The 72,089-nt window shown below is 37.0% G+C and overlaps 1 protein-coding gene, 1 long non-coding RNA gene, 1 other non-coding gene and 1 pseudogene across 5 annotated transcripts; 1 reads left to right on the top strand and 3 right to left on the bottom strand.

Moving 5' to 3' along the window:
* Positions 1 to 966: 966 nt before the first annotated feature.
* LOC113317458 lies at positions 967 to 5,719 on the bottom strand. Of its 3 annotated transcripts, XR_003343549.1 has the most exons (9): positions 5,437 to 5,719; positions 5,295 to 5,341; positions 4,983 to 5,192; positions 4,039 to 4,496; positions 2,972 to 3,086; positions 2,797 to 2,868; positions 2,600 to 2,693; positions 2,206 to 2,428; positions 967 to 1,028 (listed from the first exon to the last, which is right to left on the bottom strand). It is a non-coding gene; the product is annotated as an uncharacterized LOC113317458 (long non-coding RNA). The 3 variants fall into 3 exon arrangements; XR_003343548.1 differs by lacking the exon at positions 967 to 1,028 and having other exon boundaries at positions 1,969 to 2,428; XR_003343550.1 differs by lacking the exon at positions 967 to 1,028 and having other exon boundaries at positions 1,969 to 2,428; positions 2,605 to 2,693.
* Positions 5,720 to 20,798: 15,079 nt separating this feature from the next.
* TRNAW-CCA lies at positions 20,799 to 20,870 on the bottom strand. Its single transcript has one exon. It is a non-coding gene; the product is annotated as a tRNA-Trp (tRNA).
* A 16,304-nt stretch (positions 20,871 to 37,174) lies between these two features.
* Positions 37,175 to 41,411, top strand: LOC113316345 (annotated as a pseudogene).
* Positions 41,412 to 41,420: 9 nt separating this feature from the next.
* LOC113318388 (thiamine pyrophosphokinase 1-like) lies at positions 41,421 to 42,657 on the bottom strand. Its single transcript, XM_026566546.1, has one exon. The coding sequence runs from the start codon at positions 42,515 to 42,517 to the stop codon at positions 41,609 to 41,611; it is 909 nt and encodes a 302-aa protein (XP_026422331.1). The 5' UTR covers positions 42,518 to 42,657; the 3' UTR covers positions 41,421 to 41,608.
* Positions 42,658 to 72,089: the final 29,432 nt, after the last annotated feature.

Raw genomic sequence — 72,089 nt, 5'->3', positions numbered from 1 at the left:
TTAGGTCGGCAAGGTCAGAAATCCTTAACATGCCGGCTACATGTCAGCCGGCAGTGTTATAAATTATGTGCATGCCGACGTTACGATAGCCGACATGGTAGGAAATATTTACATGCCGATCGTAAGATTGCTGCCCAAGAAAGCCGGCATAATCTTCATTCAAAGACCCTTCCGACTATTGACATGTCGCCGTGTTCTGAATCCAAGGACCATGCCGGCTAAGAGGGTCGGCATCTTATTCATCGACGGCTATGCCGACGAGGTATAGCCGGCACCTTGTTCCAACGTAGACTTTGCCGACCTTCACATATTCAAAACCAAATTTTTGGATCGAAATCGAACTCATAAGACGGATCAAAGGGTTAATCTACTAAATTCATAATTTGAAAGTTTTAATCTAAACTCAATTAATTAACCTAGAATTTTAATGTTAATTAACCAAGGGCATATTAGCCAATTAGAAAAGACAGGGTTAAGGGGAGGCTTGATTTTACTTCAAAATAACCATATTTTTTCTTATTGGGTATACCCCAATTAGTTTGAGTATGCCCCAATCTCGCCAGATATTAAATTTACAATTGTACATTATCACGCAACTGCTACAAGTGCAAAGTAATTTATGAGGAATCCTACATTATCGCTCCCTTACTTGCATTGAATGCTACATCTACATTTACGAGGAATCCTCAATGGCTTTTTGGATGCAGATGTTTGCATAGAACTGACCTCCTTTGAATACAATTTCATCGACTTCCAAATATTCCACAACACACACAAACCAATAGCAAACATTGTATGAATATCCTGTTGCTGTAACGATTTTGGACAATTTGCTTTGTATTCTCAAATCCATCCTTTTTTCTCCTCCTCTAGACACTTAATTTTCCCAATCCACCGTTATCATTCAACAACAGTACTCCAAATCCCTTGCACTTCATATCGGCATTCTCCTTACTAAGCTGAAGGCACTATTCCTTTTCCTCGTTCTCCATCTTCCCTGCTCTACATCTACATGGCCAACCGCCAACCTTCAAGATATCATTATGGTGTTGAAATCTTAGTTGTCATGGTAATTTTTTTATAGACACTTACCAGCAGTAAATTGAATACAGCAATCAGAGTTACCATTCTTGTCAAAAAAATTTAGTCTTTTGATTTGATTAGAAAAATGAAAATAATAGTCAATTTTCACCTCGGTTGAAAGACATTAGTTATGACGTGGGAGTACAGCTAGGAGTCTAGGACTCTAGGCATTCACAGGGTGTCAAGTCATGTCAATGTACTGAGCTCAGCTGTTGGCTCCTTACTGCTGCAAAGTAATTATGCGGGGTTGAAAACTTGAAATGACACCAACTATCCTGTCCATTACTAAATCGGCAGAAGCAATCTATTCCCAGTTGGTCACATACTCACATTTGATTTGAGCACAAGAGCTTGAAAACCAGGGCTAGACTTTCAAGCTTGAAATTGAAGCTGAAGTGCTGAACCCATACAAAACTCTAAAACCAAACCCATACAAAAATCTAGAAATCCTTCTGATGGGGAATGTATCTAGGATCACCAAAAAACTGATACTGTTTTCTCGCTTTAAAGCAGCTAGCAACCGCTTTACCATTTGCCAGGAATGTTCACCGACATTAGCCAAGTAATATATAGTTGTCAGTTGTCATGCTAATTTTTTTCAAGTATTACGGTCTCCTTTTTATGTAAAATAAACCATCTACCCTTTGTAAAAACAGTCACTGCAGAACCAAGGAACACAATGTAAATGATACTTCAAGGCTATAATAGTAATCTAAGTTAATGCAAGAGAAGTTCTTGCTTTATTTCCTAGCAACAAAATAACCGGAGGGGAATCAAAGGAGGCTGCTTTGGGGAGGCATATTACCATTTACCGAGGAAGCGGGTGATTTGGAATTAATGCGTTCAAAGTCATACATATCCTAGGCCTTGTTATATTAATGCAAATTTAAACAGTGAATAAGGCATTAAAGAGATAGTAGACAGAATAATATCATGGGGAAAAAAGCCCCTCAAGTGTTTACAATCAAACTCTTCTCCGGTTTAAAAAGATGGGCTTGTGCATCTTTTCGAAACAAAGTTGGTATACATTTAGCATAATAAGTTGTGCCTCTGATGAGATTATTGTTAACATATTTTTGAAACATAATTTGTACAAAATAAGTGTGTTAACATTTCACTCACCTCTTACATTGGTGCTGGTGACGACACCGTGTAATGTTCAACTTCATCTTCATCTACACGCATAAAACCTGCAATCGCGTGGTACTCCAACTCACATGCTTTCTTTGATTCAGCCTCTTCCGCAGCATCATCTTAGCTCTATCTATGGTTTGACCGACAACATCCCATTCAAGTACACCTTCATCATTAAGAGAATGCGTGGTTTCTTAAACCATGGGAGTTTCTAAAAAAAGGAAACAGAATCGAGTTAACAACAATAATGATCTAAAATTACTAGATATTAATCTGGAGAATCATTATGCTTCATACGGGGCACAGTATTACAGTTAGGAGAAGTGTTGAAGGGTTCGGATTCCTCATATTTGTGGCTTGGCTTTGTAATGGAAAAATTTACCTTACCGCATTCAACACATAGAAACAATGTTTCTTCATAAGCTACGTACTGACAGTCATGAGTCATCGCTTCAAATTGGCAGCCTTTTCTTCGACTAAGCATGGAATAACCATATAATCAGTAAACCAACCATGAATAAATATGTACCTATGTGTTTAGCAAATGAAAGGAAAAGAAGATGTAATATTAGTACTTACTTTTGTTTTTGAGAGGAGAAATCATAACGCGATTATGGTTCTACTATACGTGTGAGGTTCATTCCTCCATTCCTGCACATCAAATCGAATAAATTGCAGCACATACTAAGGAGAGATCGGATAAAACAAAAATTCATTAAGCTCTATTTCATTGATTTCAACCAGAATACAGTACCTGTGATGGTCAAGTTGTTGGGGAATTCGTAGTGATTGTACGGACCAGGACTTTGTAACGGAGCTACGGTTTTCTCTTTTTCATAGATGTATTCATCATTATAGACCAAAAAACCCTGTGAAAAGAAAAAAACTGTGATTCATTAAAACTACCCACAGATGTTCAAGTTTTAGTAATCTGTTTTTCCAACCAAGTTTTAGCCTATTGGTCATGCTCAAGTGCATAACTAAGACCCAAGACAAAAAACAATCAACCTAATTGAGGGGGAAAAAAATCAATTTCAAGTTATCAGCTGCAAAATAAATGCATTTAAATTATCACTTCTATTTGAGTTCACGAATGCCCCGTTAATCATAAACATATTTGTAGAATGGGTATAATTTTAAAATTCATCAACAACATGCCAGGCACCAAGTAAGGTGCATATATAGATGTAGCAATTGCAGCAACTCAACTTCTAACTAGAATGAATTAGAACCTTTTTACAGAGAACTAAATACCCGCTCTAAAACATTGAGATAGCTAGAAACCTGAAACGCAAACCTCATAGGTCTGTGAATGCAAAAACTTTATTATGATCTTCACCATAATGGCGTAGTTTCAAGAAAATAAACGCTTAGCGATGATGTGCCATGTGCCCAAAGAACTGCCATATAACTCAAGTACAGAATGACCTTTAGAAGCAAAGTAGGCAAACTGAAATGCGCATAATAGAATGCATGATGCAGTCCTGCGTACCTTCATCTTAAAGGGAAAATTGGTGTGCCTGGAAAAGTATATGACACTGAATTTTGCCCTTTAGCTGACTATAAAACAAAACTCGAACTTGGCAGCACAGAACAGAGATTTTTTTCTTCTTTTTTTAGTTAATACAATTGTTAGTTCAGTGTTAATTTGTAACTTAAGAGGGAATCAAACCATAATGAGTGAACAGGTTTAAAAGAACACGAGTAATAAGTTCTTTAACAACTAATGCAAAATCATGCCCAACATGAGTTTTTGCAGATATCCACATGCTTTCAAGTTGAATTTTATTTACACAAAGTGACAAGAGATTCAAGAGTTACCATTCAGATTCTGGTCATCTTTTTGACTGACACTTCCGCCAAATTTGGATTCAGAAGCCTAAATCTTTTTGAGAGGACAGCAATCGGGACCATGGGGTTCATAAGACTTTTTCAGAGCTGGCTTCACATTTCTTTGAACTGACAATGGCCTCTTCAAACACTTTACGGGTGCATTCAAAGCTTGATTAGTTGATACATTCTGTAGTTCTTTGACTTTGGCACTACAAGTATGTATTGCGGTTTTCTCCCTTTCATCCTCACTGTCAACCTCAACAACATCTATAAGTAATGTAATTACAGCACCTTGTTTAAGAAAAACTAGACCATCTCCCAAGCTCCCTTCTGTCTCTAAAGCTATTGGTGTTCAACTGCAATAACTGACTCCAACGTGGAATCGAAACAAACATTCTTCTTCTCGTCTGTGTCATTTGCTGAAGGCTCCCGTAGGTTATTGATATCTGCAAAATAATCAACAGTGCATATATGAGCACAAGTCATTAACGAATTTTCACAAATTTGGACAGGGATATACATAAGCAACCAAAATTAGGTAAACTGGTAAAGCAGCATATCTTAGTTTGGAACTAAGCTATGAATTGCAGAACATAAATTATTCATGGATTGCAGCTCCGACATTAAATTATTACTGAATCAAGGTCCAAATAGTAGATCTTATAGTGCACATGCTAAGACATAACAAATAATTGAACTCACTCACTTCAGTTATTAGTTATTACTAAACCATCCATCAACCATCATATATCCTAGGCTCCTAGCTAAATGAACAACTGGTTGTTTCCTGTGCCATTACGAATAACACAAAAGAAACGAACTATCGGCTCTACAAGAATCCAATACATGATAGGAAATTGTAAAACATACATACAGCTTTACATCTACAAGAGCACAAAGAGAAACAATATGTATCAGGACAGTATTGATACCTGGGATGTGTACGTCCTTGCTATTAGGTTCAATTAACATATTATCTGTCAATTCCGTATGAACCATACTAGCAACATCACCCGGCCATCAAATTTTGCTGCAAGAAATTTCATTTTGTAACCCTTTTAAAGATTGATTTTCTCCTTGCTGTAGCCTAGTGGTTCATACTCATGTGCAGATCTAGAATTCCAAAGCCAATAACGATAAACCTAAAAAAAAAACCCAAAAAAAAATCAAGAATCAATTTCCTTTTTGATGTTCCAGTAGTTATCAGATATGAAATAGTTAATGAAATTAAGCTCATCAGATACCTAATAAAAAGCTCCCCTTTCATTTGGCATAAAGTTGTTGATGTCACCTGAAAAAAAAACAAAAAAAACAAAAAAACGAGAAAAATCAAAGATACAGTGGACACAGAGTGAAAAAGAAGATTTCTGAACCATAAAATTTTACCTATGAGATCTGTAAATCGATCATGTAAAGCTACAAAAAGTCCAGGTTGAGACCAAGAAGGAGGAAGATATGAAGCGGCTTTATTTTGTTTCGAGAGGAGATACCATTTTGCTGTTGAGATTTAAAGATGATTGTAGTTCCTTCTCCACCTGATTCCCACCCAAAAAAAGGACTCCATCTCGATTGTTGTTCTGCAACTTCAGAACATACGGCCGCCAGCATAATTTGATTTAGGGTTTTGAATTTGGGGGAACTGAAATGAGACTGACAGAGAGAGAGAGCTTAGCTGTGAATTTAGAGTATGTAAAGTAAGAGAGAGAGAGACTGGATTTTACATGTAAACACCATCCAGCGGTAAAACTAATCCAGCGATCAAAGTTACCGTCTCTTGTCTTGTCAAGATAAAATGAAATATTATTAATCCAGCGGTAGGTAGGAGCATAGATAGTAATTCAGTGAATCATTCCCGAATGATTCGCGAACGTATCCAAACTGATCGAATTCGAATGATACTTCCCAACTATTTGAACTCCGAACGTAATTCCCGGATTATATGGACCTTACGAATGATTCGCGAACGTATCATAACTGACCGAATCCGAATGATATTTCCGAACTAGATTCCCATAGGTATAAAATTTTCTATCGGTAGTTGTTTAACTAGTGTTTTATGTGTTGATTTTTGTTAAAACGCTATAAACTCGTTTTATGATACATTTATGCGATTAAATTGTTTACTTCTTGTTAATTAATCACGCTAAAATTAATGTTTTTTTCCATTCTATAAATAATACACAAATTAAATTAGTCGCGTAATAAGGTCATAATACTTATCAAATTATCATATATGTAAGCCGAATTTTAAGTGCCGAACTCACATTTATAAAACGAATATGCACGTACGAATGTCGTTCCGAACTACTGTCTGAACAACGAACTGTTGACCGGATTTTTGACCGAATCCAACCTATCTGAATCCGTATAATTCTCGTATGTATGTCGTCCTGAACTACTACCCGTATCCCGAATTGCTAACTAGGGGTAGGAGGAGTGTAGGCCTTGGATGTCAAGTCAAATCAAATGCCAATGTCCGAAATGTCCATTGGTTACAAAGTACAACAAAAGCTTGAAACCAAGCAACTGCTGGATGCACAGCCACGGACAGGCTGCTTTCAAGCTTGAAATTGAAGGAGGTATTTGGAATCAATGCCTGGTTATGGTCCGTGAATAAGCTTTGGGATCACCAAAAACTGATATATCTGCGGTATACCAAAAACGGTAATCCTATTCTCAACTTTTTTTTTTTTCTTTTCTTCTTCTTCTTTCGGTAAAGGCAAAGAATTTGGTGCTGCCAAGTTTTGAACTCAGGTCTCTGGTATCATCATTCAGTGACTTTACCACTGTACTACAGTAACACCCTTTAATGAATGTATGGCGTCTGTGTATAATTTATCAAGGTGGTTTGAAAACTATGCAACTCATTTTAGTCAACCAAAGACTTAAAGGCCTAGACAAATAAAGCTCCCACGTTGAACGACCCTCGATTCCTATTGGCTGAAATAGGCCTTTTTGAGTTTCGTGAAACGAGAGTTTTGGTAAGGACACTTGGCAACGTATGATTGGTTTAAAAAGAATAGGAAAAAGATTAAAAAAATGAAACCAAATTCAATTTGGAATTCATGAAGTGACAATATTTATGTTAGGACACTTGGCAACGTATGATTGGTTCAAAAATTACAAATTTAAAAGAAAACCATAACTTACCGTGTTTGGAATTTTATGGAAGTCCAAATTCAATTTGGATATCGAGTAATTACTATATTATGACTATTTTTTCCACATTAATATATAAATGGAAAAAAGACCACAAAAAATAAATAAAATCTGCACATATCCTCTATCTATATAATGTATTTGCCCGCCACACCAAGTCCAAAAATACATCTCCACGGGACGGGGCAAAGCCCCGCCGACGCCAAATTAAAGATGCATTGCCACGGGGTGGAGCGAAGCCCCGTACACACCAATTTAAAAGGAATAAACAAATGAAATTTGCACATATTTTCCATCTATTTAATGTAACTGCCCCGATACACCAAATCAAAAATACACTTCCACGGGACAGGGCCAAGCCCCGCACTCGACAAATCAAAAATACATTTCCACGGGGCCGGGTGAAGCCCCGCGCTCGCCAAATCAAAAATACATTGCCACGTGGCAGGGCGAACCCCACGCTTGCCAAATCGAGAATACATCGACACGGGACCGGCGAAGCCCTGCGCTCGCCAAATCAAGTATACATCGTCACGGGGCCGGACGAAGCCCCGCACCCACCAAATTAAAATAAAACATATGCCCGATGCGTAGCACGTGCACAAATATAGTCACAATAACAAGTTGATAGTGATCATTCTTTCTCCAGAACTTTTGCAAATTCACTTGCCGTGTTAAACTTGATTGGTTTTCATGCATGATAGTTACGAACCACAAGGGTTAATGGTTTAATTAGAGTTCACTTTGGATTTAGTTGGTAAAAACTACAAGACAGTTTGGGGATGCCAATCCCAGAAGAATTCTTGAATTCACATCCACAAGACAGTTTTTTTAAAGATCTCGGAGTGATTGAAGGATATGCTCACATTTAATACGGCTTGTACCTTCTAGGCGTCTTGATGTATATGGGTGAGCAAAAAAAAAAAAAAAAAACACGGAGTGAATGAATCTTGGACCAGACGCATGCATCACCACTACCCAAGAACCAATGATTCGGACTTCCAAACTCATCAGCTAATCTACACAACGTTTCAGCCGAAATTGATCAATCTGGTAGTTTTAACATATATATCCGTGACGACATGGCATTTAAATTTACTTCAGAGACTTCAACAAAAATTTAATCGTGCACATAACTTGTGTTCAGACTTCTTGTCGAACTTAGCCACCCAAGGGTTCCCTCTTTTCTGCATTAATGTATTTGGTTTCTGGTTCTGATTGCCGGAAATTTGAGCTAGCTTATAAGTAGCTCTACATCAGAGAACCCAGTCTTGTAAACCGTGTATATAAAAAGTTAAAATTGCACTACAAATCGCCAATCAGCTTTGAATTGTATGCCCATCCTAATAGCTCTACATGAGCTATCAGCCAAAGCCGCCATTATATTTATTGTTTCAGGTACAGGTGTGCCTCTGAAGAATAGTCCTACATGGGCTATCAGCTAAGCAAACAATTGATTAGTATTACGAGGCGTGTGTGTGGCCTCTACATTCATAGCTGATTGGTTTTTACTCCATCCATTTAATGGTATCTATATATCTGCAATTTATTGTTTCAGGTACAGGTATGCCTTGATTGTCAGGTTGAACAAATATGTAATTAGGGACCCTAATCGTTCTGAACTCCTCCCTTTCAACATCAAATACCATTATGAACTTCGCCTTATCCATGTCAATAACTCTGTTAGAATACGGACATCCAACTCAAAATCAATTGGCAATGAGCGGAGAGATCCTTAGAGCAACTGCAGTGGACGACCAAACCTATAATTATGGTCCATGGACAAGACGCAACGGGACGGAGTAAAGATTAAAATCTGGACCAAAACCAAATTCAGGACCATATTTGGTCTGGGACCAAGACCAAAACTATATATAGTGGAGCGGATGTATAATCACCGTTTGTCATCGGGCGTGTATATAATCTACACCTGTTGTGAAACGTACGTAAAGTCACCGCCCCATAAAGAGGCGTGTATATAAGTTACGCCCGGTTCAGGCGTTGCTGAAATGTTCGCCCGCTGGGACGTTGCTAAAGTTTACGCCCCACAACAGGCGTTCATAAAATTAACGCCCCATTCAGACGAAGATTATACAAACTCCCCAGCCCGGCGTTGATATTGTTAACGCCCCACGCCAGGCGTATATATAGTTAACGCCCCAGCCCGGCGTTGATATTGTTAACGCCCCACGCCAGGCGTATATATAGTTAACGCCCCATCCCGGCGTTGATATATTTAACGCCCCACTCCAGGCGTATATATAGTTAACGCCCCAGCCCGGCGTTGATATTGTTAACGCCCCACGCCAGGCGTTTATATAGTTAACGCCTGTTGTTGAGCGGACTTAATAGCTCCGCCCCAAGCTTGAGTTTAAAAAAAAAAAATTAAAACGTTAGATAAAATTGATTTTGAAATTTTTTTATACCGTTGGTAATTCGAACGTTGAAGAAAATGGAACGTTGGATAATTTGGAACGTTGGAAAGTTTAGAAGACATTTTGGAACGTTGAAAATTTCGGAAGAAACACCTATATATACACATGAGATCCTGTGACATTTTCCCACGACTAATACTTCAAACTATCTATCACACCAATAAGAAGAAATATTATTTCTGCTTTCAAATCATTTGGAAAATTTTCACGGATTCGCTTACAATGGCACCAAGAGTAGCACGAGGTCCAAATTTTACGACAATCGAAGATGTAACAATGTGTAAAATTCATTTATCTATATCTCAAGATTCTAGTGTTGGAGCTGATCAATCAGAGGCGACGTTGTGGACTCGTATCAAGGATGATATTGAACTTCATTTACCTAATAATCCAGAGCGGTCTTGGAGTTCTTGGAAAAAACGATATCAGGGAATAAGTAAAGATGTGGCGTTATTTTCGGCAAAAGAGGCAGAAGTTGAAGGTGAATATCATACTGGATGGGGTCCTGAAAAGAAGGTAAGCATTCTTGATTTTTCGAACAATTGTTTTCTAATATTTAATAAGCGCCCATGTACTTAAGTGTTTTTAAAAACATTAACAGCTTGAAGAAGTTAACAAGAGGTTCAAGGAATGCAACGATGGGAAAAAATTTAAGCACGAAGAGTGCTACCCAGTTGTGTTAGAAAATATAAAATATAATCGGCGATCGACTTTTGTATTCGATACGACGCATGATTTGGACACTTATGAGAATAACGAGGAAGATGATGAAGGACCGCAAACAACAACTCAAGGAGAGACCGGTAACGACACAGATGGGGGAGACATAGAGAACACATATCTTCGTAAGATGGGGAAAAAAGCAGCAAAAAGATTGAAGAAAACAGGGAGAGAGAAATCCAGTCACCAAGAGGAATTGATGGGAATAATTATTAAAGAACAACAAAATTTTTAATACTCATTACCAAGCACAATCAAGATTCAAGATGGAACAAAGAGCAGCAGAGTTTGCAGCAAAACAAGCTGAACATGCGGCAAAAATAGCCAAGCAAGCTGAAGACGAAGAATTTCGCATCATTATGATGGATCTTGAAAAAATGGAACCTGTACAACAAGAGTACTTCCAACTTCGCAGGGCGGACATAGTTCGGAATAAAAGAAACCAATCTTATCACAAAGGAGGAATAGTTCAAACCTTAATTATTTCTCCTATTTAGTGATTAGTAGTATTATTATGTTTTAAATTTCTTATTATCTGAACAATTAGCATTATTATTATGTAATTTTTGGATTTTAAATTTACTTCCATTGATTTGAATTAAATTTCTACTTTTTTGAAACATACGACCTTAATTAAAACTTGAGAATGTTTACATACAAAGAGATAATAGAACGTACAGCAAAATCATTTGGGAAAACTTGAGGATGATTACCAAATTTAACATAGAAAGGAAATGACAAACGACAATTTTTAATTCCCATATTCTGCCCATATATATTCGATCAAGTCATCACGCAAGCGAATATGTGCATCTTTGTTACGCATTGCACGTCGGCGTTGCTGAGCTCTAATTTGGGAAAACTCGTCACTATTGCCTCTTAATATATTAACCGGTGCTGCGTTGCTACGTTGTTCATAAACATGTGGCCAGTCACCGGGTAGACGCTCATCCTCGACTATCATATTATGTAAGATAATACAAGTTTTCATGATATAGGCAAGCACATCTGGATTCCACATTCTTGCAGGTTGTTTGATGATTCCAAATTGTTGTTGAAGTACACCAAGTCCCCGTTCAACATATTTTCTTGCACCCTCTTGCATCGATGAAAATATTTCCTTTTTCCTACCAACCGGATGTTTAATGGCCATAATAATAGTAGGAATCTCTGGGTATATTCCATCACCTAGATAATACGGCATATCATATGAATGTCCGTTCACCTCATAGCTCACCGGCGGTGCTTTTCCTGTTACAAGACTTCGAAAAACATATGAACGGTTCATAACATTAATATCGTTGTTAGAGTCGGGCATACCAAAAAAAGCATGCCAAAACCATAGGTCATACGACACCACTGCCTCCAACACGATACTTTCGCTCCCTTTATACGCGGTGTAAGCCCCAGATTCTGCCGACGGACATTTATCTCATTTCCAATGCATGCAATCTAGACTACCCAGCATCCCAGGAAATCCCCGGTCTTTGTTTTGCTTGAGCAACAGTTCAATATCACCAGCCGTTGGTTCACGCAAATATTCTTTCCCATACACATTCACAATCGTCTTACAGAACCTACGAGTAGCTTCCAGCACAGTTGTTTCTCCTATGCGTAAGTACTCGTCTATTGCATCTGCCGCACATCCGTAAGCTAACATTCAGCAGTAAGCTTACTCAGTAAATCCCTACAACGGAAAATATCATTTGTATTCTTCGGTACATTCCATTTAGAAGATACGGGCCATTTTTGTTCTGTACTTGCCTCTGGGATTTCTGGTCGACATATGCCCAGGTATTCATACCCCCAAAACTACTCCATCAAAATAATTATCCAATTTAATAACTTAGCAACAAAATAAACAATGAGAGGAAAAATAACTAGATTGAAAGAATACCTCTAATACTTGGAATGGACCACATAGTGCCTTCTGTCTCCTCCAAGATAAACGGAGTGCCGCATACAATTTCGAAAACGCAGCACCACCCCAGTCATACGTGGATACTACATCAAGATTTTCAAAAGCAGCTAACCATCCAGCATCAATATAAGTCTTTGCATTAGAAAAGAAAAAATGTCCCAAAACATACATGAAAAAGGCAATTGCTACTCTATGAGCAAGGGTGCTATCATTTTCAGCCGCAACCAACTTGTCTTCGAAGAAATATGACCTTAAATATTTAATTGTAATTGAATTTGAAACCCACGACGGTGCTTTTGGACTGAGCGTGACATCTTGGATATCCGGAAAGATATGCTCACAAACATGTTCAAATTGGTACTTCCCCGAATCATAAGGAACATCAGGCCCATCACCGATACTCAGTCCAGTCAACATGAGCCAATCTAGGGGGGTGAATCCCATCTCACCAAATGGGAAGTGAAAAGTGTTTGTTGTATCCCAAAACCGCTCAGCAATATAATCAACCATTGAATGGTTGGTTTCTCTACATTGTATGTCCAGTAAATTTTGCCATCCCGCTTTTTCAATAATATATTTAGCTCTAGGACAGTGTTGTGAAATAGTTTGATAGTGATGAATTACCGATGCCAAAGATCCACGATGTTGATACTTCAATTTGTGCTCCCCTGTAAATGTGATGTCCGTAGTAGCGTGCGGTTTATCATCTTGCAGTATAGGAAACCTCCCTAACCGGGGAATATCAACCTCCTTAATTGTACAAGTAGGGATTAAGTTATAATCCTCTTCGGCTACAGATTTTTGTTTCTTGTTCGTCTTCATGCGACCATTGAACCGCGCTGTGAATTTGTTCAACATCTGTGCACACACAATATAGATGCAGTTACATTATTAAAAGACCAACCCTCATTAACGAATATTTTTATTAGTCCATCACCATTTATATTCCAAGTACTATAAATCCTTAACACAAACCATATCAATTCCAAATTCTATAATTCCACAAACACAAATTAAATCGTCACCGATGCATTTCGAAAATCATTACAAGATTCCACAACCCAATTTAATCACTTCAAGATTCCATAAAAATCATTAAAAAATCAATTCCATACTCACGCAATTAGCTCTTCTACATATGTAACTCCCAAAATTTACATAACTACAATTTACATAACTAAAATTAATCACCTCAAAATTCAATAAAAAACAATACAAATTCAATTATTGGTAACCATATTCACATACAACATGCAGAAAAGCAATAATTAATCCAATAATTTACATAACTACAATAATTTAAAATTAATCCAATAATTTTAAAATTAATCCAATAATTTACATAACTACAATTATTGATAACCATATTCACTAAAATTAATTACCAACAGACAACATGCAGAAAAGCAATAAAAGGAAGCTCTCAATTGAAATAGGTTGATTGAAAGAGATGAAGGGTGAGAACTATTTCCCACATAATCTACATAACCACAGATTTTTACAATACCCAAAAATTATAAATCTATTCCGCCCACAAATTAGATCTTCTATAACTATTTTAAAAAAAAGTTTAACCAAATTTACATAAGAAGCAAATATGGTTTTTTTCACATACATATTAATCTCTAAAAAAACATAAAACACACATACCCAATTAAATTTAACCAATTTCATATTCATATTTGTTCGTTAAAACCCAATTTTATATAAACTAATTTTAACAAATAAAACCCTAAATAAATTATACAACAATATGGATAAAACAAAAGAGACTAAGAAAAAAAAAACATACCTCTTTTGTAACCCGGGTTCATCAAGTATCTCGTTTTTTTCTTTTCTTTTACTGCTCGTTACTGTGATGTGTTGGTTTAGAAGCTGTGTTTGTGGGCGGTAGAAACAAAGAGGAGGTAGAAAAGAAAAGAAGAAGACGGAGAAGATTAGGGTAAAGGGCAAGTGAACACGTGGGCTATACATGGTGGTTAGAGATTGTCTGGGCTTTAATTCCACACGTGCTCGATACGTGTGTTAATACAAGTCTAACACTATACGTACGCCTGCCATGAGGCGTTGATTCTTTCGTTCGCCTGAGTGAAACCAAGCGTTGATTATACGTACGCCTGAGAGAAGAGTGAGGCGTTGATTATATGTACGCTTGAGAGAAGCGTTGATTATACGTACGCCTGAGTGAGGCGTTGATTATACGTACGCCTGAATGAGGCGTTGATTATACGTTCGCCTGAAACAGGCGTTGATTATACGTACGCCTCAAAACAGGCGTTGATTATACGTACGCTTCATTCAGGCATTGATTATACGTTCGCCACACCAGACGTAGATTATACCTACGCCCCTTCTCCGAGCGTGAACTATATGTACGCCCCACAACCGGCGTATTCTTTACCAACGCCCCACAACCAGCGTTAACTATATCTCCGCCCGGCCCAAACGAAGATTATACCAACGCTCCACATGCAAGCGTGGATTATACATCCGCCCGACTAAATATACTCCACTGCCTTAACGTGACACTACAGACTAAACTCAAATTTGATCGTTTGTTTTGGTCTTTGATCTTTGGTTTTGATCGTACCACTGTGGAGCTCTTAGGGATTATAAATTGCAGGATCTTAGATTGCCCAACAATGTGAGACCAATAATCTCAACAAACTCTACTCATTGTAAGTGATTCAGTGCTATAATATATCAAACCATTAATATAAACATAAGATCCATGCAACTGTAAAGCATATGGTGGTACCTGATCGATCTGTCTCCATACATTGTCTCCTATGGTCAGGACCTCACAGATTGTATAATAAGGTCGCAAAGACATCCATACACCAACCACTTAATTTATACTCTTTAGTAGCTAGGATCATATCCTAATGCACAAGTAGGCATTGGGAGATCCTTATACTCTTCATGTTCTTTTTTACGCACATCTCTTAATAGTTCTGATTCAACCCATTGTGTTATTTCTTGGGTTCTGAGGTTGTACATACAAACACCGGGATCAGTTCTTGTTTCACCGAGGAAACCAATTAGACCTTTTAAAGGTTTCAACATCCTATCATATTCAAAATCAATCTCTTTTACGGTGTGAACAGCCGCTGCTGATACTGATCCACTTGATCCGACTCCAAACATATCAAATGTCATTAAAGCATACTTTTCAATATCTATTTGATTGCTGATAAGGAGACGAGGTTGTGCTTTTGAAAGCTCAAAGTGCAGATCGATAAATGTCGTATCTTTTTGAATTAAGAAAAATCAATTTTTGCAAACACATTTGAATCTCATTAGCAACTTCGCTGGAAGTCTGCTCAATATTTCGATAGTGATATCATCGTTGGGATTAAATATACCACTAGTCCCACTGGTACCTGTGTTTGAAATAACATTTGGGCAACATTTACTTCATTGTGATCACAACAATCATTAACTCGTTTCTGTTTCTCCCGAATCCCTTCCCCCATTTGCTTCCTTATCCGACCATAAGGCTTGAATTTGAAACGAGAACCAAATTTGCAGTGTTTGCTTTGTGGACGGCGATGACGGCGACCACCGATTAGTCGTGCTCCCTGTATGCCAAATCCACAATAAGATGACAAAAATTAAGAACGACAAACACCTCGTTGCAACAATAGAAGAACTCCTTTTTTTTGTTCTTCTGATGTTCTCCAAGTTTTTGTGAGCTCAAACAAATTTCAGGGAAAAGCTGAAACAGGAAATGCTTACCAAACCAAGTGTAGACAAAAACGCCATAGAGAACAAGAAAGAAGATCTGGATCCTGATACAGACGCTAGGGTTTGGTGAAGGTTTTTGAAATGCTCCGCTAGGCCGCTAGGGTCTGGTGAAGGTTGATGAAATGCTCCCTTATTGTCAACCCCTATTGGCACTAGGGAGATCTGACTTTTGGTGTATGGCCTATTCCACTCCTAGTCAATATAGGATGGATTTAAGAATAAGCCTTTCCCCAGTCAACTATTTTATTACGCAAACAACAGTCTTATTAGTAGTACTGTTCGTGAAATAAGGAGCGGTAGAAAAAGAAGCTCAGCTTCAAAACTTAAATCTCGATCCTAACTCCCTATTAGGAGATGTTCCAAATTCATTGAGCATAATGTAAAACCTTGAAGATATTTCAAGATTATGCATGGCAGAACTGCGGCTTCTTTTCTTGGGGTTTAATAGTTTCATATACTTCTTCCAATTTCAATTTCGAAAAGATAGGCTTGTTTCATTTATTCTGAAAACAACAAATATATTTTGTTTGGAAAGATCATGATATTGTCGTACGATTATATTCGATTATTTGTATGTAAACTTGGAAGAGCTATTATCAATTTTAGCATAAGATTATCCTTCTTTTCATGTAGAGGCTTCATATGGATTTAACGCCCATTTCTGAGTGCCAATAAATCCTAAATATGGAAAACATATCATTAGTGTAAACAAGACTGAAGAACATCAATATAAAGAATGCATCAAATTTTACTAGTTCAGTATAATCTCTCACATATGCAACATACGAGTCACAAAGGAACAAGAAACACTACGCGCTAATATATAGTAGTGTCTTCGAAGGGAAAGGGGCAGTACACTAACAGTCGTCTTCTCGTTGGGCCTCTAAGGGATATAGGGAAAGGGGAAGTGCCAAAACTTATCATGCTTGCAGAGGCGAAATCATTGAAGAACATGCGATACAACTTCAATAATAATAATTCAGCTTCACGAAGGAACTTTCAGTTGGTGAGAACCCTATGAATAGTACCATGCCATATACAAATACCAATATATTCCCAACTGTAATAGCTTAACTTAATATAAATATCACAACGTGAAAATTGAACCATAAAAGATGCATTTATCTTTTTGTTTTTCATTGAACAAAAACTAAACCACAAAAACCAATAAAAACTATCAAAATCTTGTCGTGCTCTGCTTCCCCACAGGCAAAAGGTTCCCGAAGAATGTTACTTCCATTGATCGGGGGTAAAAAAATGGAAATGAGGAGGGGATACCACTGATTTCAATCTCACTGTAGCTCTTGTTTTTCCAATTATATGAATAATAAGTAGTGTCTAACCTCTTTCCATCAGGTGTTGCAACACAGGAGCTTAGGATTATCTGGTTTGTTCCTGAAATTGGATTTAAAGAAATACCATTATTATGGTCTTTAGTGCAAGGTAGCTTCATAGTTACTTGTGTCCAAGAACTTGTCGAGTTCTTCTTGTTTTTATCATCATCAAATAACCATAACTTAGGGGTAAGGGTACGACTAATTCCAGGTCTAATAAATAAACCTAACCGTCCATCCAATTCTATCAATTGAACATTATAAAATGTAAAAGCAGCATCGTGTTCAGCTGGATGATCAAAAACGCAACTTGGGAGGCTAATCGTTCTGAACTTTTCACTTCCAACATCAAATGCCACTAGGAACTTTGGCTCATTCTTTTGTTTAACACTACTTGTTGTAATTGAAGTAGTGATACAATATATCGAACCGTTTATGTAAACATAAGATTCCAATAAATCTAAATTATGTGATGGTACCTCATTAGTCTGTCTCCACTTATTGTCTCCCACAGTCAAGACCTCACAGATTGGATAACCATGTCGCATTCATATGCCAACCACTTTATACTGTTTAGTGGAAGGATCATATCCCAATGTACAAATAGCTGATGGAAATTTATTAGCTCCATGACAGTCTTTTTTACGTAGACTCCTTAACAATTTTGATTCAATCCATGGTGTTACTTCTCGGGTACTAGGGTTGTATATACAAACACCAGGATCAATTCTTCTTGCGCTAAAGAAACCCATTAAACCATTTACAGGTTTCAACACCTTATTATATTTAGTAAAATAAATCTCTTGGGTGGTGTGAAAAGATGCTGCCGACACTGCTCCACCTCTGCCTCCAAACAACAGATCAAATGTGATTAAAGTATACGTACAACGATCTTTTTGATGGCGAATGAGGAGACTAGGGCGTGCTTTTGAACGCTTGAGGTGCAGATCAGTAAATGTTTTATCTTTTTGAATTGTGAAAAGCCAATTCTTGCGACCTCAGTAGTGACTTCACTGGTAGTCTGCTCAGTATCTCGATGGCGACATCATTATTGGGATTAAAAGTAATGCCACTATTCCTACTTCTAACCGAGCTAGAAATGGTATTTACCTCATTGTGATCACAAGAACAATCATTACCTCTTGTCTTCTTCTCCCTCTCTTCGGCCATTTGCTTCCTCTTCCGACCACGAGGTTTTAATTCGAAACGAGAACGGGTGTGTTGTTTATGATATTGTTATACTTAACATGAGCTTTCGCAAAGTCTTATATGAGGACGGGGACAGCAACTACGAGCTCCTTGTATGTCAAATTCACAGCGAGAACCTAAAAACTTCTAACCAATACAAGATTTATTTATTTTTTTGACGTTCTCCAAGTTTTTCTCAGCTCGAACAAATTTTAGGGAGAAACTAAACAAAAATAACTTGTCCTGATTTCAATTCTAAATACAAATTATATGTCCAACACTAAATATTCCATTCCGATGGCAATAAAACTGTAAAGATGGGAAAAAGGAAATGAGAATACCTACTAAACCAATTGTGGATGCAAGAACGCCATGCTTCTTCACTTGCTCCTTGTAGGGAAACGTCAAAGAGATCAATAAATAAATAAGGATCCTGATCATACAGAGGCTAGGGTTTGATGAAGGTTGTGAAGGCTACTTATTTCTCAACCCCGGAGGCAATTGCGGTGGTATATATATACAATCTGCGGTTTACTAATGTTTAGCAAAGGCGGTGGTGATTTAGATATTCCAACCTTTGTTGGTTCAACCGATTTGCATGCAACTAGTATGAGCAACCAAGCAACATGCCGTGCGGTTGTAGGAGATTACATGTATGCGGACATGGGTTTGGTCTTGACTTGGGGCGTACGAACGAAATTCCGGCCCGAACTTAACATTTATGCGATATTTGCTTGGAACTCATGACCTCTAGGCATATAAGTTGACACGTTAAAATATTGTTGAAGTCGTCGTTTGGACTAAAAGTAAAACAAAAAGAAAAATACGGTTTGGTCCAAGGAGTTATTGCTGAACGCTGATACACACGGTAAAGTTGTAGGCAAATGCAATATACAGGAACTTAAAGCACCTACAGCAGCAAGTAACATAGCAGAATTCTGAAGCTTTTCTCAAAGGCTATTTGTGACTGTCTTCAAATCAGTGACCACTCTGACAGACGGAAACACATCCCCGGTTTTGTTATCGTTTTTCCCCGGATCTTCAAGCCTTTTTACAAACAAACAAAATCCAATCAAAACCCGAACAAGAAAAAGTTAAATTTCTGACTTTGACTTTAGGTCTTACCAACAGAAATCTGAACACCATGGTACTCGTCAGCAACAGATACGGTTTTCTAAAGAAGAAACCAAAGAGTATTAGTTATACTGTTATTTAGAACATAGAAAATGGATTGAAGGAAAGTGAAGAAGTTAGTACTTACTTTTTTCTTGAGAGGAGATATATAATGCTATCGAAAAACTAAATTTACACATATTGAGAGAACGTACGAATACATAGAAGTGAAATGAAAGGAAAAAAAGTAAGAGTTTGTAGTGAAGATAGGAAGAAACAGATGTTAGGAACTGCGAGAAATTCAGAATGGGAGAAATAGAATTGTCTGGAGATATGGATTACAAAGAGATATTTGTTGTAGAGAAAGAGACACTTAGTAGAAATGGGCATATTGAGAGGACTTACTTGATATGTATATGGTTGGTGTTAAAATAGAAATTGGCGATCCGTGAAAACACAGTAATAAAGGGAACCAAAGTTACTGTCTCATATATTGTCAATTTTTACCATGGTAATAAAAGATATTAGCTGTGAGGGTAGCTAGGACCCTTTTTTTTTTTTTTTTGAAGCAAGCTAGGACCTATATACCAAACTTGGAAACGCACTTGCATCAATTTGAAGTGTTGGGGGTAATATTATTCCTGGTAAGAAAAAAAAGAAGCAATGTTTGTAATTTCGCAACCAAGGTAAATTGGTCTCACCTTCGGAACCGTTCAACAATGACGTAGGGTTTTGATTGTGGGTGACTTACAAAACTTGCGTATTACAGTATTACGGCGTCTCACACAAAAATGATTGAGTTCATGTTTTTAGCCTCCTATTCAATCTTTCTTCAACCTTTCATCTCCAGTTCTAGTATTCCTGATTAGTTTTCTCTCTGGCACATACTCCTTTAGTTAGATCAATATACAGAAGTTCTATTTCTTGAGTTACCAGTTCTAAAGTACGTCCATTCCTTTTAGAGTTACAAGTACATAGACGAAATAACAAGTATAGGTTACAAGTATATAAGTGCTCAAATGATCAAGTGATCAGAGCCAGCAAAGAAGATGGACTCTACACAGAGAGTCATCAAAGAAAAGGCTAGAAAAAACTATGGAGGTTGCCAAAAATAGGGGAAAAAATTAAAAATGAACCTGACGTGAATCGAACACGCAACCTTCTGATCTGGAGTCAGACGCGCTACCATTGCGCCACAGATCCTGCTGTTGTGAATTCTCCTCAAAGTTTGTTAGAATATCACAAGTTACGGTCCCGAGGATCACATTCTTGAATTCTAAAACGTATGTATCTAGTTCTACTTTCTGTAGATTGATCTCTCCTTCAATCAGGCGTTTATCTTATCGACATAGTCATCAGTCAAGTCCTGAATCAAACTTGTTTTCCTCTTTAGCTCGACTTTTATTAGCCCTTATTTTGCTTTCTTTTTTGTTTTTCTTTTGCTTTCTTTTTTGTTTTTCTCTTTATATGGTGTTGGTTTGTTGATAAATGCATCGAATAATTTCTGATTAACCTAAAAGCAGAGTGTTCCTTGGTGTCATTCTGAATGCAATTCATCTAATTGTATGGCATAGGTTAGAATCCTAATAAATGTAATGGATGTAAAGTGCGTCACTGAGAGGGGAAGCTGATGTTCGGAATGACATTGGCATGGAAAGCAACTTTCAAGATAACATTGATGAGATTAAAGTCACTCTTGCACAGTTGAAGATGGATTTAGTGTTAGTTATTGAAGACTAATTAATTATTTCCTAAAGTTAGCCGTGGTTATTTAGGGAAGGGGTTTCCTAAACCGGTTAGGATTCTTGGTGGCCAAGTTTGTAACCTATATAAATAGGTAATTAGGCCTTATAGAATTAGATTGTGTAGAAAACGTTGAAGAGATCAGTGAGAGATTTCTTGTATAACTTTTAGGGTAAAGCTAGGGTTTCGTTGTGAGAGCATATATTGGTGAGGAACAAGAGACAAGGTTATTGTCTCGGGTAATTGTTGCGGTGTAACCAAGGGTTTGCTGGGATTCACACGACGTTGTAATCGTTTTTCTTCATAGTGGATTTGAGTTGGTGCGGCTCAAAGTGGACGTAGACAATATACACAAGTTGTATGTATTGGTCGAACCACTATAAATCTTGTGTCTTGCGAGTTGATTTATCTTTCTCGTATTTTATAGTTACTTGTGCTTGGTTTACTTATTATTCATCATAATATCTCAAGATCCGTTATTCCGCTGTTGTCAGTGATTATTCCTTAAGAAAATCCTGACAACTGGTATCAGAGCTCGAGGTTAGAGCTTTAGGGTTTATCGTAGTACGATTGGAATGGGAGTTATGGGTGATAATAATGAAAGTACGGTAGCTAGGGTTAAAGTTTTTAATTTGAAGAACTTTGTGTTTTGGAAGTCTCAGATGGAAGACTACCTATATGAGAAAGACATTGCTGATCCATTGGGTGGAGTTGTGAAAAAGGGAGCACGCAAAGACGATGAATGGACAACCCTTGATCGCAAGTGTGTAGCCGTGATCCGTAGATGTCTAACGGAGGAAGTCTACAATAACGTACAAGAGGAAACTAGTACGAAGGATCTTATGGATAAACTTGAAAAGTTGTATCAAAAGTCATCAACCTCGGGGAAGAATATATTGTGTGAACAATTATTTAATCTGAAGATGCAAGAAGGCGAAGCGATTTCAGCACATCTTGTGAAGTTTAAATCGATTATTTCTCAGCTTTTAAAAGTTAGTATTACTTTTGATGATGAAGTTCAAGCTTTACGGTTGTTGTCGTCATTACCAAAGAGTTGGGAGACTGCAAGGACAACCATTAGTACTTCCGCAGGGAGCGATTAGTTGAAGATTGATGATGTGCATCAAAGGTTAATTGTTGAAGAGGAGAGAAGAATAGAACAAGGTTATGTTTCTAGTTCTTCAAGCTCGGCCTTAAGTATGCATGAAGAAGATAGAGGCAGGAGTTCAAATCGGAACAACAACAACAACAACAACAAATCTAGATGGAAGTCTAGAGGAAAGTCTAGGGGAAGATCTCAATCTCGGCCTAGAGGTTTTGTTGAGTGTTGGGCGTGTAAGAAAGTAGGACACTTCAAGCGCGATTGTCCTGAAAACAAAGGTGCTAATAATGGTGGAAACAAAGGTAATCAAGAAGAGGTCAACGTAGTTGCAGCTGCAGAACCGGTGAAGGTCCTTGTTAATAACAAGAAAGTGATTAAGGAAGGTTTTCTACTACTCTCTGAGGACAAGCAAGATGAGTCTTGGATTATTGACTCGGGATCTTCTTTCCATGCGACGGGTGATAAGAGTATTATGATCTCTTACAAGGAAGGATACTATGGCCAAGTATTCTTAGGTGACGGTGAAGCATGCGACATCATCGGTTTGGGTGATGTGATCTTGAAAGTCAACGGTTCAACATGGAAATTGAAGGATGTACGACACGTTCCAAATTTGAAGAAGAACTTGGTGTCTGTGGGCCAAGTTTGTGATGATGACTGTGAAGTTGTGTTAACGAAACACAATTGGAAAGTGAAGAAAGGAGATATGGTATTAGCTCGTGGAGTTAGAGTCGGTACTCTGTACCGGACTTCAGATGGAACTACTTTAGCAGTGGCTAGTAGTGGTGAAGATACTAACTTATGGCATAGAAGATTAGGGCACATGAGTGAGAAGAACATGGAGATTCTATGTTCGGGAGGATATCTACCTAAGGTGAAATCTGTTGATATGAGTTTTTGTGAAGATTGTGTCCTTGGAAAGCAAAAACGGGTTAGTTTCAGCAGAGGAGGAAGAGACTTGAGAAGTGCGAAACTTGATTTGGTTCACATAGATGTATGGGGACCAATTGATGTTGCATCTCACATCGGATTCCAATATTATGTCACCTTTATTGATGATCACTCAAGAAAGGTGTGGCTTTACTTCATGAAGAATAAGTTCGAGGTGTATGAAGTGTTTAAGAAGTGGAAAGCTTTGGTTGAAACAGAAACTGGTCTGAAGTTGAAGTGTTTAAGGTCAGACAACGATGGTGAGTATGACAAAAAAGAATTCTTACAGTTATGTGCTACGAATGGAATTCGTTTGGAGAGGACAGTTCCAAGGACACCACAGGAGAATGGAGTAGCAGAACGTATGAATTGGACATTGAATGCACGTGCAAGGTGCATGAGGTTGCAGTCTGGTTTTCCCGAGACCTTCTGGGCACATCCAACTGAGACGGCTGCTTATCTAATTAACAGGACACCTAGTAGTCCATTAGATATGAAAATACCAGAGGAGGTTTGGAATGGAAAAAAGGTAAATCTTTTTTATTTGAAAGTTTTTGGTTGTGTTGGTTATGTTCATCTTAGTACCGGTGAGAGGTCTAAGTTAGGTTCTCAAGCAAAGAAGCGTATATTCCTTGGTTATGGAATTGACGCTTTTGGGTATAAAGTTTGGGACTATGAGGGTCACAAAGTTATTAGAAGTAGAAATGTCACTTTTAATGAGAATGAGTTGTACAAGGAAAGGAATACAACACAAGTTGAAGATGTCAGGTCAAGCAACGTCGATAAGGAGTTGTATATCGATATTGATGATGTTTCTGGAAAAAGTGTGGTACAAGAAGAGCACGATGTTGTTGTTGGCGGAGAAGTACAAGAAGGGACTTATGCTGCAGTGGGAGTTACTCCTACAGTTCCACAAGAAGTACGAAGATCGTCAAGAACTCCGAAACCGAACCCAAGGTATGCTCTGAATTATATATTACTTACGGATGGAGGTGAACCTAAAGATATTAAAGAAGCACTAGCGGCTGATGATTCAGGCAAGTGGCAACTTGCTATGGAAGATGAGATGAATTCACTTGAGGAGAATGGCACTTGTGTGTTAGTAAAATTACCAAGAGGTAAGAAGACGTTGCATAACAAATGGGTTTGTCGGATGAAATCTGAAGCAAATGGAGAAATTCTCTACAAGGCGAGGTTGGTTGTGAAAGGTTTCCAGCAGAAACCTGGTGTTGATTACAACGAGATATTTTCTCCAGTTGTGAAGATGACTACTATACGAGTAGTGTTAAGTCTAGTGGCTTCTGAAGATCTTTACCTTGGACAGTTGGATGTAAAAACAACTTTTTTTCATGGTGACCTAGATGAAGAAATTTACATGAAGCATCCAGAAGGATTCATAGTAAAAGGCAAGGAAGAGATGGTGTGCAAGCTAAGAGAAGAGTTTGTATGGTTTAAAAAAAGCCCCGAGACAGTGGTACAAGAAGTTTGATAACTTCATGCATAGAAGTGGTTACTCACGGTGTAATGCAGATCATTGTTGTTACATCAAAAGGAATGGTTCTGACTACATCATATTACTACTGTATGTGGATGATATGTTGGTTTCCGGAACATCTCTACAAGAAGTTGAGAATTTGAAGAAACAATTAGCAAGTGAGTTTGCTATGAAAGATCTTGGTGAAGCAAAGCAGATTCTTGGTATGAGGATCATAAGGGACAAAGCTAAGGGTACTTTTATGCTTAGTCAGACTGAATATATTGAACGGGTGTTGAAAGGGTTCAATATGGAGAATGCTAAACCAGTTAGCTCTCCACTTGGAAGTCAAATTCGTCTTTCAAGTATGCAGTGTGCAAAGACAAATGAAGAAAATGAGTACATGACTAACGTACCATATTCTTCATCTATTGGGAGTCTAATGTATGCGATGGTGTGCACGAGACCGGATATTGCACATGCAATGGGAGTAGTGAGTAGATATGCAAAAAACCCGGGAAAACAACATTGGGAAGCTGTGAAGTGGATTCTCAGGTATTTGAGAGGTAACACAAACGTACCATTGTGTTATGGAAGAGGTAGTTTTATCTTGAGGGGATATGTGGATGCAGACTTCGCAGGTGATGTAGATAAAAGGCGAAGTACGACCGGGTATGTTTATACTATGGGGTCATCTGCAGTGAGTTGGAACTCACGGTTACAGAAGTTGGTAACATAGTCTACTACGGAAGCGGAGTACGTAGCAGTGACAGAAGCGAGCAAGGAGATGATTTGGTTACAAGGCTTATTAGCAGAGTTGGGCAAGGAACATCGAGATAGTGTTCTGTTTAGCGACAGTCAAAGCGCTATACATTTAGCCAAGAACTCAGTCTATCATGCTAGGAAGAAGCATATAGATATTCGTTATCATTTCATTCAGGATATCTTAGAATAAGGAGAGTTGAAGCTCGAGAAGATTCTTGGTTCGAAGAATCCAGCGGATATGTTTACCAAGGGAGTTACATCAGACAAGCTAAAGCTCTGCAAGACTTTAGTTGGTCTCTCAGAATGAGGATCTGGGAGGGGAGCCACACTGACATGAAGATGTTTTAGCACCGTCAATCCAAAGTTGAAGAAAAGGAGAATTGAAGACAATCAATGAGTCTTCAAAGTGGGAGATTGTTAGTTATTGAAGACTAATTAATTATTTCCTAAAGTTAGCCGTGGTTATTTAGGGAAGGGGTTTCCTAAACCGGTTAGGATTCTTGGTGGCCAAGTTTGTAACCTAAATAAATAGGTAATTAGGCATTGTAGAATTATATTGTGTAGAAAACTATTAAGAGATCGGTGAGAGATTTCTTGTATATCTTTTATAGCTAAAGCTAGGGTTTCGTTGTGAGAGCATATTATTGAGGAACAAGAGACAAGATTATCGTCTCGGGTAATTTTTGCGGTGTAACCAAGGGTTTGCTGGGATTCACACGACGTTGTAATCGTTTTTATTCATAGTGGATTTGAGTTGGTGCGGTTCAAAGTGGACGTAGACAATATATACAAGTTGTATGTATTGGTCGAACCACTATAAATCTTGTGTCTTGTGAGTTGATTTATGTTTATAGTATTTTATAGTTGCTTGTTCTTGGTTTACTTATTATTCATCATAATATCTCAAAATCCGTTATTCCGCGGTTGTCAGTGATTATTCCCTAAGAAAATTCTGACATTTAGGACGCTATTTATGTTCAAACTTGACTTGATATATTAGAAAGTATATGTTGTGAAAGATTATAATATACAGTTGAGCAGTAAAAAAAAAGATGCATACACCTTATGGATTTGGTTGTACCATACAACTTAACCCGAAAATAGTTATGAATTGTAAAAGCTGATATGATCATTTAATTGTGTAAGTTTTCTTGTGTCTCTAAAGAGCCTCTCCCTGGCTTGACACCACCAAGATGTACCAAACAACTTAACCCGAAATTAGTTTTGAATTGTGGAAGCTGGTAAGATCATTTGATTGTGTAAGTTTTCTAGTGTTAGCTGGTTTTCCACCACCAAGATGTCTCTCTGTTGAGAGAAGGAAAATGGTAAACCTCTATTATTCTTGCAGTCTTGAATGCATGTACCCCTATTTCGAGAGCTCGATCTCAAAGGGCTTAGACAACAAATTGGGTTGGTTAATCAAGAACCTTCCTTATTCGCTACAACCATCCGCGAAAATATCCTCTATGGGAAAGATGATGCCACCAGTGAAGATATTAACCGTCCTCCGAGGATTTCTGACACCGCCACGATGTTTCAGTTGAGAGAAGGAAGATGGTAGAGTAACTGGTGCAGCTCTATCCTTCTTGCAGTCTTTAATGCAGCTTTCCCTTCTCCATTTCCTTAGCGTGGTAGCTTTGGTGCCCATCAGTCGACTCATTTCTATCTGTAGGTTCCAGAGCTTCCACATTCTAATGAAAAGGCATAAAACAATGGCGTTGTATGTTCTTTTGGCTATTGGTTATGTTTTGGTATCGGCAGTTCATGCATTTTACGTTTTTGTAGGTATCAAGGGGAGCGATCATTATCTTGCTTGGGGCTGTGTATTTTTTGGCCGAGAGCAGGTGTTAACTTAGTCTTATTTTTCTGATGATGAACCCCCTTTGGGTGGTTACAATGAAATCAGCACGCATGTCTCGAGACTGAAGAGTAATAAAAAGGAATTGTAGATGCGGCCTACTTCTCCATTAAAGTAATTCACCCCTACTACTTTTTATTTGACGGAACTTGGTCTGCTCGAAGAGTGTATTTATTGATATGATCATACACTCTGCTGCATATATATGTAAAGACCATCGATGATATCATTCCGTTTTATATGACAATTGTAGTTTTTGGCGATTGATTATTATGCAAGTACAATTTATTTTATTTTTTTGATGCATTTCATGACAATCTAAGTGTACATGAATGCTTTTATCATGGGAAGATTCAAGTACATATAAGTCAGCATACTCTCATATTGCATAATTTGTGCCGTGTTTAATTTTGTTGCACCTAAAACATTCACCCCTACGTGGACAAGGTCTAAGCCCTAGATCTGAATAAACTTCACGGAGTTCAAATTACTTTTTTTAATAATATCAGTCGGACAAGAAGTTAACAACTCTTGTAGTTGTGAGAAATCTCACAACCACACCCTTAATAAAATGTATAGAACAATCTAAGTAAACTCCATGAGAATCATAAGAACATTCATTAAGATCTTCAAAGTGGATACAATATAATGAAGAAACCCTAACTTTCTCTACAAATAATCTTTCTCTCTCCTAAATATCTTGTCTAAACCCTCAAAAAGATCTCCCTCAATACAAGGCCGCTCTGCTCCTTATATAAGAGTTTACATAGTGGATGACAGCTAATAAAGCCCCTAATTTCGGATCTGACGTGCGTCAACGTCGCGAGGACTTTATTGTTGACGCACGGTTTTTTTGTACTATTGCACAGCTCTTCACACTTTACTCGTGATTAAGTTGACGTCATCTTATGCGTCACCCTGGATAAGCTGTATGCGGTCGTCTTCGCTCGGTTTTGATGATCATTATTTCCCATGCTTACTTGATGTACGGTATTTTGTATCCACAACTCTTATAAAATTTACATAAATGGATGAATAAACTTCAATGAGTTCCACTCAAATAGTTATATTTGGTAAATACAATGTGACTTCCATTAAGTCGGAAACTTCTTCTATACTCACTCCAACAAAGGAAATCACTAAGTAACAATCAATAGGACCTACCAATCTCACTTATTCTTTTGAGTTCTCCTCTTCCATTTTGTGAGTTCCACAGACAGAGTGAATCACCAAGACAAGAAATGGATAGAGAGAAGAAGAAGAAGATTATTGTTTTGTTGGTTTTCTTGTTTGCTAACAATTTGATATGTAAAGCACTTGCGACTAACGAAGTTTGATTTGTGATCCCTACTTTCTAATAACGAAGTTTAATAAGTCTCAGAGTTTGTTGTTTCTCATATGTGATTCATGTGATTTTTTTATATGTTATTCGTGTGATACTTTTCATATTTTAAAATATAAATACTATATACACATATATATATATATATATATTATTGGATAATTATCTTGGTTACGGATTTCTCCATAATACGACTCGTGTATTATCCATCGATTTTTTACAACTCTTTGTAACAACGATCCGGTTATGTGTTACATCTCGTAAAACCAATACCAAAACAAGAAAAAAATAAGAAGAGGAATATAAAAAGAGATGATCAATCAAAACAAACTTAAGCAAACTTATTTGGGTGTATTGAGGTGAGTAATCTCTTTGCTTAAGAAATTTAATGTCGTGTACTTCATGTTGTTAGAGTGTATGGAATATGTCTCCGTCATTCAACAATACCTCTCGCACCACTTGAGGATCATCAAACATCGAACGCGAAAGATGTAGCACGAACTCTTCTTTTGACTCTTGAAGACAACATGCAAACTCTAGAATTTCTAGTACTAGTTTATTACGCTGAATTAAAAACATTAATGCAATGGGTGGGGGTGGTTTATATTTGTTTAAAAGTGACTCTTGGAGAATGAAGACACTACATATTGAAAAGGACTTATCCATTCACACTAACTAACTCACATTTATATTCAAAATTCTAACAATCCCCCACTTTGAATAGAAATCAATGCAAATTTAATGCAGACACTAAAAAGAGTTAGTGCACGGAACTATATATATTGGAATACATATATGTATTCTATTTACATGCATATATGTATATTCTATTTAAATAATCCTTTGTTTTTCTAGGTTTCGGTTGTTAAGTTTCTTATTTGGATTTACAATTCAGTTTTTGTTGTTACAAATATATAGGAGGTTCTGAAGCTTTTCTGAGTTGTTGGGTTTCCATCCTTACTGTAAATATATTTAAATAATCCTTTGGTTTTCCATGTTTCGTTTGTTGAGTTTCTTACTTGAAATTACGATTTTGTTTTTGTTGCTATAAATATATTAGATAACAACAATGCCACTATATTCCGTTTCTCATAAATATTTAATATATTTGTTGTTACTTGAAGTTTTTTTTAGTTGTTGGATAAAAAAAAACAATGTCATTATAGTCCTTTTATTTTTGGAACCTTACCTCATATGTATATATATGAGTCGAATATCATGTAATACTGATTCTAACAGATACGTGCAAATGGTAAAGATATTTGTTACAGGGAGAGCAACAATGGATCCGAGGAGAGCGAAAACCGTATTTGACTCACTAACTTGACCGATTTATCTAATGAATTTTAACTCGGACAAATATACCCTCCACACGTTCGGCTCACATGCTTACAGAGTAGACCTAATACAACTCACAAATCAAGTTCACAGCCAGTCGAACCACTTCGTTCTTCTTATTTCTTTAACCTTGAAGCACCATGATGTGCCTAAAAGTGATCAAGATTGTATCGTTCGGGGATTTTTCTATGTTCATCATGTAAACATTACCGAAATCCATATCTCAAGATGAAGAAGGTAAACATGAACTGCAAACAAATTTTCCATAGTTTTTGTTTGTTCACGTTCTAATAAGTTGACATCGAAGTCTGTATTTTACTGAGTTGTAAACTAATGTTAAAGCCGTATTCAGTTATGTAGTGATCGTTGACTCACTTGAGCGACAATCACACAATCAGTGATAGTTAACATGATTATACACATCCATTAGTTGTTGTAGTGAAACTTTGCAGCATATCATTGATATTTAAAAGTATAAGTTTTCCATTTCCCAAGTCATATCAGGTAAAGCATCATTAACAAGGTGCCATTTTAGCGGTAACAGTTCGATTGGATATCACACTTTTTGACTCATAGGGTTTAACAGCGTTTGATGATTTTTTTTTCCTGAAACATTTTTTGATTGTTGATGATCATAATAACTCGAATATGTGAGTTCGGTTTTGTTTCCTTCGATTCTTGTTCAAATAACTAAACCTTCGGTTAATTTAGATATGTAGGTTAAGTTAGGATATAAGGGCATGGTTGTCCGAGTCGAAATTCATTAACAAAATTGGTCTAGGTATTGAGTCAACTAAGGTTTTCGCTCTCCTCAGATCCATTTTTTCTCTCCCTTTAACAAAAATCAATGATAAAACCCATAAAACTACTACCAATTGTAGCAGATCATATTACCCGACCCGCTTGTTAAACAAATACAACAAGAAAAACAAACACAATAGATTACTATCTCTACTGAAGACCAAATGTCAAGAACTAAGGCACATATATCCCGAAAATGTTATTTCCAAACTTGTTATTGTTTGAATTTTATTCACAAGAATAAATGTCGCAAGTACGAGATAATATGCGAATAAATGTGTGAGGCGATCCTCTCTCGCAAGGTAACATCAAAGGCAGTATGACTTCAGAAATCTTTAAAAGTGGCACATAAAGTCACTTCAGAAGAAGTTAAAGCAATAAATCTTAAAAAGAAAAATTAGGCGCAGGCCCAAAAAGAATAATATTCTCCTTGTCAGGCCCACAATTAATTTTAGGTACTGTGACACCCATAATTATTTCCGTGACACCCATAATTATATGAAATTGTTAAAAATGTCTGCATGACGGATTATGCATCCGCATGACGGGTTATGCATCAAGGGTATAATTGGCAACGCAACTTCGATATAACATATTTAAAAATCCGCGCCTTGGAATTTTAAAAATTTTATATTGTTTGAAATCTTTTTAAGAGAGCTACGCAACGAGTACAAACAAGAATATCAAATTTTTGTTTTTCACGAAAAAATCGGAGGTGTCATCATTTTAGGCAAATTTTTTGAAAACTTGATGCATAACACATTCTGCAGACGCGTAACGAATTATGCAACCATTTTCTCCACTGCATAACAAATTATGCATCTATAACAAGTTATGTAGCCATTGTACTAGTGTGTACATAAAAAATAGATGGATAAAAGATTGTGCAACAATTTTCTCGATGCATAATGCATATGCAGCCGTATTTTCGGATGCATGACAGGTTATGCATCTATTTTCGCGATTGCATAACATGTTATGCAGATATTACTGTAGATACATGACAAATTATGCAGTCTTTGTTTTTGCTTGTTTCGATAGTAACAAAAAAGTTGATGCATAACGTGTTATGCACCATTTCAATTTTTTGCACAACAATTTATGCATCTAATTTAATCTGCATAGATTGTTATGCACCGTTTCAGTTTTCTACATAACAAGTTAATCATAAATTTTCTGCATAACAAGTTAATCATAACAAGTTTTGTACATAAATTTGTTGCATAACAATTTATGCATCTAATTTAATCATAGGGGTGCCATTTTAATGATCCAAGGTCCAGATTGATTTGGTTACATGCATATATATATTTGCCCTGACTGATCAGTGGTTCCCAACCTGAATAAAGTGTTTTGGCATTGGCTTGGAAGAAACAAAGTCTCATACCACTCACACGTAGAGTAATATTAATGACCATTACACATTTTATCAGTGTGCCTAAAGATAGCAAAAGGGGATCCCATTTCCTCACTGGTCCACATGTGGCTAACATGAGATGCATGGACAACACGTCATAAATCAAACACTTTTTCAGCTGGAGTGTATAACCTTAAACAACTAGCATTTCCTCTCTTCAGCAGCAGCAGTTTTCCTCCATTGGTATGTGGATGAATTTCTTCCCAACTCCACAAATCTTTTCTTTTTTTTGTTGCATTTCAGCACTCTCCATCGATCAAAATATCTATTTTCTTCCATTAATCTTATTATCAATTTACACTACTTGCTGTGGGTCGTCTATAATCGAACAACTCTGGCTTTGTTCTTCTTGATTGATTGATTAATCAATATTGTTCCAGAATCCAATACCTCGTAATTTTAGACTATGTAGTAGATAAAATTGAATGGGTTATTTAGAGAAGTTGATGTTGATTGAAAAAATTGATGAAAATTTTGTTCGGATGTGCCCTGTTTTTCATTCTCTTTCTTTGTTTTTTCCTTATTTGATTAGTTTCTTAATACGGAAACGATCCGATGGATGATTCGTGCTTATTTGATTGCATTTGGCTAGAAGTTTAATCTCAGTTTGATTAAATTGTGAGAACATAAAAACCGATTTGGATATCATGGGACATTTTGTGTGACGAAATTATAATTTCTAAAAAAAATGGGTGGGAGAGAAATTTTTCCCTAAAATGGGGGCGCGCATGAATTTTTCAGTCTGTGGGTTTTCAGTGGAAAAAAACTGAGAAATGAGTTTAAAACCTGAGAAATGAGTTTAACAGTAGGTTTCTCATCTTAAAAAAAGTATTGGGCCCTTGTTGCTACCTTGCCAAGTAGAGCTTTCTACGGTTCCATATAATCTTTGTGAAAACTACAGGGAGACCCATTTTCCCTGATGTTTCTACTGTGAAATCCACGCTCCCAAAACTACAGGCGCGCATCCAAATTCTGGAAGAAAATTATTCTCAAACCCAAAATATATAAAATTCTGTTTCTGTCTTTTTTTTTTCTTCTTCTGCGTGTTTTTTTCTTCTTCTTCTTCTCTACTATACCTAGATCTCAGAAAAAGGGAGAGATTCGATTGATTTCGAGAACAAATTCATGCCTAAATTCGATTGATCTCAACAGCAGCACCAAATCATTTTCTTCTTCGAATTAACGACGAACACTCTTACTACCGATTCTCTTCGTTACAATTTAAATTCACTACTGTTATTAATGGTAGCAGCAAAAATCCTTAAATGGGTTTGTAGAACACGGTTTGGTCATCATAGATTTATGATCAAAACTTGTTTTCAATGAAGATTTTGAAATGAATTTCAGATTTTTATGAAACTCTCAGTCGTGAATTGAGTTGGAGTAATCAATACTGGATGAGTTGTGAAGAAGGTTTAATTGCAGATGATGGTGTAAATACATGAAAGAAGATGATGGTGTAAATACATGATTTTGACCAAGAGCCCCCGAATAACTGAAAGATAATGGTTTGCGTGGGAGTTAATGAAACATGAAAGAAGATGATGATGTGGTTATGACTGCATAACATGTCATTCAGTCGAGAAACTGTCTGCATAACATGTTATGCATTCGTGAAAATGGATGCATAACCTGTTATGCATCTACAAAATTTGTTGCATAACCTGTTATGCAGGTTTAATTGCAGATGATGGTGTAAATACATGAAAGAAGATGATGGTGTAAATACATGATTTTGACCAAGAGCCCCCGAATAACTGAAAGATAATGGTTTGCTGGGAGTTAATGAAACATGAAAGAAGATGATGATGTGGTAATGACTGCATAACATGTCATTCAGTCGAGAAACTGTCTGCATAACATGTTATGCATTCGTGAAAATGGATGCATAACCTGTTATGCATCTACAAATTTTGTTGCATAACTTGTTATGCAGTCCAGAAAACCTGCATAACCTGTTATGCGTCCGAAAATATGGCTACATAATGCATTATGCATCGAGAAAATAGATGCATAACCTGATATGCATCCATAAATATGGATGCATACTGCATTATGCATCAATTTTTTATATGTACGGCTAAAATCAACCAAAACAATGGTTACATAACTTGTTATAGATGCATAACTTTGTTATGCAGATACATAACTTGTTATGCAGTCGAAAAAATGGTTGCATAATTCGTTATGCGTCTGCAGAATGTGTTATGCATCGTTTTTGGTGACTCCATAATGGTTAAGTATCAAGTTTTCAAAAAATTTCCCTAAAATGAGGATCACCTCCGATTTTTTCGTTAAAAACAAAATTTTGATATTCTTGTTTGTACTCGTTGCGTAGCTCTTTTAAAAAGATTTCCAACGATATAAAATTTGTAAAATTCTAAGGCGCGGATTTTTAGATATGTTATGTCCAAGTTGCGCTGCCAATTATACCCCTGAAAAAGATAGTATGCATAACGAGTTATGCCTGAAAAGATAGTATGCATAACCAGTTATGTATTGATTCATATAATAATTTCATATAATTACGGGTGTCACGGTATACAAAATTAATTGTGGGTCTGAGAACGAGAATATTATTTTTTTTGGGTCTCCCCCTAATTTCATCTGGGAAAATTAGGCGCCGACCCAAAAAAAATATTGTCATTGTTAGGCCCACAATTAATTTTAGATACCGTAACACCCATAATTATCCAAAATTATTAAAAATGTCTGCATGAAGGTTTATGCATCCGCATGACGGGTTATGCATACTATTTTTTCAGGGATAACTCGTTATGCATCCTAATTTTTCAGGGTTATAATTGGCAATGCAACTTGGATATAACATAGCTAAAAAACCACGCCTTGGAATTTAACAAATTTTATATCGTCGGAAATCTTTTTAAGAGAGCTACACAACGAGTACAAACAACAATATCAAATTTTTATTTTTCACGAAAAAAATCAGAGGTGATCATCATTTTAGGGAAATTTTTTGAAAAATTGATGCATAACCATTATGCAGCCACCAAAAACGTTGCATAACACATTCTGTAGACGCATAATGAATTATGCAACCATTTTCTCGACTGCATAACAAATTATGCATCTGCATAACAAAGTTATGCATCTATAACAAGTTATGTAACCATTGTTTTGGTTGATTTTAGTGCGTATATAAAAAAATTGATGCATAATGCAGTATGCATCCATATTTACGGATATATATCAGGTTACACATTTATTTTCTCGATGCATAAAAGATTGTGCAACAATTTCCTCGATGCATAATGTATTATGCAGTCATATTTTCAGATGCATAACAAGTTATGCATCCATTTTCGCGTCTGCATAACATGTTAAGTAGATATTATTGTAGGTGCATGACAAGTTATGCAACCTTATTTTCTGTTGGTTTCAATACTAAGAAAAAAGTAGCTGCATAACGTGTTATGCAACCGTTTTTTGCACTGCATAACAAGTTATGCAAAAAGAAAAAGCTGCAGAACATGTTATGCGACAAATTTTGTAGATGCATAACCTGTTATGCGACAAATTTTGTAGATGCATAACCTGTTATGCATCACTACTCACACCTCCATTTACCATTTTCTTCTAAATACACATCACACGCACACCAAACCCATCTGCACTTCCATCTCCCTTGCCTTGCCACTGCACGTTCTGCAGCTGTTGTATAACATACGGGCGAGAGAATCCAATTTTGTACTAAAGAGAGAACGAGAATTATATTAGAGTCAGATGGTTGGAATTTTATTGAAGCTTCGAATTATAATTCATGCAACCAAGCCTCTCTGGTATTTCCTGTCCAAATAGTGGTGGCCACAAGATCCCTGGTTAAAGGATGAAGAATTTGTGAACAAGTGATTTGTTGCTATTGATAAAGTATGAAGATGATGCCATGAGCTCTACTAGCAATGCTGATGATAACCATACATCTATTCCTAATCAGGATTATTTACTAATGCCATATCTCGTGTAGACCATACAAGCTGAAACCCTATAATATCAAACAAAAAGATTTAACAGTAATCTTCTGTCCAAAACTAGGGCTTCATACAAAAGAGAAACTTATCTAGAATATTAAATTGAAAGTAAGATAAACACAAATCATAAATTTGGGGTTTCACTAATGAAAAACCCAAAACTTCTACCTTGTAAGAAATCACATACCATGAAGAACATAATCAAGTAATACCATGATTTTTCCTGAGAGAAGAAATCGAGAGATTCATCTGATTTTTGAATGGAATTAATTCAATTATTTCCAGAGCTCGATGCATGTTTTTTGAAGACCTGCAATTCCGCTAGCTAACCATTTTTCTTCGGTCTTCAGTTCCGACTCCAACCATTATTTTTCTTTCTTAGATTCTCTGATGTGAACGATGGTGATCAGGGAAATTGGGATCTTCGTGTATTTTTGGTGCATGAGAAGATCGAAAATCAATCTACAGATGTTTCTTATTTTGAAGAAAATTCTGCTTCTTGTACCTCTACCTCGTTTCCTTGATAAAAAAAATAAAAAAATAAAACGTAACTTTAGAAAAATATGAACTTGGGAAAAATTTGTCTTCAAAAAAAAATGGGGGCGAGAGTCAAGTTTTACGTGGGTGGGTTTCACAGCGGAGAAATCCCAGAAAATGGGTTTGATAGTAGTTTTCACTTTTTAATTTCTTAAATTTGACTTTTCAACTTCATAAAATCAAAAAAAGAAAAAAAAAAAAAAAAAAGACTTCTTACGACAACAAAGTTTCCTAAAGCTAACCTAGAATTCTTCACTATTTCAATTTTCACAAACACTCTCGAAATTCAGACTCCTACCCGCAGCAACAAACGAACTCTGCTTTCAGATCCCCAATCTCACATATTTGAAGTTCCGAGTTAAACAAAAGAGATTTGCAAATCCTAATGTTTCCCATGGCTGTTTCAGGTGTTATTCTTTTCTTAAACCATATTTCATTGTTTCATTTGGTTTTCAGGCTTACACTTTCAATTAATTAACAAACAATTCCAGTTGAAAATTTTCTTGAAATCCATTTTTCCATTAACTAATTAGAAGATCAATCTTGTTTCTGATATATTTTCCACCCAAATATCTGATTTTGGAACAATTTTGTCTAAATTTCCCCCAAAAATGGCATGTTATTTGACCATCACCTTTGAAATTGTTGGGTGCAAGGGGTTATATGTAAGGTCTCTCGGCCTCTTGCCACTCAAAAATGGTGAAATCCACACTATTGAACCTTGTAGTTCAGTAGCCTAGATACAAAAGAATTCATCAGGGTATTATAGCAATATAAATTATAAAAATTCAGGGTTCTTAAAGTTAAAATTGCATTCTGATTTATATAAATGTAGTTTGCAACTTGCATACAACACTTATTAGTTCTAATATATCCTTGAATGTTTCTGTAGGTTGTAAACTTTATGCACTACATCAGCCGCTTTATTGCAGGCTTCGCAATTGGTTCTGCCAGAGTGTGGCAAATAAGTCTTTTAACATTATTTATCGTTTCGCTGATTGCCATCGGTGGTGGTCTTATTGCACGAGTGAGGAAATCGCATGTAAAGGCAGGAGAAATTGCTGGAGAGGTTGTCATTTGTCATCGCTGGCCTGTGAGTTTAGCGGTCATCAAGGAATAACAAATGGAGGGGGATCTTTTACTACCGGTCATTGCAGGCATGTAAGTATCTTCTCATATCCCCTGGTTTTGCAAACTAAGATTTTTTGATGAATCTAGTCTACCAAATGAGATTTGCAACACCTTAGTGATCAAAAATTTGTGCCTTTTGCAGTTCGCTTGGACAAGCAACACCAAATGTCTCTAATTTTATCCGAGCAACATCTGCTGCTTACCCAATTTTTGAGATGATAGAGAGATACACAGTTAGTAAATCCATGTTGGGCGAGAGCAAGGAGCAAGAAAGAGTTGACGGGTTACTTGAATCCAAAGACGTTTGTTTCAGTTACACATCACGACAGGTGTAGTGATATTTGACAAGCTTTGTCTAGATATACCTTCAGGAAAGACCATAGCTCTCGTAGGAGGAAGTGGGTCAGGCAAGAGCACTGTGATCCCGATTGATCGAGCGCTTCTATGAGCCGCTTTATGGGAATATATTGTTTGATGGGCATGAAATTATGGAGCTTGATTTCAAATGGCTTAGACAACAAATTGGACTTTTCAATCAAGAACCTGCCTTGTCCGCTACAAGCATCCTGGGAAATTATCCTCTATGTGAAAGATGATGCCACCAGCAAGATATTAACCATGCTGCGAAGCTTTCTGAAGTGTTTTCATTCATCAACAACCTTCCAGATAGATACCGAACACAGGTAATTATTGACTTGGCAATTGTGAGATATACTGCAGAAATTACTTTTCCTCTTAAATGTGAATGTACATATATTTGTTGTCTAACAGATTTGTTGTTCTCTTTTCACTAGGTGGGAGAGAGAGGGATACAGTTATCTGGAGGACAGAAGCAAAGGATCGCAATATCTCGAGCGATACTCAGAACCCCCTCAATCGATCCTCCTCCCTTATGAAGTAACAACAATAAGTTCCCTTGATGCGGAGCCTGAAAAAAGTGTGCAAGAAGCTCTTTATCGTGTTATGGTTGGGATTGACCACAGTAGTGGCCACTCACTGACTTTCCACCATACTCAATGCAGACATAAGTACTGTTGTCAGCAGGAAAAGATTGTGGTGACTGAGGAGCCATGAGGAGATGATGTCAAAACCTAACAGCATATATTCATCTCTTGTTCAGTTCCAAGATTCAGTTAATTTGCAGCGATACCCCTCGCTTGACTCAAGCATGGTTAACCACTCAGGTACCTTATCTGCAGTAGTCATACACTAATCATTTGGAGGTGTATTCTCATCCCTTCAGTTTTATCTTCTTCAAATATTGCGACTGTGATCAATTAGCTAGGAAGATTTCTTCGCGGATCTCAGGTCTCAAATTTCCACCAAGGATCCGTCCATAGCCTATAACTACCAACACATTCTTGATGAATCTTTCCATAATAGATGCAACTTTTGCAATTAAGAAGACCAAAAAAATTTAAAATTGCGTTTTATTCATATCTGGGTATAAGGCTTTCTTTGCTATTGTTGTTGGAAACTGTTGTAATGCACCTTTGCGGTTTATTCTTGGGCAGCATCAATTACTCAAGAGAGTTATCCTTGAAGAGAATCAAGATAAACCTGACAGGGCAGAGCCTGTCCAGCCACAGCACGTGTCAATGAGAAGATTTTATGCAAATGGCAGCTCCTTGATGGATCTATGGTTTGGTTGGCACAGTTGGTGCCATTATTGCTGGTGACAAAATGCCACTTTTTGCTCTTGATGTCAGAGAAGCTCTTGTTACATGGATTGGGACACTACAGAAATTGAAATTATGAAAATCCCACTGCTCTTTCTTGGGGGTGCAATCATAGCTGTAGTTGTTCACACCATTGAGCACCTTGGCTTTGGTTTCATGGGAGAACTCAACTTACTCTTCGGGTAGAGAGAGAATGTTTCCAGGTTACATTAAGTCCCCAAACTAGTATTATTACTTTTAAGACTCTCATCCAGACATAGAGTATTTCAACTCATACTTTATGTATTAGCTATGCCTATTAAATATTCTTAGAAAACTTGTTTTTTCTTTTAACAGAAATTTTGAAGAATGAGGTTGCATGGTTTGACGAAACTGTCATGAAATTGATCGTGACAGGGCTAGCTATGGGAGAAACCTTGGCAATGGCTCCAGAAGTTACAAAGAAGGTAATTCTGATTTACCCTTCAAGAGTGAATGCACTGATTTTCAAGGATTATAATTTGAAAGTCAGGTCTGTCAAGAGCATGGCAATGGTAGGATCAAGTGGTTCTGGCAAGAGCTCTGTACTTGGCGCTGGTACTATGCTTCTACGATGCGACATCTGGGACGGTCATGATATTTGGCAAGTCTTCTGTCGTCTCTCACATGATAACTTCTATTTGCTTTTTTTATAAACTTCATCACCCTTGGAGATGTAGATAACTAATTGTATTCTAATTTTATTAACATACATTGATTGACTACAGGAAAAGATATCAGACTAGAGCTCAAATCTCTCAGGAGACATATTGGTCTTGTCCAACAAGAACCAGCACTATTTGCTACATCAATCGATGAAAACATGCTTTATGGAAAAGATGGAGCAACAGAGTCAGAGGTCATCGAGGCTGCTAAGCTTGCTAACGCACACAACTTCATTAGTGGACTTCCCGAGGGCTACTCAACGAAGGTGGCTGAGCCATTCCAAGAGCTGTCTGAAGAACCCAGCAATCTCGCTACTTGATGAAGCCACCAGCGCACTTGATGTTGAGTCCGAACGTGTAGTTCAACAAGCACCTTATAGGCTAATGACGAATTAAACTTCAGTAATGGTGGCACATAGGTTCTCGATTGTCAAGAATGCAGATGAGATCTCTGTTTAGCAAGGCTGGAAAATCGTTAAGCAAGAGAATCAAAAACAAGAATGGTCCATATTGTAATTAGTATGTTTGCAGCAATAACATCAACTCAATAACCAGAATAACAGATTAAGGATGACAATTTGTTTCTACAGTATCTCTCTTTTCAATTCTTTTTTACATGTGCTTGTTGATGTTGGCTCTGTTCTACTGTAACATTTACACACATATAAATGCATATATGTAATGGAATAATTGTTGGTGAATTTTAATTGATTCCCGTTTCATTCAAGGCTTCTACAGGGGTACTTAGTTCCACAGGGTTTGTACAGATAGAAATGGCACCAAACTTTTGGGTCGGCATGTTAAACTATCCTCAATTTCTCTGTTGCTTGTTGTTGGTGCAGGCACCGTTCTTACAACTAAATGCTTACCCACACAGCTTACCATTTTTACAGCAAATGAAGTTTTGCGTTCTACAACACAATCTGTCAGTAACTTTCGGACAAACCGAGAAGAAGAATTCAGATTAGAAGAAAAACACAGAAGAGGATAGTCTGCTAACTTATCATTCATAAACTCTCAATCCAATACATTCATTACATACTCAATAGCCACACTTCCTAACTACTGACATAAACTGCTTCTGACCAATTGGAATACAACTGCGCATAACTTCCTAGTACAATCTTATATATGCCTGCAAATCAATAACCTTCAAGTTGCTGGTTTTCGAATTTCAATAGTCCACAGAAGATGTGAATCCGATTGCACGGTGATCTTCTCTTCGCTCACGATATTGGAAGTACTTATCAACCCACCAAATTTCATCTCAGTATCATTCAGATCCCATTTCAACCCAGTTGTTGTAGCAATTGCAGAAGCAGTACCAATTGGGAAGAGCCCACAATGTGGACCTTCAACAGATGACAGAATACAGATCTCATGCCGATGAGTCATCGGAAGCAGCTGAATCAGGCAATCATCAGACAACAATACTATCCGAATGTTGGAGAACATACAGAGAACATTGATATTTCCCATTTCATGATCAAATCTTCCACCAAGAGCTCCAGCAACAAGAATGCACAGATCATCAGATTTGCCCACAATAGCATCCTGAAGAACAAATGACACGCATTTGTGAAGATCTGTAGTATCCTGATCTTCTGATTCATCAACTATTCGAGCTCCCAAATTTGCATAGAATTCTTTAACTTCAGTTCTAATGGAATCCATGTCTCCTTTAACCACATCCGGTTTATACTTGCTTCTAACAAAAGCAGAATCTTGCTGTGGAAATAACTGAGGCATTTCATCGAACAGTCTGTTCGCTCCACCATCAGCACATAAAACTATCTTGGCATGATCCCATAACACTGGTGTGAATTTTGGAAGTGGCTGATTAAGAATCACGAGGGCATAATCGGTTTTCATACCTTCGGAAAACGAAGGAAGAAGGAATTCTGAAGAATGATATAGTAAATCCATGGCGATTGCAGTAGAGAATTTTTGTTTTTGCTGGGGATTTTTGGTTTTTGATGAAGAGAAAGAAAGATGATTAATTTGATGTGGCCTTCTAATTTGATTGTGGGTGTCCGTGACAGGATGAATTATTCGTCTCATGATAATGGACCTAATGTACCATCTCAATTATTGTCATTCTTTTTTACCTTTGGTAATGAAAGATACAGGCCTATGAATGCCGCATAAAAATCTTGGAATCCCGTTGAATAGACTAAAGAGTTTTCTAATCAGAAATTGCTTTTTCTCTATAAAGCAGCGGTTAAACCTATAGTGGTTAAACTTAAGGCACTTAGGGTATCTCAACTTAAACCTAGATATTTCAGGAATTCCTATGCTTTTAAAGCAAAAATACCTTCTACTAATTCTTGGATTTGGAAATGTATAAATATGGGGATTAAGCTAGTTGAACAAAATAGTATTTGGAAATTGGAGATGGAAGTAGCATTAATATCTAGGAAGATAACTGGATCCCTAAACTAGAAGAAAAGCTTAGTACCTACAAAATTATTATCAACTCTCATCTAACACTTGTGAAAGATCTAATTGATCCAATCATAAGTGGAATTCCATTTTAATTTTTGAATTGTTCCAAAGTCATATAGCTAGACAAATCAGTAACATAAGAATTGCTTTGGATGATAACTTAGCAGCCAAACCAGATACTCTTAGATGGCTGCTTACTAACTCAGGTAAGTTCACTGCCAAATCTACGTATAACAAGCTAAATGAAACAACAATGAACCATCATAACTTAGGACAGCCAGATTCCTTATGGAAAGGATTGTGGAGTTTAAATGTATCTCAAAGAATTAAGATCTTCACCTGGAAGTGTTTACAAAATGTTGTTTCTACTAATCTAAAGTTATCCAGATTTATGAAAGATATATCCCCTAATTGTACTTTTGGATGTCAGGCACATGAATCTATAGAGCACATCTTTCTTCACTGTCCTTATGCTAAGCCAGTTTGGGCATTTGAGCCTTTCCCAGTTGATCTAAATTTTGACAGCTCGACTACCTTTTTAGAAGTATGTAAGTATTGGATAGGAAAGGAAAATCCAATTATTCCTATAGAAATAATCATGACAAAAGTTTGGTTTATATGGAAGGAAAGATGCAACAGAGCTTTTGAAACTCCACATCAAACACATACTCAATTAGCATTAGAAATTCAAAGACATCTAGATTTCTGGTACAAAGACAATCCCTTAATTAAACAGGTATCAACTGTTACAGTGGAGATACCTAGATGGACAGCTCCTAGGGGTTCACAAAAGAAACTCAACTTAGATGCAGCTTGGATTTCTATGGATGCTCCAGCAGGTTTTTCCTTAATTTTCAGAAATGATGCAGGGAAGTTCGAACAGGGAAGAGCAGGACCTATCTCAGCTTCAACCCCAGAAGAAGCAGAATCCCCAGGGCTATTGCATACATCTAAATGGGCGTCAAAGGAGAGACTGTCAAACTTCAGTGTAGAAGTAGATTGCAAGAACCTTTTTGATTATTTGAATGGAAAACCATCTCAGATTACATGGCAAAATCAAAGGATTATGGATGAAGTAAAAAGAAAATTTAACCTTTGCCATAATTTCTTAGGTTTTTTCTATATTCCTAGATTAGCAAACAATGTAGCGGACATCCTTGCTAAGGAGGCTAAATCTTTTCGAACTATTGTTAATTGGAGGAGAGATCCTCCATCATGTATTTTGCAAGCTTTGAAAGTAGATAAATCTAATGTTTGGGTTGGAGTCAATAGCCAAACATTAGATGACTCTACTATTAATGATGTTGGGGAGTTAGTCTGTTTTGTATGCATTTCAACTTAAAAAAAAAAAAAAAAAGCCAGCTAGCAAGACCACTTTACCCTCTGACTTGACGGGTCCTACTAACTTGCGCATTCGTGCACAAGTTAAGCCATACTCTCTCCGTCCCACCATTAAGTGACTTATTTACTTTCAGATTTTGTCCCACCATTAAGTGACCTATATCATTAAACAAGAGATATTTCTAAAATTATCCTTTTAATTGATTATAAGAAATATGCGCAATTTAATATGCATGTTTATATTCGTTACATAGGTGTTTTAAAATGTTTTTCAATGGTATGAAGTTTGCGAACATCCGTGGTGTAGTTTGAGAGATAAATCATTTCAAAATTTCACTAGTTATTATCTATAAGGGTATAATTGTAAAAAATACTTAAATATACTCTTTTTCCTTGCTTGCCTTAAAAATTGTGCAAAATTGAAATAGGTCACTTAATAGTGGGACAGAGGGAGTATTATTTAATTGTATTCTGTATTAATCTCAGAAATCTTCTAATTAATCAAGATCAATAAAATCTACTGTATTAAGAAAACCTGTTTTTCCATTATTACCCCAGAATTAATTGATTACGCCTTCTTTTCCTTGTTTTTCTCTCCGAGCCTTTCTTATTCATCGTCTTAAGCCGGAGGTAAGTTGCACCACGAAAGAAAATACGAAGACTAAGAAAGTACAGTATGTAGAGAGTTAAACCAAGAAAAGTGAAGCAAGTGCTCTATGTTCAACCAAGACAATCAAAGCATCGACGAGATCAGAATTGTGGTGGTGATAATGATCGGTTTTACGGTGACTAATTGATCTCTTCATTCTTATCTTGAAATCATCATCTCCGATTTCTTCAATCCATCCAGCATGAAATCATATTGTTCAGTCAAATAATTTCTAGATTCAATAATTTCTGCTGATGAATAAAATCATGATGGGTGACATGACCAAAAGATTTGGGTTTAATTAGTCTATCCAAAATCTTCATCACAACTACGGTTCTGAACCAAAAACATGAATCACAATACCTTAAAAAAAAAGGGTCAGGAATCCATCTCCAGGTGGGTTGAGCTTTGCTATGCCAAGTCGGCAAGGCTTTACTACGGGAATCACTTGCTTGCCTCTTCTCAAGGTGTCCAATTCCAATAGGGGATCCCCTTGGTCCTCTCCTTTTTGCTTTAACCTTACACATTTTAGTGCTTAAAATTGCATCTCAATGTAATCTTAATTTAAATGCTTGGTATCTTTATGATGGTACTATTATTGGAGATACACTTGAGGTTGCAAAGGCACTAAAAACTATTCAAGCAGAAGGACGAGAGAGAGGTTTATACTTGAACATTTACAAAACGGATATCTTTTGGCCATCTCCAGATCCGCGTGCTAGTTTGGCTGATGTTTTCCGGATGATATTGGAAGACCGGCAGTAGGTGTGAAGTTGTTAGGAGGTCCTGTTAGTTTAGATGCTCAGTTCAACATCAACATTGTTTCACACAGGGTCGATAAAACTATTCAGTTGATGGAGGCGATTCGTAAACTAAAGGACCCACTGAGCGAATTGTTATTACTTCGCAATTGTGATGGGGTTTCGGGGTTGTATTTTACCTTGAGGACCACTAATCCTTCTTCTCTCCCTGCGGCTTGCTCTATATTTGATTTGCATCTCTTTCAACATCTACGACAAATTATCACGGGTGATGGGGGAGGCTATGGACCTTTGCATCAACGATTATCTTCCCCGCCCATCAAAGATGGTTTAGGCACTTATACAATGACTGACGCGAGTCATTATTGTTATATTGCTTCTTTTTCATAAAATAAACCACTGCAAGAGATCATTCTAGGAGATTCCGTTGCTGCCTCTCCATGTCAGACTTTCCAGTTGCTGCCTCTCCATGTCAGACTTTCCAGCATGCTTGCCAGAATTTTGCCCAGATGTGTAATCTTTCAACTTCTTCTTTCAACATTGACGTTGCGGCTCCCCACTCCATGAAATCTTTGGCCGCTATTTACTTTGATGTTGTTAAAAAGGAGTTGGCAGACAAGTTTGTGTTGACGGACAAAGATACAAACCTTATTAGTTGTAATAGGATGAAGCATGCTTAGGACTTCCTTTTGCCTGTGCCAATCAGTGGTTTGAATCAACTGGTCGGACCTAAGCAGTTCAACGCCGTGTTGTGTTACAGACTTGGCATCCCTTTATTCGATGTGGATAGTCTTTGTCCTAATTGCAACCGGGCTATGGACATATATGGGGACCATGCTTTACACTGTGCCAAAGACACTGGACTTAAATTTCGTCATGATCTTGTTGAGATGTTTTGGCTGACATGTGTTATAAAGTTGGTGTTGCTGCGAGAAAGGAAGCACCGTTGGGTTTCTTATCTGACAGTGGGAGTTCGCTTCTTCCTGCTGATATTTTGGTCTATAATTGGGAGAATGGACAGGATACCTGTTTCTATATTACCGGTGTATCTCCATTTACCACAGGTTGCTCTCCTATTGTTACCCCTGGTCAGGCCATTTCAAATGCTTCTCTTCGGAAACATAACAAATATCTCGACATTTGCACTTCTCACGGATATAGTTTTGGTGTCTTGGCCTTCACTACTCTTGGGAAACTCGGTGAAGAATTAGTTACTTTCTTGAAGAGGTTGAGGAACCGTCTTGCTAGTCATGATGCTACTGCTAGAATAAATAATTTTATATTTCATAAACTTGGTGTAGGGATCCAAAAAGGTGTTGGTGTCCAGCTTGTCGCTACGCTACCAACCATCCTTTTGTATGAGATTGATTTATTTTCTAATAAAGTTGCCCCCAGTGGCTTTCTTTGGGAAAAAAAAACCGTTACAAGTCCGAGTTAATCCCTATTTTATTTTCATAAATCTAATTACTAATATAAAAAAACTCGAACGGTTGCCGATCAAAAGAAAAAAAGAAGAAGAGTACTAACCCCTAAAAAAAAACTTGGTGTAAGAAAATCAAATCCAATTACCAAACCCTAAAACCCAAATCATTTTTCATTTTGAGAGATTTAATCATGACGGAAAAAACACAATTGATTACTAACCCCTAAAATCCAAATGGGATGTATTAATGTTTCACTTTTGTTTCTTTAATAATATTTGGAAGAACTGAGTTACTGAGAACAGAAAATACACGACACCGGCACGTGGAAGTAACGGAACAGGGAGGAAAGAAAAACATAAAAGAGAAATAAAAGCACAAAACTCTGTTGCCATGGGTGTTTATGGAAATTGATTTCTATTTCAAAATCAGGACAGATTTTATCGAGATATATCTAAAATCAATGAAAACTTATGAATTCAAAATTCAAGAACCCAATTGTACCCTGCATAAGTTAATAAAACCGTTGATAATAGTAATACGAAAATCTAAATTAACCCAGGGACAAATCCCCATTAATATCTCGAGTCTCACTGCAGCCTCGGACCTGCCATTCAAAAAGTGGATACCTGTTAACTCAAGTTGTTGGCGAGTTCCACAATTCACGAGATATATCTTTTGGAGAACATCTTCAACAAATGGTAAGTGAAGGCTGAACCACTTATTTCTTAAGTTATATCCATATTTCTATCTATGAGACGATATGGCATAACTAATTAGACTATTATAAGCATATCAAGAATTTTTAGTCAAGATTCATCGTGTAAATAGTTATCGAAATATTACTAAGCGCAATGGACATTTTTCATACTTGATGAATTTCGGTTAAGATTAATTTATTGTTCGCAATCAAAATCATGATTCAGGTTTTATCATTCAAAATTAGCCTGGAACAGTGATAGGTGTCAATGATGTTATTCGGGAATATTTCGAATTAATTTAGAGAAATATAAAACTATTATAGATTCGGATATAAGACAATGTTATCATTCTTACGAACTGGGAAAACTGTTATAAGTCTGAAGCCGTATTACATGTACTCGTACACGTAGCGGAGTAGCTATATTTCGACAAGCAAATTTTTGGTACGCATATCTGGTAGGCTTGGGAATGTGTATAAAATAAGAGAATAGAGGAAGCCTACTTGTTAACCGCAAGTGCACGGTGTCGATTGTAGCTTGTGCAAATACGGGTCGAATCCACAGGGACTAGGGTGTGAGTTGAAGTTTCCTAAGTTAATTCTCTAAGCAGTGAACTAACTAAACAAGGATATGAAAACTAACAGAATTAAACAAGACACTAACAGGACATGAAACAACAAATATTGAACAAACTAAACAGTGATGGATTTTTGGATGAAAGTGAGTTTTGGAAACTAGGGCTTGGATTCCCCTCTCCACCTAAGCTAAGTCCTCCAACTATGTTCTTATCCCTTGTTAGTTATCAGTGAGCTTCTAGGCTCACTGATTAACTAGATGACAGTTGCGGTTCAAAGCCGACTGTTCATCTAAGGGTTGGTCTAGAAAGATTACTAAGAACACTAAGATGAATCTAATCCTAGTAGTAGTTGGGGCTCTCACACTGCAACTACCCGCAGAGAAGCTTGCTTAGTGTTTTAACAACCTAAAAGGATATTCAATCCTAGACAGTTCAAGCACAACAAGATCAGAGCATGAATGAGACAAATACAATTGAAATTTACAAAATAATTTAAACTAAGAACTAACCTTTGAGGCACTGGCTATTCCAGTCCTCTTGGGTGAAGCACTGGCTAGCCCAGGCATATCTTTACACACACCTACAACATCTATTTATAGTTACAAGCACTCAATTAGGGTTACAATAATTTTCCCCAAAAAATCAGAGAAATTAGGGTTACTGATTTACCTAATTTGATGGAATGATAACTACTCCATGCGTCAACCCATTCTTCTTCTGACTCTCCTGCTCCTCTCCATGCCTTCCAATTTCTTTTCTAACTCGACCTAATTCATCAATTTCTCTCCTAGGGTTTCAGAGAAGGAAAAGAAGAGAGATTGATGAAATAGATAGGTAGAGAGGTAGGGAAATGATGGGAAAGGAGATGGGTTGTAGTTGGTTTGGTTGTGGAGTGGTTGAGAAAGGTGGTGGAGGTGGTGATGGTGGTGCAGGCGATGGGGAGTGGTTCTGCAGACGGAGTGGAGAAGATGGAGGTGGAGTCGATGGAATTAGGGATAGGGGTGTGTTTGGTTCTGCGGGTATAGGTGTTAGGTGTTTGGGTGTTGAGCGGTTGCATCAAGTCTCGATGGTTCGCGAAGCTGAGTCGTGGGATGCGGAAATGATAGATTGATCTAACGGCTACAAGTGAAGAGGCTGGTATCGACCGTCGGATGCCTGATACAACGAAACTGACGGCTCAAGATGGAGTTAGGTGCTGTAGTGTTAGACAGGAGCTTCAGACTTTGATGTACTGGTGATGCTGCGACCATTGGATTCAGATGTGATCCAATCTGACGGCTGACGAAGGAGACGGGTATGGATATTGGAAATGGGTTTGGGTAAGGGTTTTGGGCCTTGGGTATGCCAAGTCCATATCTTCTTTAAGAACAATTCTTCCTTGTTAAGCCCATTTCTAGCCTTTTGGTCTTGTGCACAACATTCCTCGCGGCTTCCTTGCGTGATTCCTATCGGCTTCCACCACTTTTCTGCTCTTTTCACTCCGTAATTCCATCCAAATTTTATTTAGAACCTAAAAATACAAAATTAATTAAGAAAAGTATTTATTCTTGAAAACAATGAAAATACAGAATATGGGATAAAATGGAGAATTAGAGCACAAAAGATGAGTTAATTGTCAACAAAAAGATATAGAAATATGCACTTTTTAGCACTCATCAAATACCCCCAAACCTGAATTTTACTTGTCCTCAAGTAAAACAAAACTAACGAAATCCTACCTATACCACTGTCGCTGGTCTCTCGAATGCATTTAGCGTATGCACTAAGCCTTTTAAACCACTAAGTGTCCCTAGTGGACGAGTTGAAGTCTCGTGAATGTTTGCTTAGAACGTACCTACAAAGTTCTAGGACAAAATATAAGCTCAGATTCCATCAAATGTAACATGTGCAAGACAGTAGAAGCTCACAGCAAAATGGAGATGTCAATCTAGATATCAAAAGCACAATCCTAGCACTGATAACAACTAAAGACACGTGATAAGAGTGTAAAGTGTATCTACACATGTTTCTAGAATGACCTGAAGTTATGACTACTAATCACCAAGAGATAGTTTTTAGGCTAAGAACCGGATTCTAAGCCAAGCTAGCTGTCCGGCTTTACGAGAATTGTGAATGTTCACCCAATGAGTTGGTGATATTTCAGTTTACCCGCGTTATACATCGATGGCTGCACCCTCCTTGCTTATTACAAGACTATTTACAACAAAAAGATGACTTTTTACATGACTCTTATTTACATTGATTACTCTCTTTTATTTTTGGACCAAGAGAGAACTATTGTCTTTAACATGACAAAACATGGAATAAATAAATACTTGATTTTTTTTTTGATTTTTTTGATTTTTTTTTTTTTTGAAGAAATAACTTTGATCTTTACAACATAGTGACACTTTTGATACATGAACAAAAAGAAAAACATAATTACATGACTCTTAGCAAGAGGTGGCCCTTATCGAATGCATCCGGTCAAATTTTATGGTTGCTTTTCTTAACGTATCCTCCAAATTCTATCACAGCCAACCAAAGAACAAGCTAGTCAAGTCTCATTCAGTATTCTAAAGTGATTGGCAATCTAACTTCCTATCAAACACCTTGAAGATCGAGGCTATACATGTATTGGTAGATTGTGCGTGTGCAAGTTTCTTATCACATGTGAATTGTGCTAGAATCAGGGTGCCTAAATATCTAGACTAAGAATCCTTATGTTTACATACATGCACAAGAGTCAACATTTCAAGGTAAATGAGCTCCATTTTTATGATTTTTTTTTTATTTTTTTACTTTTTTTATTTTTTATTTATTTTTTTTCAAAAAGAAAGAGTTCTGTTTTTCGATTATAGCATGTTATCAAAGTATCTACTTTTCACCCCCAAACCTAAACTAAACATTGTCCTCAATGTTTCAAAAGATAAACATGATTATAACACATACCATGAGAACGATGCTAAGTGTAGAAAAAAGAAAGAGATTACCCGATTTGACGGCGAAAGCAAAATTAGAACTCCGTTATTCAAGGCAAAAATCCAACATATTTCAGTTAAGAGTCACATTGGATTAGCAAAATATGTACAAAAGAAACAAAAGATTTAACTAAGAAACTATCTACTAGATTCTATACAAGAAAATTTGGTTTTTAATGGGATTGGACTTTTTGGGAAAAATTTGGTTTTGTTGGGAGACATTTGGTTTTGATGGAAAAAGAAAAATTTTGGTCTTTAGGGAAAAATTTGGAATACTTTGGTTTTTATGGGAGAAAAAAATTTGGTTTTTAATGGGTTTTGAAAAGAAAAATTTGGTTTTAAAATCGGGAGCAAGCCCACATTGGTGGAAGAATGCACAACCCACTAGAAATTTGAAAACAGCCCACAACTTGTGTGAAGTGAAGCCCAACGAATTAGTTTGAATTGAACCCAGCAAAAGGTTTTGAAAAAGAAGAGGTCCAACTGTTTGGGTTCAGGAGCCCAGAAGTTCAGTTTCAGTTTGGATTTGGGCTAACAGAATAGCCAAAATTCGAGGCCCAGTTGGGCTTAAAAATTGTTTTTCCAATTTTAATTTGGGTCAAGCCCAGAGTTCAGAAATTCAAATTTCAGGATTGAAACCCACAGTTCAGAAACAAAATAAGCCCACAGTTCAGCTTAAATACAGGCCCACAGTTTAGTTAAACTACAAGCCCAGCATTCAGCCTTAAAATTACAAGCCCAAAAATTGGGTTTACTGATGGGTTTAGGCTTACTAGTTATCACAGCCCAGCTGCTCAGTAATTGCAGTTGCACATCCCAGTTGGGCTTGGTTCTTTTCCAGCAGCACAGAGCAGCACCAGCAGAAGCAAGAGGCAAACAACAGCAGCACCAGAGGCTGGCTGTAGCAAAAGCAGGAGTTGACAGCAGCAGCAACATCAGTTCAGCCACAACACATCAACAAGTAGCACCAGCAGCAAGTAGGAAGAAGAAGAAAGAGTAGCAGCACAGCTGCAGCAACAACATCAAGAGCACCAGAGGCTCAGCACCAGCAGCAACAACTCCACAGCAACAAAAGACAAACAGCAGCAACACCAACTACCTGACACTCATTGTGTGTGATCAGTACACAGAAAAGGCAGGGAAAAAAAAAGGAAAACTGCATAAAGCAGTGCAGTTTGCAGCTGTAGTTGGCAAGGCCAAGATGCTTGACAGATAATATGCAGCTACAGATGTAGTGACCAAACGGAACACTAATATGCAGGCTAAGCTAAAGCTATAGAGCAGGCATGCAGGATAATATGCAGATGCAGATGCAAATGGAAATGGAACAGATGCAGGCTAAGCTACAGATGCAGATGCAGATGATGCAGATATGATGCAAAAGTTACAGACTAAGTTACAGCTAAAGACACTAAGGCTAAGTTAGAGATGAAGGAATTACAGACTAAGTTACAGACTAAGTTACAGCTAAAACAGTTATACTAAGTTACACTAAACAAGCTAAGTTACAGCTAAGTTTGAAAACAGAAAAGCAAGAGCACAATTTTTTTTTTACTACACAACACCAGTCCCCGGCAGCGCCGCCAAAAACTTGGTAGGCTTGGAAATGTGTGTAAAATAAGAGAATAGAGGAAGCCTACTTGTTAACCGCAAGTGCACGGTGTCTATTGTAGCTTGTGCAAATACGGGTCGAATCCACAGGGACTAGGGTGTGAGTTGAAGTTTCCTAAGCTAATTCTCTAAGCAGTGAACTAACTAAACAAGGATATGAAAACTAACAGAATTAAACAAGACACTAACAGGACATGAAACAACAAATATTGAACAAACTAAACAGTGATGGATTTTTGGATGAAAGTGAGTTTTGGAAACTAGGGCTTGGATTCCCCTCTCCACCTAAGCTAAGTCCTCCAACTATGTTCTTATCCCTTGTTAGTTATCAGTGAGCTTCTAGGCTCACTGATTAACTAGATGACAGTTGCGGTTCAAAGCCGGCTGTTCATCTAAGGGTTGGTCTAGAAAGATTACTAAGAACACTAAGATGAATCTAATCCTAGTAATAGTTGGGGCTCTCACACTGCAACTACCCGCAAAGAAGCTTGCTTAGTGTCTTAACAACCTAAAAGGATATTCAATCCTAGACATTTCAAGCACAACAAGATCAGAGCATGGATGGGACAAATACAATTGAAATTTACAAAATAATTTAAACTAAGAACTAACCCTTGAGGCATTGGATATTCCAGTCCTCTTGGGTGAAGCACTGGCTAGCCCAGGCATATCTTTTACACACACCTACAACATCTATTTATAGTTACAAGCACTCAATTAGGGTTACTGATTTACCTAATTTTATGGAATGATAACTACTCCATGCGTCGACCCATTCTTCTTCTGACTCTCCTGCTCCTCTCCATGCCTTCCAATTGCTTTTCTAACTCGACCTAATTCATCAATTTCTCTCCTAGGGTTTCAGAGAAGGAAAAGAAGAGAGATTGATAAAATAGATAGGTAGAGAGGTAGGGAAATGATGGGAAAGGAGATGGGTTGTAGTTGGTTTGGTTGTGGAGTGGTTGAGAAAGGTGGTGGAGGTGATGATGGTGGTGCAGGCGATGGGGAGTGGTTCTGTAGACGGAGTGGAGAAGATGGAGGTGGAGTCGATGGAATTAGGGATAGGGGTGTGTTTGGTTCTGCGGGTATAGGTGTTAGGTGTTTGGGTGTTGAGCGGTTGCATCAAGTCTCGATGATTCGCGAAGCTGAGCCGTGGGATGCGGAAATGATAGATTGATCTAACGGCTACAAGTGAAGAGGCTGGTATCGACCGTCGGATGCCTGATACAACGAAACTGACGGCTCAAGATGGAGTTAGGTGCTGTAGTGTTAGACAGGAGCTTCAGACTTTGATGTACAGGCGATGCTGCGACCATTGGATTCAAATGTGATCCAATCTGACGGCTGACGAAGGAGACGGGTATGGATATTGGAAATGGGTTTGGGTAAGGGTTTTGGGCCTTGGGTATGCCAAGCCTATATCTTCTTTAAGAACAATTCTTCCTTGTTAAGCCCATTTCTAGCCTTTTGGTCTTGTGCACAACATTCCTCGCGGCTTCCTTGCGTGATTCCTATCGGCTTCCACCACTTTTCTGCTCTTTTCGCTCCGTAATTCCATCCAAACTTTATTTAGAACCTAAAAATACAAAATTAATTAAGAAAATTATTTATTCTTGAAAACAATGAAAATACAGAATATGGGATAAAATGGAGAATTAGAGCACAAAAGATGAGTTAATTACCAACAAAAAAATATAGAAATATGCACTTTTTAGCACTCATCAATATCCTTATGCAAATTCTGTAAAAAAAACTGTTAACTCGTGAACCGGATCGGTACACATACCCGTATGCAAACCGAAAGGAACTTTGCTCACAGAACCGGTTTCGTATCCATACCGGTACACGTACCGTAAAAGTTATGTGTTCCGGAACTCGGTTTGTGTATCCATACTGGTACGCATACAAAAATATTTTTGTTGACTCCGGAACCAATTATAGTGTTAAGGTACACATACCTAAATAATTCTGTGAACTCTGGAACTTTGTTGTGCTTAATAATATACAAACCGGTACACATACTTTGAATGACCTGACTTACAAAAGGCTATGGTATTTGTACTTTGTATATCTACTAACTATGTCAATTAAATTCTTATGCACTTAAATGATTTCTCCGAGATAATTTGCATTTTAATAATCTCTAAAAGCACCATAAGACATATTTGATCACTTGATTGTGTTTCGAGTTAAGTCTTAAGTGTTTATGAAAATGCTCAAGATTATGGTTCAGTTGGCTAGCTTTGGCCAAATGTTCATGAACGTGGTATTATACACGGTTTGGTTACGGTTCATCCTAACCATTTAAGTGTATATCTTATTATGTAAATCAGATTCAAAGATTAATCTAACGGTGGACATTGATAGCTTGGTTCCGCTTAAACCTAAAGCAACTTATGCTTTGAATGTCTATAAAAGGGGAACTTTAAGCAACTGGGATCTTTGAATCCAAAAATGTTTTTCTTAGAGTGTCCTAGTTGTAATAGAGTCGCCATCTTCCTAAAACCCTTTTATAGTTTAGCGACTAAAAACACTTAATTGGTAGTCGTGAATCCAGGTCCAACTATATTTTATCTTGATAGCTCGAGTATCCTGATCTTGTTCGATTGTTGAGTTGCTCACTTGAAAAACATAAATTTAATGAGAAACAAGAAGATGTACACTAATTAAATCCATAATATTTAAAAGATATGTGAGATTTTTCTCTTGAATAAAGAGATACTTTTATTTTAGTGATGAGACTCTAAATATTGACTGATTTGATTTCTAGGGTTAAATCCATAATATAGACTCTAATAAACAGATGTACACTTATTTGTGCTAACGCTCCAGGTTTCAAGTATATGTGATAACCTTCTTTTTTTTGTGAAGATGATTTGCTTCTGATTTTTCCATTTATATTGACTGATTTGATTTCTAGGGTTTTGCCGATGGATAATTTTACTCATCGGGAATCACAACAGAGTAGAGAGGAAGAAGAAAATTAATTGAAGAAGAAGAAAAAAGATGAAAACATAATTTTATTAACTACGGGTTTGGAAGAAATCCAGGTCCTGGAGATTTATTAGGTTTCATGTTTTGTAAAACTAGAAAAATTTCCTCCTTAGTAGGGGAGCGCGCAAGACACTAGAATTATAATGAAGGGATAAAACTGGTATAGTATTTTTAAACAGCTGGTCATCAGTATGATGTTCTTAGGATGTTTCCTTAAAAAGAGTTTGAAAATAATCATTAGTAATTGTAGTAATCTCAGTTATATTTCTAGTAGTCGCATTCTGAGCATTTAACATATATAATCTCTATGTTATTCCATTTTCTTCTTCTCAAGGTAGTTGTATGAAAGTATTTAGTATTCATTTCCCCTAGTTCAATAATATTATCCCTAGATTGTTGCTTTGCTATGGTTTATTGAGTATCATAGAGGAGTTCTGATTCTCTTGATTTTTCCTTTAATCTTTTTTGTTGATGTTCAGTATATCTACTTTCTTTTAGCCTTTCAATTTAAGAAGTTTTTAAATCTTATTATAGGGAAGCCCAAAAATATTTCTTTTCCAATCCAGTAAGTTAGTTTCTAGGGTGTTCAAGTTTGTGACTAAGCTTTGAGAGATTTCTTCTTCGTTATGATCTTTCCATGTTTCTTTGATTACTTGAATGCATGAAATTTGTTTCAACCAAGTGTCATAAAACTTAAAGACCCATTCTAGACTTCTAGTTTAGTTGTTATTCTACCCGTATAAAGCATAACAGGGCACTGGTCAGATCCTATGACAACAAAATGGCTCAGGGAAGCATTCCGAAATTGGAAGTGCCCATCATCATCATTAATTACTGCTCTATCTAATCTAAATCTTTCATGTTGTTTTGATTGCTTCTCTATTATTATCCAGCATTTCCATCTATTTCATTATGGGATTTTCATTATTTACAACAGGATTAAAAAACAATTGTGGGCAGGTTGTAACCAATCCAAAGATCCCATAGGGGGCAATAAAAAAGAATGAATCCCAACTCCCAAGAGTAGACGATACACAACTAAAGAAAACCATTTTTCTCCCAAGGCCAAATACCTTTACCCTTTCTACTGCTTCTCGTCTTGTAGGATCCAAATATCGCACAATAGTAAAGCTTGCGAGAATGTAGCAGAGCCTGCGAAATTGTAATGAGAGCCTGAGAGAACGTAGGATGGGATCCGAAAATATGGGAATATGAGCTGTACTCCACTATATATGAGATGTCATCCATTATGTAAATACCTATATAAAGAGAAAGGCAAGAGAGAGAAAGGAGGATAATCAAAAAGAAAAAGGAGAGAGAGAGCAGAATTTGTATTATTTTCTTCTTCTTCCTTCTTCAACCAAGAGATCCAAATACTCATTAATGGAGTCTCAATTGTAATTCATATGTAATTACAAACAATCATAGTGAAACCTAACCCCGTGGATGTAGATCACATTGATCGAACCACGTAAATCTTGCGTCTGTCTTTATAATTTTAGCACTTTTATCTTTATTTTCATATCAAATAAGTTTAGATCTAGAAATCATAGTCATGATAGTACAAGGGGAGTGTTGTAGGATTTCCTGCAACTACATTTTGGCGCTAGAAACATGGAACGAGTGAAGGATTTATCCTTCCTGTAACTTGTTGGATCAAGAAATTTTCATGAAGATTAGCTACTGTTCATATTTTTCTACATCTACAAAGTTTAGGTTCAAAAATGGAAATTTTATGGAAGAAATCACACTTTCAGGGAGTAAACATCATCAACAATTCAACGACATGAAAAGAGGGAGAGAAAAAAAATAGTTGTTGTGGTGAAATTTAAGGAAAAAATGGAAGTTTCAGTGGAAGATTTTCATGTTCAGTAGAAGAAACAAGGGAAAGACGAAGATAAGATAAGAGGCAGGCGCTGCAATTTCTATCACAAACAGAAATTCGCACAGATGGTTCAAGGATGAGCGAACAACAAATAGGTCACGGGTTCGAATTCGCAGAGACACATATTTTTCATTTTCTTCTCATTTGCATGGGAGAATAAAAGAATAAGGAAAAAAGTTATGCGTTAATTTCGCAGAGAGGTTCTTGCAAAATTGGTCCAGATAGTAGTATGTGCGTTCGTGGTCGCAAGTTCGAATTCGCCTGCGAACATAGTTTTCTTCTTTTTTTACAGAGAGCAAAAAATGAATAATTTCGCAATATTATTTCATTATTTTGCAAACAAGAGGCAGCACAATTGGTCATCTGCGAAGTTAATGAGTTCATGGTCGTGTGATCAAGTCCCAACACATGCATATTTTTTCGCACAAATATTTCTTTGATTATTTCGCACAGAAGAGAGTTGATGATAATTTCGCAGAGATATTTTGCAAAGAAGAAGCTTGCATAGTTGGTCAGGAGGCATGAATGCAAGCAGCAGGTCGCGGGATCAATTTTTGCTTCTCGCATGTTTATTTTTGTTACACGAAATTTATACAGAATTGCCTCTCACACAGTTGGAATTTGATTACTTCACAAGAACTTTGATTATTTCGCAAGAGAGGGTTAGAATAGTTGGTATGGTGCGAGAATATGCAAGTAGCAGGTCGCGGGTTCAGTTCTTGCCTTTCGCATCTGTTTTTGCTAAGCGACACTTATACTTCATGCAACGTATTTTTCGCGCGAGATTGACAACAATAGCGAATCACATAAAAGCTAAGTACCACTTTCCTTGAACATTTTACTTTTACAGAAAATAAAAGATTTTTGATTTGATTTACAAAAGGCGATATAATCGCAAAATTATAGAAATTTCAGAATTACAAAGATTCCACAATTACAAAAGAAACCGAGAAAAATCTCGCACAGATCAATTTATATATTTCTCTTGAAAATTTGCTTTGTTTCAAATGAGAATGATATCTAACATGGAGAGTAGTAGGAGGAAAAATAAGACCTTCCATCAACAGGCTAGTAAGACCTTCCATCAACAGGCTGCATAAGACCTCATTAGGATCATTTCCATGAAAGATGCTTATTGGATGAGACGAAACAAGTTATACAAAGGAAATCAAAACAAAGAAAAACGGTTTGAACTTGCAATTAAATGAAATTTTTTGATAAAAAAAATGTTGAATACTAATCTAAATTCTTATTTGCATTACAACATTGCATGAGGCAGAGAACGTGGAGTATAATTTCGCAATACTTCTTATTCGCAATCAAGGACGGATACTTCTTATACTTCTCAAAGGATACTTAATACTTCATACTTCATACTTCTTATATATTTCGAGGATTAAGTACTTCTTATACTTCTCAAAGGATACTTCATACTTCATACTTCTTATATATTTCGAGGATTGAGTACTTCTTATACTTCTTCAAGGATACTTCATACTTCGCATACTTCAAGAGGTGATACTTCTTATTTTCTTCGCAACGCTCCAGAACTTCACAAAAGAATAAAGGCAAGTACGTACTTTTCAAGTCCAATATTCTTTCGCTCGTTCCGACAACAACTACTACTACAAAGTGGATTTTTCCTTAAAGATCGCTCTTCAAGCAATATTCAAGGAAAAAGAGGAAAGATGTAGGATCCCAATATCGCACAATAGTAAAGCTTGCGAGAATGTAGCACATCCTGCGAAATTGTAATGAGAGCCTGAGAGAACGTAGCACGGGATCCGAAAATGGGGGAATATGAGCTGTACTCCACTACATATGAGTTGTCATCCATTATGTAAATACCTATATAAAGAGAAAGGCAAGAGAGAGAAAGGAGGATAATCAAAAAGAAAAAGAAGAGAGACACTTTAGGGAGGACACATTTGTAGAGAGAGAGAGCAGAATTTGTATCATTATCTTCTTCTTCCTTCTTCAACCAAGAGCTCCAACTACTCATTAATGGAGTCTCAATTGTAATTCATATGTAATTACAAATAATCATAGTGAAACCTAACCCCGTGGATGTAGATCACATTGATCGAACCACGTAAATCTTGCGTCTCTCTTTATAATTTTAGCACTTTTATCTTTATTTTCATATCAAATAAGTTTAGATCTAGAAATCATAGTCATGATAGTACAAGGGGTGTGTTGTAGGATTTCCTGCAACTACACATCTAAACTCTTCAAACCTAGGTTCGTCGACGACATCTAGGCTCATGGGATCACCAGGAAAAATTCCTACTTACACCACCACGATCGCCGCCGTCTTCTTCTATTTTATCAATCTTCCTCGTTATCAACTACCACCACTAGCATTTTCAGTAAAAGTTACGTTTGTTTCAAATTTGATTTTGTTGACAATGATAGTGGTTTAGGACTTACTTTTGGTGATGGTATTAAATGATGATGTTAGTATGTTGGATTCCACTCTTGAAGTGGAACTAAATAGTTTTAGTTATAAGCTTCTGCTTTGTATTTTTGTCAGATATGGTATCAATAATCCCCAAATTATCTTGACTAGTCATAAGAGTGTCAAAGAATGATTTCATTTTGTTTGTTTAAATGTTAAATATGCATTATGGATAGACGGATTTGTGCTTCTCTTAGTTCAGTTTTTATGTTCTTCTATGCTGCTGATTTTTATTATTAACTTGGTATTGAATGGGGGATGTTGATAGACTACTCGTGGAGGTGAAATTTCGTTGATGCTTGTGGAGACAACTTGTTGAAGCGCAATTTCGTCACATCGAAGTAACTCTAAGTCAGGTTCTTTCTCTTCTTTGTGTTTTGTTTTGCTTATAGTTAATTGAAAGATAAGGTTTAATCGATTGCCAAGAATGTTTTGTTTTTCTAAGTATACTTCGAGAACTTTGTTGGACTCATTCTTGAAGGTAATTCGAGTTCATATCTCATTTCTCTTTTCTATTCTACATGTTGATGTATTAAATGATTACATTTTTTTTTACTGTTGCACATTGCTAACTTTGTTTGTTTGGTTGTGTAGGAAGTAGACATATTTGATAGAGCTTTAGTGAGGAAATGCAGTGTTCTTGCAGCTGCATGTCGCTGAAGGCTTGGATGTTTCTAGGTGGAAGGAGTGGTTGCCATGTGTTCTTGTGTTATTTTTGTCTATCTTGATGTGTTTTTTACTTTTCTACTATTCTCTTTAAGGAGTTATTAGACCTATCTACTTTAGTTTTTGGTTTGTAATTTGAAAGCACAAAATATCATTTATATTTGTACTTGAAACTAATAGATTTTTGTTTGAGTGGTTATTAACGATATCTTTCTTGTTTTTACATGCTTTTTGTTTGAATTGTTTTTGTATAACTGCCACAAAGTCATAACCCACAGTAAATCATTAGACTTTGAAGAAGTGACTAGAGAAACCATCAGGTCCAGAAGTTCTGCTTGAGCCAATAATAATTAGATCAAGAACTATTTCCTCTCCATAGACATCCTTCATAAGATTATCAATTAACTCATGCTTTGTAAATATATAACCATTCATATCAAACAAAAAAGAAAAGAAAAAAATACATTCATTATCAATATAAGAACATCTTCATCCAAAATAACACCATTCCGAGAAGTAAAAGTAAGAATATTATTCCAAGATATTCTTTCTTTCATAAAATTAAAAAGGAAATAAGAATTTGAATCACCAAGATCAAGCCACTGAAATTTGGATTTCTGTTTAAGAATGAATTCTTCATATTTCACAAGAGTGGCATACTTTCTAATTGAATCTCTCTCCTCCTTAGCCAGTTGAGGACAAAGGGGTTGTTCTGGAGCTGAAATTGAGTATCTTGCACGACTTTCTTAACATCACGGACTTTAGCAGATAAATATTGCAATCTTTCTTTTTTCCACTTAATAAAAATATGCTTAAGTAATTTAATTTTAGAATCCAAAACAAACATAGAGCTACCAACCACTCTACGCCACCAAGAATTCTTAACCAGTTCAAGGAAATCTGGTTCATCAGTCACAAAGTTATACAAGCTAAAAGGAGGCGGACCTTGTCTTCCTTTCTAAAAAATAGTATCCAAAGCATATGAATGATCATAAAATCCTTGAGTAAGAAATTCAACTTTAGAATCAATAAGCTGATCAATCTATTCTAAGTTAACAATAACTCTGTAAGGTTTTGAAGCAATCATATCGGTACCTTGCTATTGACTCCACCAAGTAAGATGACATCCACAGTAATGAAAATAAAGTAAACAAGTTTCATGCATACAATTTTTGAAGTCATTCGTTTAGCCAGCAGTTCAAATATCATGAGAGGTCTGACATGCCTTGACCTTTGAAAAAAATTGACGAAGAGAGCGAAGACATGATCCACCCAAGTAAAATATTGTCAATGCGACGCCCACGGAGAAAATTTTGATTACAAGAGACATCGGCATTTTTAGCTAATGGGCACTTATTTGAACCATCAATAAAACCCTCAAGATCATAACCCAGAAAATAAGAAAAAATTGAGCTTTCCAAAAAGTAAAAAGTTATGTCCTGTAAGCTTCTCAGAGATAGCACCATGAAGTCTACCAAAAGGAACTTCTGACCATGTAGGATAGGCCATTGTAGAGACATTAAAAAAGGGACCACCCGAGTCGGAAGAATCGATAGTCATATGAAATATTACAAACTTAAAAGAAAGAGAAAGAAAAACCTAATCAGGCTCCTTGGATCACAACCAAGATGATACCCAATTAAAACAAATAGTTTAGATGATTTCTCAATCCATGAGAACCACTGACGGAAACAAGATTAAAAGTCTAGATGGCTAAATAACATTATAAGCTAAACATTAAATTTCTAGGGGGTTATAAATTTTATTTTATTTTCAAAATAATAATTCATTTTTTATTATTAGATAAAGGGTATTACATTAAGTAGTTGGAAGCCCAACAAGCTAAGCTCCAACAACGTACTACTACATTAATTGAACAGGTTGCCATGCTAGCCTACCAGCGAGCCTCATGGATAACCTAACCAAGGGAGCCGAAGCTGATGGGGGGTCTGAGGTTGTGTCACAAGGGGGGCAAACTAACTCTACCTTCCATGTTAATTCTTGCAATATTACGTCATTGTGGGATCGAAACTGGGACCTCCTGAAACGCATGAAATTTTGGGAAACGAGAATGATCAGCTGATCTAGGTGCCCGTTTTGTATTTTAAATTATACATGAAAAACCGACTTTGGGTGATATTTAGAGTTTTGGTATAGTTAGAGCACCCCTCAACCACCCCCCAGTTCCGTCACTGGGAGAACCACAAATAAAACGATTGTATTTATTTGCCGTGAAAAACAAACTTGAGTCTTTTTTCCTTTGATCTTCTTCTATTTGTATATATTTTTTATATGCAAACGGTTTTGCAAACAAATTTCCATGACCTGGAGCAGTATGCAAACGGGTATTCGTACCAAACCCCCTGGATTTTGATTTTAAATGATGGTATGCATACCTGGTATGTGTACCATGAAGTCCAAAAATTCCGAACTACTATTTTCAAACCTAAACAATTAAGAACCTTAAACACATATCAAGTTAGGTAGAAATGTACGATAAGAAAGGTACTTGGATCATTATAAGTACTCTAAGCAACTAAATAAAAGAACATATCTTGCTCAAGTTTATAGACATACCTTTTTAGATGAATCCAATCGAATTCTACAGCCTTGCCAAAAATAATATGTGCACCCCAATTCTCGTGATTCCCTCACCGTATACATAACATCGCATTCCTTGGTGAGGATGCACTTACAACACACTCAAGTTGTGTTGAGGTGAACAATGTCTTGCTCACCACAAGTGAATTTTGGATTATCATGAAAGAGATCGCTTTTAAAACCTTTCACATCCAAATTCATCTTTCCAAAGAATTTTTTAAGTTCCAACATCATGAATACTGCCTTCTCCATAGTCATGGAATTTTCTGGGAGATCATTCTTTTTCACACTCAAAGCATCATCAACTTTCTTTGATATCCACTTCTGAGTGTGTTTAGAAACAACCTAACCCTTCTTCCCATTACTCTCTTCTGTAATTCTCGGAAGAAAATTGGATTGACTATTCTTTCGCAAGTTAGTCTTTCTCCAATTGGGAGCATCGGATCTTGTCTTCGTCTTTACAAAGTTATCCTTTTGATAATCATTATGATTGTGAAAAGGATTCGTATGATGTTTATAGGCAAGTTTAGGTTTATCACAGCACTTATTCCTTTGCCCAAAGGTTAGACAGTTACAACCTGCAACGTTAAGGGGATTAGTCTTAACATATGATCTTGGCTTCACAAGTTCTAGTGATTGCCAAACAAGAACATCATGAAGTTCCTCATTCCTAATGCGGAAATGACATCTCCTTTCCAGGTGACCTTTATTTCCACAATAGTGGCAAACATAAAGAATGTTCTTACCTCGATCCGTGTGTGCTGACTTTGAAGGTTGATATACATTGCTCTTTCGAACTTTAAATGCCGGTGAAGGTATTTCACTTTTTCCATCAGTGGAAACCTTTTGTTGAGAATAATCACTAGCCTTGACAAATTTTACCTCTTTTCTAATACTTGGAGCATCTATTCCCTTATAGCCCAATCCTCGTGTATCACGATGATTTTTATTGCTCCTAATATAGTAGTTAATTTGCTTGAACTAGTATTGAACTTTAACATCTTGATTTTATCAAGAGCAGCAGCTAAATCAGCCTCAAGGCGTTGTTGAGAGTTAATCCTTGCTTCAGATTCTGCAAGTTTCTCTTCCAACAAAAAATACTTTTGATAAAGATTATCATATTCAAGTGACTTCATACGTAGGTTTTCCTCAGAATCCTTGAGGATCGATTTGTTTGAACGATTTGAAACAAAAACACCTGCGTAACATCTTCTCAATTTCTTGTTTGTACGACAGAGATTAGTCCGAAAAGGTATGACATGAGAAGTTGTCATCTTCTTCATTTCCAACGAATTCAAAAGCTTAACATACTCTGTTAGACCATTGCTCGGTCGAACTCGCATGCGTTGCTATCTCAAGCATGTTTGTCAATATTAGTGATCAAAACTATATGTCTTGATTTCTAGTTTACTTATGACTAAGTCTCGGTCTAGGATAGTTAGGAATAGTTTAGCTCCAGACTCCATGGAGATTATCTTACGAAGACGAAGAACTACTCAAGGAACCAGTGGAACTTCATCCGACCAAAAGGACTCCATGGAGATTATCTTACGAAGAATTGAAATCATCTGTCACTCAAAAGTCTATCTACTCTATCTCCTACTCTTGAGACAAAAGTCGTGTACGTACAATAGTTTTCATACATACACATTTGCTATTTCGAGCCGAGTTTACTCGCCTATCCTTTTCTCGAAATATGTGGTCGTAAGCTTTTGCTTTAACCATTTTCATCTTTACCCGTGACGAAAGTCATGATAACGTTCCAATCTTGAAAATAGATTTGATGACGATAGTCAATTCTTTATGTCCAATGACTATTATAACATTATAGAAGAATGTTTCAATGATTGATATGTAGAGTTGAGATTACGTAACCAACTATGGATATAAGCATATATAGTGTGTTCGCACATTAGTGTATAAATCCATGTGCCGAAAACTAAGTGCGTGTATATGTGTGCATGCGGTATTGGTGAAGGAGACAGGTTAGGTACGCGTACCCGTACGCGTACTGGCGGAAGTTTTATACCGAAAATTTCTGCTATAGTTTGTGAAGTTTGCAAACTGAAAATGTAGGATCCAAATATCGCACAACGGTAAGAGTTTGCGAAATTATAGATAGATCATGTGAAGTTATAGAGAGAGTTTGCGAGAAGATAGCGAAGCTTGCGAGAATGTAGTTTGGGCGCGAGGTAATATGAGATGTACTCCACTACATGTGAGTTGTCATCCACTATGTAAACACCTATATAAAGGGAAAGTCGGAGAGAGAGAATACAAGTTTAGAATTTGTATTATTATTATTTCCTTCTTCTTCCTCTACCAACCTAGAGCTCCAAATACTCATTAATGGAGTCTCAATTGTAATCAATATGTAATTACAAAAAATCATAGTGAAGATCCCTAACCCCGTGGATGTAGATCACATTGATCGAACCACGTAAATCTTGTGTATTACTTTCTATTTTAATTATTTTTATCTTTATGTTCATATCAAATAAGTTTAGATCTAGAAATTATAGTCATGATAATACAAGGGGTGTGTTGTGGGATTTCCTGCAACTACATTTTTGGCGCTAGAAACAGGGAACGAGTAAAGGATTTATCCTTCCTGTAACTTGATGATTCAAGAAATTTTCATGAAGATTAGCTACTGTTCATATTTTTCTAGATCTACAAAATTTAGGTTCAAAAATGGAAAATTTATGGAAGAAATCATACTTTCAGGGAGTAAACATCATCAACAATTCAAACACATGAAAAGAGTGAGAGAAAAAATTAGTTTTTGTGGTGAAATTTAAGGAGAAAATGGAAGTTTCAGTGGAAGATTTTCATGTTCAGGAGAAGAAGGAAAATGTGAAAGAAGTTAAGGAAGGACGAAGAAAAGATAAGAGGCAGATGCTGCAATTTCTATCACAAACAGAAATTCGCACAGATGGTTTAATCTGGAGCGAGTAAGCGATAGGTCACAGGTTTGAATTTCGCAGAGACACATATTTTTGATTTTCTTCTCATTTGCATGGGAGAATAAAAGAATAAGAGAAAAACATTGTGCATTTATTTCGCAAAGAGATTCTTGAACAGTTAGTCAAGAGAACAATATGTACGTTCGTGGTTGCAAGTTCGAACTTCCCTGCGAGCATAGTTTTTCTTCTTTTTACAGATAGCGAAAAAATGAATAATTTCGCAATATTGTTTCTTTAGTTCGCAAACAAGAGGTAGCACAGTTGGTCAAGCTTAGCTAGAGTGAGTTGTAAGACTCGAGTTCGAATCCCTCATCAAGCTTAATTTTTCGCACATTTTTGAAATCCCAAAGGGGAAGAAATGGAATAAAGTACAGCATTGTGTGTTTCTTTCGCAAGCAACAAGTAGCGCAGATGGTCAGAGAAGGAGTATGCAAACTAGAGGACATGGGTTCGATTCTCCCTGCGACCAAAATTTTTTTGCTTCGCAAATATTCATTTCGCAGAGTTGATATTTGATTACTTTGCACAGTCTTTGTTTATTTAACAATAGAGGGTTAGCACAGTTGGTCAGGAGGCATGAATGCAAGTAGCAGGTCGCAGGATCAATTCTTGCTTCTCGCATTTTTATTTTTATTATGCGAAATTTGTACAGAATTGCCTCTTACACAGTTGGAATTTGATTACTTTGCAAGAACTTTGATTATTTCGCAAAAGGGGCCTAGCACAGTTGGTATGGTGCGAGAAAATCCAAGAAGCAGAACAAGGGTTCAAGCCTCACTTCTCACACTTTTTTTTGCTGCGCGAAATTCATACATTTCAAGGCATTTATTCACTTCTTTGACAACAACAGCTACTCACATGAAAGATAAGTACCACTTCCTTGAACATTTTACTTTATACTAAGAACGAATAAAAAGATTTTTGATTTGATTTACAAAAAAGCGATTCAATCGCACGATTACAAAGATTTCAAGATTTCAAAGATTATAAAGATTACTAAGATTTCAAGATTACAAAGACTTCAAAATTACAAAGATTGCGATATTTCAAAATTACAGAAAACTGAGAAAATTTAATTTATATATTTCTCTAGAATATTTCTTTTGCAGAGAATAAAAAGATTTTTGATTTGATTTACAAAACGCGATAGAATCGCAGAATTACAAAGATTTCACAACTACAAAGATTTCAGAGTTACCATGTATTAGAATTTCTCTTGAATATTTATTTTGATTCAAATGATATGATATTATGAGAATGAAAGAATGAATGAAAGAGATGACAGAAATGAAAGAATGAATGAAAGAGATGACAAAATGAAAGAATGAATGAAAGAGATGACAGAAATGAAAAGATGAATGAGAGAATAAAGAATCGCGAACATTTTGCAGAAACAAAGAGACGCGAAAATTTCGCAGAAACGCGAATAAAATTTCGCAGATAGGGGCGAACCTTTATGGCGTACACCCTAGTTCGCGAATAAAATTTTGCAAGAGGAAAATGTAAGACCTAAAGTACGTCATAGAAGGGGGTACCTGTTGCATGACTCAGCGAAAAGGTTACACCGCCCCTGGAACCTGAGTCATGGAGATTTGGGGTCAATAAAGCCCATCTAGGAGAGGTACCTTGGATTTTCAACCTAAGCTTTTGCTTTAGGTTGGAAGACTAGGGGTCTCTTCTAAGGAGTACAGAATATGATCAAGGCGCCGAGGTACACGGTTGAGTCAAGAGTTCCAGGGGCGTCTGGAGCGTACCTTGCCATTCTTGACAAGTCTTGGCTTATACTGCACTCGGCCCGAAGAAAACCCCACTTAGGGTGCAGTCTCGTAACCATAAGCCTTATAGGTAAAAGGGACAAGAGGCTGCGAAAACAACTGGTTGTTGTTAAGACCGGATGGGAGGATCTAACCTTGTATGATAGAAGTACGCCTCCTTTAAGGGGAAACCAGGGGGAGATAAGGGCGGCACCCTCCATTAGGGAGCTGATAAGTGTCTTAAGACGCAAATGTCATGAGGATTTTTACTCGTAAGGGTATTAAGGCTTTTCATATTTGTGCGACAATCCTGAAGAGGCAATAATATTATAGAAAAAGATAAGACGAGATCAATGGGTCATTACATGAAAGTGTGAAGACGTCTTGCGATTTCGTCGCAAGACGGCAATGTCATGGGGCTTTATTTTCGCAAGAATATTTAGGCCTGTCATATTGTCGCAACAATCCTGAAGAGGCAATAATACAAAAGAAAAAGTTAATGCAAGATCGATGGGTTTTTGCATCAAAGTGCAAAGATGTCCTGCGAATTTGTCGCAATGACAAGAGGTAGAAAAATAAGACCTTTAACTAGGAAGGAAAAATAAGACCACATAAGAAAATGAGTAAGCAAGTAAGCTTGCAAGAATGATTATATGTAAGCAAACAAGCTTGCGAATATGTACATGGAAATGAAACTGAGGCAGTGAAAATGCCGCAGACTTGATATTATGATCATTTTGTTATGAGATACTAATAGTGCAGGAAAGAGGGAAGATGAAAAAAAAGTAATAACTTGTGAAGAACAATAACTATACGAAGAAGAATGCTTACACTAAAGAAAAAGGTAGAGAAATGAAGAAAGGAAGCAATTTAGAGCGACATCAATTTTAGACGGCAAAATGAGCTAAGTAACTCAAACATTAACTATACATTGCAATAGATAAGCATTCTCATCATACAAGCATCATACTCGCATCATAAAAGCATTGCATAAACATTTCATGGCATAAACATCGCATACACATTTCATCACATAAGCATTATATTCGCATAAGTACTTTACAAAACTGTACGGAATAATATTGCAGAATTTCGCAATAATATCGCAGAATTTAGCAGAATTATTCAGGATTATCCAGAATTTCACAGGATTATTCAATAATTTAGCAAGATTATTCAGAACTTCACAGAATGATTCATAATTTCACAGAATGATTCACAATTTCGTAGAATGTGTCAGAATTTCGCAGAATATGATTCTTCCGAATGATGTGATTATCTCGCTCAATTATTTCGCACAATTATAAGCAACTTGAAGAGATTATACTATTGCATGAGCACAAAACACGAGACAGAGGCAAAGATAAGAATAAGGAAACAATTCGCACATTCAACATTTTCTCAAGGATTCTACCCTCATAGATAAAGAACAGAGGCAACTATGGATTACCAAGAAAACATTTTATGTTCTTTATCTCCCCGGCAAGAATCATTCCCAAAGTGGACGTTCGCTAATGAACAATAAGAATCCTCACCAAAAATGGAGTAATAATTTCGCACGAATAAAGGCAATACTTATTATTCAAGGACAAATACTTCTTATTTACTTCGCAGAGCTCTTCTTATATTTCGAGGATTGAGTACTTCTTATACTTCATTAAGGATACTTCATACTTCGCATACTTCAAGGGTTGATACTTCTTATTTACTTCGCAACGTTCCAGAACTTCACAAAAGAATAGAGGCAAGTACGTACTTTTCAAGTCCGATATTCTTTCGCTCGTTCCTTCAACAACTACAACAAGGTGGATTTTTTTATTAAAGATCGCTTTTCAAGCAATATTCAAGAAAAAAGAGGCAAGTTGTAGGATCAGAATCTCGCACAGAAGAATATGCTTGCGAAATTATTAATAACACATCGCGAAGACATCGCAGGATGATTTCAGAAACGACATAACAGATGACATCAACTTAAACATGAAAAAAGTGTGATGATCTTGCGAAAATTAGGAATGTTGAGAATGTTACATTTATAAGCTTGCGAAAATACCGCAAGCCAGATCCGAAATTAGGGGAAATGTTAGTTGTACATTAGTTGTCACCCACTATGTAAACACATATATAAAGAGAAGAGCAGGATAGATAAAGGAGGATACACATTTTAGGATGAGAGAGGGTGACACAATTAGAGGGAGAGAAAACAGAATTTGTATTATTATTACTATCTCCTTCTTCTTCCTTCTTCAACCAAGAGCTCCAAATACTCATTAATGGAGTCTCAGTTGTAATCCATATGTAATTACAAACAATCATAGTGAAGATCCCTAACCCCGTAGATTTAGATCACATTGATCGAAACATGTAAATCTTGTGTCTTATTTTCTATTTTCATTATCTTTATCTTTATTTTCATATCAAATAAGTTTATATCTAGAAATCATAGTCATGATAATACAAGGGGTGTGTTGTAGGATTTCCTGCAACTACAGTGGCGAACTTGTACGGCTGAGATCCGCACCTCAGTTTGAAGGGTATCCATTGATTATGGCTACCTTTCGTTGGTGGCCAGGGGCGTGGTAGCGTGGCTGGCATGGCTTGTGCATGCTTTTTGGAATGTGCCTCTGGTGAACGCGTCTGGTAAGCGCATCTGGCATGCGCGTCTGGTAAGCGCGTCTGGTAAGCGCGTCTGGCATGCGCGTCTGGTAAGCGCGTCTGGGAACCGCGTCTGGCATGCGCGTCTGGCATGCACGTCTGGTAAGCGCGTCTGGTATACGCGCCTGGCATGTGCGACCTAAAGTACGTCATATAAGGAGGTACCTGTTGCATGGATCAGGGAAAGGTTACACCGCCCTCGGAACCTGAGTCATGGAGATTTGGGGTCAATAAAGCCCATCCGGGAGAGGCACCTTGGATTATCAGCTTAAGCATATGACTTAGGTTGGGCGACTAAGGTAATAAGGACTCTCCCAAGGAGTGCATAATCTGATCAAGGCACCGAGGTACACGGTTGAGTCAAGAGTGCCAGGGGCGTTTGAAGCGTCCTTGCCATTCTTGACAAGTCTTGGATTATACTGCACTCGACCCGAAGAAAACCCCACTAAGGGTGCAGTCTCGTAACCATAAGCCCTATAGGTAAAAGGGACAAGAGTCTGCGAAAACAACTGGTAGTTATTAAGACCGGATGAGAGGAGCTAACCTTGTATGGTAGAAGTACGCCTCTTTGAAGGGGAAACCAGGGGGAGATAAGGGCGGCACCCTCCATTAGGGAGCTGATAAGTGTCTTAAGACGCAAATGTCATGAGGCTTTTTACTCGCAAGGGTATTAAGGCTTGTCATATTTGTGCAACAATCCTGAAGAGGCAATAATACTAGAGAAAAAGATGAGACGAGATCAATGGGTCATTACATGAAAGTGGGAAGACGTCCTGCGATTTCGTCGCAAGACGACAATGTCATTGGGCTTTATTTTCGCAAGAATATTTAGGCCTGTCATATTGTCGCAACAATCCTGAAGAGGCAATAATACAAAAGAAAATGTTAAGGCAAGATCAATGGGTTTTTGCATGAAAGTGCAAAGACGTCCTGCGATTTTGTCGCAATGACAAGAGGTGGCAAAATAAGACCTTTAACTAGGAAGGCAAAATAAGACCACATAAGAAAATGAGTAAGCAAGTAAGCTTGCGAGAATGATTATATGTAAGCAAACAAGCTTGCGAATATGTACATGGAAATGAAACTGAGGCAGTGAAAATGCCGCAGACTTGATATTATGATCATACTGTTATGAGATACTAATAAAGCAGGAAAAAGGAAAGATGAAACACAAATAAGAACTTGTGAAGA

Source organism: Papaver somniferum, chromosome 10 (assembly GCF_003573695.1).
Source record: "Papaver somniferum cultivar HN1 chromosome 10, ASM357369v1, whole genome shotgun sequence".
NCBI lineage: Eukaryota > Viridiplantae > Streptophyta > Magnoliopsida > Ranunculales > Papaveraceae > Papaver > Papaver somniferum.
The sequence above is the reverse complement of the archived record's forward strand: the minus strand, read 5'-3'. Positions and strand labels throughout refer to the sequence as shown.

Bases quoted from the DNA above. Each gene is read 5' to 3' on its own strand.
- LOC113318388 (XM_026566546.1), bottom strand. From the start codon at position 42,517: ATGAGACGAATAATTCATCCTGTCACGGACACCCACAATCAAATTAGA.